The sequence below is a fragment of the Arvicanthis niloticus genome, chromosome 3 (genome assembly GCF_011762505.2).
Source record: "Arvicanthis niloticus isolate mArvNil1 chromosome 3, mArvNil1.pat.X, whole genome shotgun sequence".
Taxonomy (NCBI): Eukaryota; Metazoa; Chordata; class Mammalia; order Rodentia; family Muridae; genus Arvicanthis; species Arvicanthis niloticus.
The window spans coordinates 46,894,870-46,960,628 of NC_047660.1; the positions used below are offsets into that span (position 1 = coordinate 46,894,870).

Genomic DNA, 65,759 nt, shown 5'->3' on the forward strand with positions numbered 1-65,759 from the left:
CATCATCTTCCGTAACTTCATCTTCTAATACCACCATCTTGGAGGTGAAGATGTTGGTATCTGAATTCTGGAGTAGTGGTGAAGTGAACCACAGACACTGTCAATAGTAGAGAGGGGAAGTCTTGCTGGACATGGTGAGGTAGGATTGGAATTTTCTTCCTGTGGCTCCCTTTGATCACGAAAGACTTTCCGTCCACCTGGGGTACCTGCTTCTCTTCTAGAGCCAGCTACTGCCTCTGTGCCTCTATGATACCTTTTCAATACAGCCTCCCTCAGGAAGAGCTAACCAGAGTCATCTGGACAGTGTGTCAAGTATGCTCTTGACCAAGGCAGGGGAGAAATGGGAAATTATCCTTAGTTTCCTGGCATCTAGTGAGGCTTGCCTCAGGCTGTTGGGGTTGATCTAGTGTTGCTATGTATTCAAATGCTAAACACTGGTCCCCAAGATCTGGTTGCAGTGAGCACATTCTCATGTATACCAAGTGATTGGAAGCTTCTCTTGCCAGTCTTCTCTGACTGGTTAAATAAAAGTGACTGATAGCCAATTACTCAGAGAATAGAGGTAGACAAGCCTTTGATTCCTGGGCTTGGAGGGGGGGGGGGGGGCGTCACAAGTAGGGACCATAAGGCTGGGAGAGAGAAGAGATGGAGAGAAGAAGAAAAAGAGGAAGGAAGAGGAGGAGGAAGAGGAGGAGGAAGAGGAAGAAGAGGAGGAGGGAAGGGGAGGGAGAGAAGGAGAAAAGAAGAAGGGGAGAGAGAAAAACACACAGAGAGAGAGTGAGAGAGAGAGAGAGAGAGAGAGAGAGAGAGAGAGAGAGAGAGGAAAGAAGATGGACAACCAGGAAACAGTCCAATGGAGTGAATCCAGCACAGACAGGACCACTATTGACAAGTGACTTGGGGAGAGCAGCTGGGAAATAGCCAGTTTAGCATAGAAAAATAGTTTAAAGGTAATCACTCAGTAATTGTGCTAAAATTGATTAAATAAATCAATAGGGCTCTGTATCTATTATAGCTTATACTAAGAACTAATGGAGTTATTAAATATCCAACAACAACATCAAGCTGCAAGGAGGAAGGGTCACTTGGCTGTAATTCCCATGACCGGAAGGACTTTTCCCACAAGGCACCTGCCGGTTTGCTGGGCCCTGAGAATGACCATTCTTCCTCCAGGACCCACTGTAAAAAGATTTCAGGAAGGGCCAGCTTCTGTCATTTTCTACAGGCAGTGACCTTCTAAGGACCTTCAGTGTTAATGTCTATATTCACCTAGCGTGGTACTGGCAACACCTCTGCTTACTGGTCTAGTAAGCAAATGTGTAGAAGGAAAGATGACAGGACCTTCTGTGTATCTCTTGAAGTTGAAAAAATTACTTCATTCTTTTATTTATTCACAACAAATATTTACAGGGCATATACTGTGTATACGTCACAGTATAGAAACTGATTATATAAGACATACAAGGTGTTCTAGTTCAGTCCCTCAAGGAAGAACTCATTTTTTTTTTCCTGTCACTTTATACAGAAAGGGAAGACTATATAGTTAAAAAAAAAAAAAACTATATAAAATCCACACTGAGCTGGCTTCTTGAAACACCTTTTTGTTCTCTGGGGTTTCATGCTTCTAGGCTCCTAATGAGTCAGTGTGCTCAAAACAGAAGGGGGTTTTGATATGTACCAGAGGAAGGAAGTGATAAGCCCTGTTATCCCCAGAGTATGGGAAACCAAGATGTCAGAGTGACTTAGCTGACGCACGACGCTCGCTGTTGGGCTTCTGTAGCACTTGCTGTACCCCAGCAGAATAGAGCCCAGGCTGGCCTACTGGGCAAAGCCCTCTTCACCCACCACACCTGTGCCTCTCCCCTCCAGAGCAGGTGGCACCAGCAGGAGTCTTGTGGTTCATCTGCGATGAGCACAGTGAATTGGTTTGTCTGCATAGCTCCTAAGTGGCTTGGGCCTCCCTAGTGACACGGGAGCACTCACTCAATTTCCTGAGCTCTATGAACAGTGAGGCCTCCGGCTATTAAGGCCAATACAAAAATATGTTTAAAATCAAATGCATGATACGTTTTCTGTTATTGTTTTCTTGGATAATTGGGGGTGAGTAGTGTATTCCGGGCACCCAGTTAAAGAGGGGTCTACAGTTTTGTTTTAGAGATTAATGTTATGGCATAACATAAAGTGTCAAGTTAAGGCAAAACATCATATAAATGCCCAGAAATGCTGTAGAGGAGCCACAGGGTTTTTGTTGTTGTTGTTGTTGTTGTTTGTTTTTCCTTTTCCAGTAAGGAGAAATTTCCATATGTGGTGAGGTGGAGTCCTAACATCACTGGGACCTATAGTTTGTATCATTAGTGTTTTCTAATGACAGAAGCCATTTTACATACGGAGGTTTTTTCATCATTTACACACTGTCAGATGGGATAATACGTAGTACACACCGCATGACATCACATATAACAAGGTATGCACGAACCGATCAGCATGGGGCTGGCCCAGGAAGACACCCAGTAGCGGTTGGAGTATTTGACTGTGATGAACATGACTGGGGGGCTCATCAGAGCAGCCTGCTCCTCGACTTGCACAGATCTTGGATTCATTCAGCAAACTTAAACTGCAATGGCTCACACAGATGATAGAGAGAGCAACCAGCGGGCAGAGATTATCAAAGAAGAAGCCATTACCATGCTTGGGCCATGGGGAGACGGAAAGATGATGTAGCTATCCCCTCAGGAGATGATTGTTCATCATGGCACCATGGCTGGCCATCTGGGCAGGACTTGGAGCCACAGAGGACACACATAGATGTCCCCAGAAACACTGTCATCAGAGCCAATGGAGAGAAATGCTCTGTGATTTGCTCATTTTTCCCCTTTTACCTCTCCCCTCACACCTATGCCCAGTATAACTAGAAACTGCGTCAACATGGAGGGTCTGAGCTTTAGGGGTGTGCCCTACCTTATCTCAGAGAGGGAACTAGGTAGAAAACAGACCCAGGCTCTCTGCCTCTCCCCTCTTCGTGGGAGTCATACCAAATGAATTTCTTTTCATGTGGAAAGTCCTCATTTAGGGGGATCATTTGTTTCTAGTTCACCACTTACCCTCTTGCCCATGTTTCTAAATTTTTATGTCTCCAAGTCCCCAAATTTTCTGCTCACCTTGTGCATAGATGCCAGGGGATGACAGACAGCAAGCACACTGCCCTGGTCACCCAGTCACCCCTACTGCCATTTCGATAACTGCTTCTAGACATCACTGGCAGGGTGAAATCCAGAGGGAAGTTTGTTGGCAATGCAGTCCACATGTGCTCTGCACATAGCAGGGAGGAAATCTCCGGAAGGCTTTCTTCAGAAACCTAGAGAGCTTTGGGGCCAAGACTGGATATTGGGTGTGTTATTAGAAAGGGCCTTCTCCCTGTGTCACCTGTGCTCACCCTGACAATTCTGCATGGATTTTAAGAGAGAAAGCAGAGAATGGAGAATACAGGGTAGTTCATCTTTACCATCAGCTCGACTGGATTTAGAGCCACCTAGGTTGAAGCACGTTTCTTGTTGTACAGATGGGTCTACAGGAGGAAGGACCCAGCCAGTGTGTGGGTGGCACATCTCGTGGGCTGTGATTTGGACATAGGGGTGGGGGAGAAATCCAGAGAAATCATCTGCAATCCGCTTGTCTCTCTGTTCTGCCTTGCCCTCTCCTTGGTGAGGAACTGAGAACCCTGACCCATTGGCGGCTTTCCTCTTGTAAGTTTATGTCGAGTGCTTGGTCATAGTGATGAGAGGTGACTTCCGGGTTTAGGGTACAACATATTTGCTATTCTTCTTGATCTCTTCCTCAGCCGCCATGTTCTGCATCACTGCAAACTTGCTTTCTATTACTAAAAGCAGCCCCTAAATTCTGGGTAAGCTTCATGTATGCGTGAGAAAGCATACTTATTTGAATATGTGATTCATTAAAATATTTATAATGACATGGGAAATGTTTGTGTTACAAAGTAGGTGGGAAAAAGCTGCATGAAAATTTATGTCAAACAGAGGAAGCAATAAATGATCAAATGACAGCACATCAAAGTGTCTACAGGGACATAGACTCACATGCTGTCTTTTGGGGGATGCTATTATGATTGGTTTTCATGCAAAGAAAGGGGGTTTGTCCCAGAAATCCCTTGACCTCAGGAATTGATTTTAACTATCCTTGTGTCTATTTTTCCTCCTTATTTCCAGAGAATGGAAGGTTCCCAGTAGGCAGAAGGCTGTGGAAGGGTCTCTGTGTGTCTCTCAGAGTTTCAGCTCAGCTCTGTTTGTTCTTATGTGGCACCTGGGGTGAGGGTCACAGAGGTCGGAGTGAAGGACTCAGCTGTTCAGACTTCAGACGTAGAATCTCAGGAGCCGACCTGAGATCCCGATTACAGGGTCTCCTGACCTCACAGTCAGGACCTGGAAGGAATCAGAGGGGCTGATGATCAAGCACAGGTTTGAAACAGAAATAGGGCATTTAGAATGTTTTCTACAGTGTGCATTTTGATGAGGTTCTAATTGTGTGGTTCTTTTCTGGAACACTGCTGCTGAGGCTCTGTGTGCCCCTCAGACATTTGTGTGCTACAAAGTTCTTTCACTGGATTCACAGGTTCAAGGCAGGGATTTCCATTAGAGAATTCATGAGAGACTCTTCAGTATGTGCCCTCCACAAACCATGTTCCACCTAAGCTTTTTAAGGCATGCCCTGGGCATGGGCCTCCTCCTTCCAAGGAATGTTGTTTGGGTTACTTGAGACTCCTTTGGAATCCTTGGTGGAGTGGGTGGCAGCTTGCCTCGTATGTAGGTTCAATCCCCAGTCCCACCAAAACAAGACAGAAAAAAATGAAGAGCCTCTCTTTCAGACTCTCTTCTACGCCTCTCTGTCTCGTAGAAGAGAGTAACTAATGGCTTGTGGCCAAATTGTACAGAGCAGGAAAGAGCGTAATGGCTTCTGCGTTGGTGAATAGTTTTTGTTTTTGCCAACTCAGCACAAACCAGAGTCATCTGGGAAGAGGGAACTTTAGTTGAGGGGTTGCCTCCATCAAATTGCCTGTAGGAAGTTTGTGGGACATTTTCTTGTTTAATGATTGATTTGGGAGGTCCAGCTGCTATGGTGGTACCATGCCTGGGTAGGAGCTCCTGGGTGGTTTAATGTGGAAGGCTGGGCAAGTTCTGGGGAACAGGATGGTAAATGGTGCTCTCCAGAGGACTCTGCTTCAGTTCCTGCCTCCAGCTCCTGACCAGACTTTCCTCAGTGATGGACTGTGATGTGCCAGTGTAAGGCTAATAAACCTTTTTCTCCAGAGGTTGCTTTTGGTCATGGTGTTTATCACAGCAACAGAAAGCAAATTAGAATTGGTATTTGTTAGTGATTTTGTCTATATAGTGCTTAGAGGGGTTGTGTTCTTCTAAAAAGGCAGAAGCTACTTGACTGGTAATGGCCTTTTGTGATAGACTGTTGTTGGGTTAATGTGTGTCCCGTGTCTGCCCCGCCATGGGACTAGAGACACTCGAGGAGACAGAGGTGGGAAGTTTAACTGCACTCTCCCCATGCCAGCGCCTGGAGAGCATCGGACTATGGGAAATGCAGGACCCCGCACCAGGGATGGGAAGTGTAGTCTGAGGTCCTGAGGACTGCCAGAGTTGGCTGGGGGGTTCCTCGGGCCAAAAGGCGGTGGGTGACAAGCTGGTTCTCAGGCTCTTGGGCCTCCAGGCACTGCTGGGGTCCACGGAAAAGCTGAGAACAAAGTGGGGGCATACTGGCTGGATTGGCCCACGGCCAAAGAGGGAGAAAGGGGAAGAAGCTCTGGCTGTCCCCGCAGGCATGAGAGTTCTTGGCTTGGTCACGGGTGGCTGGCTTGGCTTGGGTTGGTGGTCACAGTGGCTGGGAACGCAGATAGGTCTTCATTGTTCCCCATGGCAGATCCTGATGAAAGAGAAGCCGACCATAGTTTTAACATGTTTATTGTTAAGGCGGAAAGTAGATGAGAAACTGTACCACAGTTTTCTCAGGCCGGGCCTGAGTGCAGAGAGGAGGGTCTGGGAAGGAAAACTTAATTGGCTATGCCCCTCTGGCCTTTAGGTACCGCATTAATATGAAGATCTGTCTTGAGGCTCTGTGACCTGTAGTCACACCCTCTGGAGGGGCTAGTAGGGGCGTTGCCCTAAGTGACTAAAGGACACAAATCTATGGAGGGCTGCGGCCTCGTGTCAGAAGCCTGGAGTCTGGGAGCATGGTGAAACTCATGCCATTCCTTAGGATCACCTGGTCCCACCTGGGGCCCCTCAGGATGACCTGGAGTCTCTGACGGTTTCTAGCCTATGCTCAACCAGAAACCAGGCTGCCTTACATGGTCCTACAGTTTCCTTTCTTCCCTCCCCTTCCCCACTTGATCCTCCTGTTCCAACCGCACATCAATCCATAGCTGTCTATTCTATTTCCCTTTTATAGGGATCTCTATTTCTCCCTAGCCTCTTACTCTATACCTAACCTCTGTGGTTCTACAGATTGTAGCTTGCTTACCAACAACAGTTAATATCCAATACATACCACATTTGTCTTTCTGGGTTACCTCATTCAGGGTGGTTTGTTGTAGTTACATCCATTCATTTACCTTTGATTTTTATTCTTTTTAATGGCTGAGTAATATTCCATTGTGTAAATATACCATATTTTCTTTATCCAGTCATCTTTTGACAGACATCTAAGTTGTTTCCAGTCTCCGGTTATTATGAATAAAGAAGAAATGAACATGGTTGAGCAAGTATCTCTGTGGCGGGCTGAAGCATCCTTTGCGTGTATGCTAGGTGTTGAGGGAGATTATCTTCATCTTCTTGAGGCACTGATTTCCACGTGGCTGTACAAACTGACAGTCCTATCAGCACCAGATGAGTGTTTCTTCCCCTCCACATCCTTGCCAGCATGAGCTGTCATTTATTTTATTGATCTTAGGAATTGTGATCCGTATAAGATGGAATCTCAAAGTAGTTTTGATTTGTACTTTCCTGAAGGCTAAAGATATTGAACATTTCTTTAGGGATTCCTCGTTTTCTCTTTCAAGAATTATCTTTTTAAAAATATATCCCATTTTCAACTTCAGGTTATTTGTTTTCATGATATCTAGTCTTTTGAGATATTTGTATATTTTGGATATTAGCCCTCTATGGGATATATAGTTGGTAAAAAAAAAAGAATCTTTTCCCATTTTGTAGCCTCCCACTTTGTCTGAATGATGGTAGCTTTTGCTATACAGCCTTTCAATTTCGTGAGATCCCATTTGTTAATTGTGGCCTCAGTGCCTATGCTAACAGTGTTCTGTTCAGAAAGTCTTTTTCTGTGCTAATGAGTTCAAGGCTATTTCCCCTTTCTCTTCTGTCAGGTTCAGCGTATCTGGATTTATGTTAAGGTTCTTGATCCACTTAGAGTTGACTTTTGTGCAGGGTGATAAATATGGATCTATTTGGTTCTTCTACCTGCAGCCACTCAATTTAATCAGGACTATTTGTTGAAGATGCTTTCTTTTGTCCACTGTCTATTTCTGGTTTCTTTATTAAAAATAAGGTGTCCATAAGTGTGTGGACTTATGATGGGGTCTTTAATTCAATTCCACTGTCTATTTTAATTTTGGTTCTATGATGCTTTTATTACTATAATTCAGTACTACAGTTTGAGGTCAGGGATGGAGATAGCTCCAGTGGTTCTTTCATTATTCAGGATTGTTTTTAACTATCCTTGTTTTTTGTTTTTTGTTTTTTTTTTTGTTTTTTTGTATTTCCCTATGAAGCTGATAAATGTCTGTTCAAGATCTATAAAGAATCATGTTGAAATTTTGATGGAGATTGTACTGAATCTATAGATTTTTTAGGGGGGGGGGTGTAGAATTTTTGCTATGTTAATCACACTAACCCAGAGGTTGATCTTTCCATCTTCTAATATCTTCTTCAATTTCTTTCTTCAGTGTTTTCAAGTTTTTATCGTACAATCCTTCACTTGCTTGATTCGAGTTACCTCAAGACATTTTATGTTATTTGAGACTATTGGGAAAGGAATTATTTTTTTCCAATTTCTTTTTCAGTCCATTTGTCATTTGTATATATGAAGGTAAGTTCCCAGGTATTGCCTGCTCAAGTTGGAGGCTGAACTAACAGGGTGTGTGTGTGTGTGTGCTCGTGTGTGTGTGTGTGTGTGTGTGTGTGTGTGTGTGTGTGTGTTTGGCGGTTGGAGGAAAAGAGCTTTGTAATCAGCTGGAGATAGGGACAGAGAAGAGGGAGAGGCTACAGCAGGTGGTGTGGTACAGAGCTGGAGATGAGACTGGGGAATTGGATTTGGAGGAAAGTAGGGAGCTGTGAAGATCTGCAGTTAGCCTACAAACTTCCCTGCTCAGACTGGATGGTATCTTCTCTATAGACCATATTTATCCATATTTATATGGCTATTTTTGTGTGGCGAATTAGCTATTCAAGTGTTTTCACATTTTACATTTAGGTGTGAAAAACATTGGAGTTTTCTATACACCCTGTATAGTATCCCCTTGTCAAATATGAGCTGCAAAGAATTTTTCTCTTTTGTAGATTGCCTTCTTTTATGGCGTTAATGTCTTCCCATGTGTGTTGTGAGGTGGAACTCACAGCTTTTCACATGCTTGGTGACAAGCAGTGTACCACAAGCTTCCCACCGCCAGCTTTTAATCCACATGCTCTATAGAATTTATTGAAAATACTATCCTCCCCATTAGATGACCATGACACATAAAAGAAGGCAATCTACAAAAGAGAAAAATTCTTAATCCACATGATTTTCATTGAATTTGTGTATTTATTTCTTTGATTATGACTTAAGTGTCATTATCAAGAAATCATTGTGAAATTCCAAGTCATAAATGTTTCATTATACATTTTAAGATTTTTATAGTTTTAGTTCTCACATTTAGGCCTTCTGTTCAATTTCAGTTATATTTTGCATATGGGTATATAGTGCTGAGTGTTTGGTATATGGATTCGATTTTTCCTCTATAGAATTTATTGAAAATACTATCCTCCCCATTAGATGACCATGACACCTTATTTAAAATGATTTAACTATGCATGGAAGGGTTAACTTGGGACACTATATTCTATTTCATTGGTTCACGTGTCTGTTATTATATCAACAAGACTGTTATAATAGCTATAGTAGTATGTTGTTTTGAAATTATGAAGTTTGAGAATTCTAGGTTGATTGTTCTGTTTCAAGATTATATTGAATATTCAGATATTGAATCCAAGATTATATTGAATATTTTTGATAGTATATAGATTTTAAAATGCATTTGGCCGAGGATAAATTATATGTAGCAAGAGAAGAAGAAACAAAGAAGGCAGAAATCTGTAGGAAAGTCTTATACCTGGAAAACTAATAGGAAAAGAGCAATCTGAAAAGGGGGTGTATTGGGCACTATTCTGTTGCTATAGTAAAATATCATGACCAAAGGCAACATAAGGAAGGAGTTTGTTTGGGGTTTTGGTTCCAGAGAGTCCATATGACCTGGAAGGCATGGTGGCAAGTGGCCAGAGCAGGAAGTTGAGAGATCACATCTGGTTCTGAAAATGTGAAGCAGAGAGAGCGTATTAGAAGTGGAGTGAGGGGATAAACTCTCACAGTCCACTTCCCATGCCATGCCTCCTCCTGTGAGGCTGTACCAATTCCCTGAATACCCTGAATAGCACCAGTGACTGGAGAGCCAGTGTTCAAGTACCTGAACCTGTGTGTGTGGGGGACATTGTCATTCAATCCCAGGAGGCAAAGGAGAATCATTCTCAAAGTTGGAAAAAAATGAGCCAGGTAGATGGAAAACAAGTTTCTACAGTTAACTATTCAAGCAAGGGAGAAAGGAAAAGGAAAACAGAGAAAGAACCTGTTACAGGAGCCAAGAGAGCATCGATGACCTCTGCAGAGACTTTTCAGCGGAGTAACTGAGAACTTGAAAAAGTCAGAGAGTGGTGAGAGTGCTCTAAAGCAGGCTGCAGAGCTGGGCGTGAAAGGCTGCACTGATGGGCTTGGCGTGGGAACAGAAACCCTTTTGGGGAAATAATAGCTACTTAAACCTCTCCCCAGCTCCCTGTCCATCACATCCCGCAAAAGGTGCTAATGGAAAGAAAACAAGAAAGGGAGAAAGAAAGGAAAGAAAAGAAAAACCCCAACAAAAACCAATCATCATAGGGAGGGCAATTCCAACATGACTTGAAAGAGGTTGACAGTCACTAGCTGGAAGTTCTCTGACTTCTGAAAAAAGAATCCAGCACCCACTCCCACGACAGTGCCATAAAGCTGAGGTCCTGTTGACCCAAGTTCCTTCTCGTCTTGCTATTGGCTGACACTGTTCATAAAACAGCGGCTGTTTCACTTTTGTTTTAAATAAACAAGCTGCGTTCTAGGGAGGAGAAGCTAGGAGTCAGAGCAGAGTCAAACACCAGGACAGCTGAAGGCAGAGGCACAGGTAGGTTTCCACTTGTGTTAATTTGTTACTGAGAACTGTGGGTCCTAGAGGAATGGCATGTTTGTTTGTTCTATCAGTGTTTGTTCTACCACATTATATGGTAAACTAAAAAAAGAGGAGTAAGTACAAAAATATTGTAGAATGTAGGAAAGATCACCACAAGACTTGATAGACTTGATTGGCAGTTGAGAGTATTTCCTTCCTTCTTTTAGGGTACATATAATTTTAGCTTTCTTTCATAGTTGCATATATAAACTAAGAACACATTTGTATTTATTTCTTCTTTTAAGGCGTGTGTTTTATTCACGCTGCCATGAATTCTGCGAACTCGTAATTGCAAACTGCTGTACGAGGCACTAAAATTTGCCCTCCTTTGGCATATAGATTTTGCCATATGGGTTCTTCCCTATTTTGCATAGATTGGGTCATCTTAGCCTGTAAGACTTTTTCCTACTCAGAAGCCTTGCTTTTAGAAGAGAGATTATATCTGAGGTGTACTTGAGTGGTTTGGTTCAGAGGTGCACTGGGGATGCATGGAGGGTTGTGTGCTTGGGACCCATTCATTTTGGAGCACTCATTGGTGTTTTGTTTTAGCTTGGGCTGCACCTCAGTCAGAATCACTTCATCTCAGGAGATTAGAAAACAGCCCCTCAAATAACCAAAAACAGATTTCCCGGTATTGACCAGTCTTTAGTTTGTTTTTGTCTGCTATTAATGAATAGTCAGTTAAAAAAAATAAGCTGTTTGAAATACTTTTTAGTCTCTTACATGTAACTTAGAATAATATGAATGAAGAAATAAGAAGACGCAATTGAAGGCAAGTCTCTTTTTAAGTCTGTAAATAAGTTATAGAGCTAATTTATGGGGTATATAAGAATTTTAGAAATCTTTGTTGTCAATCTCAACCATTAAACTCCTGAGATGAGACCCTACTTGAAAGCTTCAGTTCACTAATGCTTGAAGTAAGTAGATTTGTTTCCATAGCTTGGGAAGGTAGGAACTAGAGACATTGAAAGTCTAGAAGGTTCTAAATATGTTAACATTAAGCGCAGTGTGTGCTAGTATCTGTCAAGGCTGCCATATTTCTTTTCTTTCATAACCTAGCAAGGTCATTCAAGAGCTGGACATTTAATGTGTGGCCAGTTACAAACATACCACAGGTACAGCAGATGGTTAAGACCGGATCTAATGACTTAACCTGCTTTCCAAGAGAAATTGTTTTTACTGGATCCATATCCCTCTAAGAAAAAAATGGACTAAATTTATATCAGAGCTGTGTATTGCTTTCTCCCCTTAGAAAGAATAGACAGATAAAAGACAACTTACCCAGGCTAAGTTAGTCCTTGTTCTTTTCTGAGCTTCCCACAGGAATATACATGAACTTAATTTAATAAACAGCATGTCAAATGGATTTATTCTTGTTTTCATCCCATGGAGGATAGTATCTCTTTAGCATCTTTGATGCATATAAGCATTTATGTAGTATATTAGTATATAGAGACATGTTTTCATGTATCTATAGAGAATATATTTCTCATTTTGGAGATGGCAAAAACAAAGCCCTGGGGTCATAGTGTATTTCCCTAGGTAGAAGCAAATTGGTGAGCCCAGAGGACCTGGCTACATTCTTACAACCCAAATAATAACTATTTTATGGAATTGATTAAATGAATTTTGTTTTATCTGCATGTTATTAGTTAAATAATGGCATTAATATTATATCACTTGGAAAATAAAAGATGATTATGTCTCAGTGGCTAGAAAAAGCAGGATATAGAACATCAATGTAACATGCGTCCTCTTTTATTGAAAATAGTTATCTATCTGTATTTGGAGAAAGAAGAAGAAGTATATGTGCAGACTTGTCTGGTTGGTAAAATGTGTCATTTACACACCACTCAGCTTATCTTCTTCCTCACCTTAAATACATATAACACATATAATAAAAACAAAAAGTAAATTAAACAGAAGTGAGTAGATGGATTGCACCTTCTGTTTATTCTCCAGATAAAATTGCCCCAACTCCTTTTTCCAGGTGGCTAGAAAGAAGCCCTGCGCTCAGTTCTGAGTTTTGTCCATGGCTGTCACCCATTGTGTTGTAGTTATGGCTAGTCCTCAGTGTGTTAGGAACCAAGCTGGTTAGGCCACTCCCAACTTGTCCATTTAATCTCATTCCCTCAGCAGATGAGGGTTTTGGAGTTGAAGGATGAAATACTATGACAGAAAAGCAGAGCTCAGACTTGAACTTTGGTCTCTTCTGCCTTTATCTACCTTAGGCCTAGGAGGAACTCCCTCTGCTAAGCCACTTTTGTGAGGAGTGGATGATGGAGACTCCTTCCTATGTGTCAGAATCCCCTCAGAAACTGTTAATAACCGAGGACCTCTCCTCTTTTCTTGTTTGCCCTAAACAGCAGGCACCAAAGACATACTGGTCCCCTGAACTAAGCTTATAGGAGAAAAGACTCATAAAGGATCATGCAGCTACTCAGAACTTTGGCTAATGCAGCAGCAGCATGCTGAATAGCACAAGGGAAGATAAGCATTTTGCTATGATTGTTCATCTTTGCTAGAGAGCCTCTTGAAATCCACTGTCCCATGCATACGTTTCTCAGCACATGAACCCCCTATCCCCTTGTAAAGGAGTGATTTTTGTGTGCTCTTGTCTATTGTACATGAAGAGCCTGAAGACAGAGTCTTGGCATTATACTCAGTATGTGGGACGCCATTGAGAAGAATGGGAAGGTATAAACAAAGTAACTCATAGTTGGGAACTAGTCACTAACTTCTATTCATTGACCCACGGAGAAAATGTAGTAATATTGGATAACGTCTAAAGGGAAACTCCCATTGGATTGATGATTGGGTGGTAGTACAGGCTGGTTTCCTTGACCCAAAGAGTCCATTAGGTGTGAGCTAAAACCTCAAACTCGATGGTCCATAGGAAGAGAGTCCAGTCAGCAGAAGCGTTTGTATCTTTGGTATGACTCCTAATCTTTGGAGGATATTGAAGTGGGTATGGTGGGGTGGGGACATGGCTTGGTTGGTAGCATTCTTGCCTTGGATGCAGAAGCCTGGAGAAGTTATCCTCTGTGCTGCATAAACTGGATTATGGGGATGCATGCCCATCACCCCACATTCAAGAAGAGGAGGAGTCAGGAAGGGGATGAGAAGTTCTAGGTCATCTTTGGCCTGGGTAACTTGAAACACAATCTCAAAATAGATAGATAAATAAACAGATTGGGAAGCAACCAGAGGAAGAGCAAGAAGGGAGGAGATAAAAGAAGGAGAGAGAGAAGCAGAGGCTGTCTATTTTGGAAACTAAATATTAATTAAACTGAGAAAATTTAAGAATGTAATCCAGAATTATTTCTTCTATTGTTATTTTTTTTTCTTGAAAGAAAGAAAAAAAAAAAAAGACTTTCCTACATAAGTCTTCTCCAATGAGCCTGTTAGAGGCCACCTCTTCTGCACCCTGTCACAGAGAACAGTCTTCACCCTAAGCCACTTCCTGCCTTGACAGCAACTCGGCTACCTGGCAGATTCTAAGATTTGGAAATGGCCCACATTGTTAATTCAAACAGGTACAGATCTCTGTCCCAATGAGAGAGGTCATTTGCTTGCTTGGGCAAAACACTATCATTTTCTATAATGCTGAGATAAGAACCCTTGCAGTGTGTCCTACTCCAGAGTCCTTGATCTTAGAGTTTTACCTCCCCTTTGACAGTGTGAGAACTCATGACCCCACATATGCTAGGCTAGTGTTACCTTGGAGCCAGATTTCAGCCCTCTTGACTTTGCATTCTTCAGAATTCACAGATCTTTGACCTGGATTTTGGAGGAACAAAAAAAATTTTTAAGAAAAAACACACTAACAACATTCATTATAAAAAGAAAATTGTATACAACAATAACTGCAAAGACAATAACTGTGGTAGCCAAGACTTGGAGGTTCAGAGAATTCTCTGTCTGTCTGTCTGTCTGTCTGTCTGTCTGTCTCTGTTGTGGAAGAAATGATACTTAGATAGGAATTTGAGTTGGATAAATGATAATTATGCTGTAAGGTAGAACTCTAGGTACACACAAGAGAGAATTTCCCCCCTTTCCTCCTCTCCTTACTTTTTTTTTTTTTTTTTGCCATATCCTTCCTTCCCTTCCCCTCCCCCTTTTCCCCTGCTCTTTCTCCTCATCTTCACTGGCCCTCTTCCCATTCCAGTTAAGCAGTCAACTAATCTGTATACCACAGCATTCTCTCAGATAGTATTTGCTGATCTTCTGCCTTTCGCCTCTGGTGTCAGAGCATTTGGGAAGTGAGACTCGTGTAGACTAATTCAGCCTTTCTAAGATGCTGGATAATAACAGCCATCTCCAGTTTCCCATAATGCACTGATGACGTAGATTAGAAAACAACAAGAAAGGTGATGGTTCAAAAATGTACTATCAGTGTGTGTGTGTGTGTGGTGTATCCATGGCATGTAATATGTGACTTCTGGGTGAGCTATGCACATGCCATGGTTCATATGTTGAGGCCAGAAGACAACTTTGTGGGGTTTATTCTCTCTTTTTGAGTTTGCATGAGTTCTGGGGATCAAACCTGGCTATCAAGATTGCACGGCAAAATGCCTTTATTCTCTGAGACATCTTACTTTACTAGCCCCAAAGTTAAGTTTTTAAAGTACAATTAAATCTATGAATTTAATATGTATCATAGACTCATATAATTTTAACCAAGATTTAATGAAAGCTATAAGAATCATAGAGAAGCACACACTTAGCCAAAAATAATGCTTTACAAAGAAGTGATATCTCAAGGAGGGCAGAACTTTTAACACATGTTCTCTGTGCACTGATGGTCCTTTTACTGTAATGCTTGAATGTTGGCAGTTAAAACGAGCATGGGAGAAAAGTTAGCTTTGTAAGTAGTAGAGAAAGGAACAATGCAATTTGGTGAAGAGAGAGCTGGGATGAAGGAGACAATGCTATTTATTGCTTTTGGAGTCAGGGGTGTCTCTCATGCTTATGGAGCTCAACCATCTGCAAGGCCTTAATACTTTCTGTATTCCTGGGATCACTAAACATTTGGGAGCACCCATTCTTGAGAATAACACAGAAATGAATGAAATTATGAAAAGACTCTAGTTTTAAGGGAGTAGTCCTCTGTAAATGTGTTTGCAATTGATAGGTACCGCTGTGTGCAGGAAGAGCAATCACTCAAGAAATCACTTAGAATGCACAAACTGCCTAAACATGGTGTGTGTGTGTGTGTGTGTGTGTGTGTGTGTAGTTTGCAAAAGAAATAAAAGGTGCTGCTATTGTTTCTTTCCTTTTTACTGAAAATGGATCCTTTTCTCACACAATAAATCTTGATTATAGTTTTCTCTCCTTCTACTCCTCCCAGTTCCTTACCACCAACCACTCCCATCCAGAGCCATCCCTTTTCTGTAAGAGCAGCTATTGTTGAAGTACCAATACCGGATGGATAACTATGAGATATCACATTTTGGGCATATATAATTTTAAGTGTATTTTCTACTCCTGCAGTTTTTTTAAGTTTAAAATTTTATTACATTTCTTTCATGTGTGTGTATGTTTGTGTGTGTGCATTCGACAGCATGTCTGTGGAAACTGGAAGACTACAGTTGGTTCCCTTCTTCCATGATGAGCATCTTAGGGGTCCAACTTAAATACGTAGGCTAGGCTGCAAGTGTCTTTACCTGATGAATGTCTCAAGGGCCCCACTCATGGGTCTTTGCCCCAAAGGTGGCTCTGGCAATATGCATCTCCTTGGGGTGCCTCTTTTTCTATCCATATCTGCATAATATGTTGCAAAGGGTCTCATGTACATATTCTGTCACTAAGTTCTCCTTTTAGTGGAAGATGGACATGATGCCATGTATGTATTTTCAACAAGGCCATCTGACTTCGGCAAAGAAGGGTCTGGTGGCATCAGTACATTCTCACGGGTTAGAGAAAGGCAGAGAGAGGCAGAGAGAGAAGACAGAAGCTGAAGGGCAAAGGTAGGTTAGTAGCTGAGAGAGATCACTAATGTTAACTATCCAACTACCATAACTTTTACAAACTGTTTGAAGTAGGAAACTTAGTGTCATACCATTTGATGTTCTTGTTCATTAAAACTAAAATATGAAACCAAGATAGTGACATGCAGACATTATTTTGGGGGTTTCTGAATTTTCTTAGATCGTTATCATTCTGGAATTTGATTAGAATGAAGGTCAGATGACTCAACATCTCCCACCATCTTGAGAACATCTCTCCCACCAATGCTGGTGGATTCCTGAGGAATCCTTTCTTGAGAAAAGTAGGTGGAAATTTTATTTACAGAGCAACCAATTAGGTGAGGCAATCATAAGAAAGAAATTTCTTGGTGCATTTGGAGCCACACAGGAAATTTGGCCTGTTGGAACAATTAGATATTAAAACCACTCTGCCACTGCCCCTCAAGGACTCTCTATTCCCTCAGAGAGGTCCCTGATGAAAATAGAATGGGTTTAAACACTGCTCCTTAGGACCTTCCAGCCACACCAGGAACCCATGACATCTCATGAATGACACCCACAATGTCTTCATGTGGAACATCAGGGTGAGTCAGTGTACTCTTGGTTGGCATCCAAGAGGAAGGGCATGATCCTGAGACTTCTAACTATGAGATCTGAGCTGATGGTGGGCTGCAAAAGAAGAAAAAACAATATTGAGAAACTGCGCACGGGCTACTGAGGGGGAACTTCAGTTTCCCTGAGGTGCTGAGGTGAAGGACCTGGACCTAGCCTGAGAAGGCTCTCCAAAGCTGTTGGAAATCTCTGAAGTAGAGAAAGTGACACAGAGAACTGCCTCCCCAAAGGGTTTTCAGGGCCATGCATGCTTAAGTAATGAGTTCCAGCTTCCAATGGAACCATCAGCAAACTTTTTCCCACTGTGCTCAGCTGTTGATTGTACATAAGTGAACTTTGGCCAAGAGTCATTAGTCTGGTGCCCCATGAAGTGGCCTCTACTCTGGGAATCTTTGAGGCACTCTGGGAGTGACAGATGGAAGAATCAGGACATCAGAATCCTCTAGGGTACTGAGTCTGTAGGAATCGAACCCAGGGTGTTCATTTCCTCCTCACGACCCTGGAAGCCACAGCACCAGTTCCTCATTTAAAAGCTGTGACAGTTACAGATATTTTCAATCTGTATTTTTGTGTTCATCTCCAGTCGCTTAGTTTATGTCAATCCCTTGAAAAAGAAAATCTGAAGGGCCTAGAAAACTTTGCGTTTGTTTCCAAGATGACTTTAGTGTCTTCTGGAGTTTGGTTCTATCTTTGCAGCTTAGATTTCAGGAAGGTTCCTAATGCTACGTCTCTGCTTTGAAGGGCATATCAGTTCAGCACTCTGTGGTCTGGAGTTTGGAGAGACAGATATGTTTGTGGGCTTTTCTACTCTGAAGGAGGGCCGCGTTCTCTCTGCATATCAGGGAACTACTTTTGAGAGCCTGTGCAGTAACTACAGCAGGCACAGTGAACCTTTCTCTGGTGGTGTCTATGATCCAGGCTCTGGCCTAAATGTCATTCATATACATCTTTCCAGCAAATCCATGAAGTATGGATTATTATCACCACTCCCATTCCATTGATAAGGAACTGAGGCAGGAGGTAAAACTGCCTGTCCCAGGTCACAGAACTAATAAACGAAAGGACAGAATTTAACCCTGAGTTTGTGTATTCTTCTCTGTCTCTCTTGCTGCAGAAGGCAATAAATAACATGGTTTCCCCAATATAAATCAATCAACTGTCTGTCTTTGTTTTTATATTTGTACCAATGCATGAGAAACTTTTGCCTCCTTAATATTAGACCCGGGGAATTTTGAGCTAGCCAGTTCTGCTGGATTACAGCCAGCTTGCTAGATAGACTGAGTTGAATTGTCCTTCAGGCAAGAAATTTAGTAACGCTGAGGTAAGAGGTATGGTGGGAGTCTGACATCCACAGTTTTAGTCCTGCCAGACAAAACAAGGTGTCTACTCTTAAAGACTTCAGAGAAAAGAGGAGGTCTTGTATTTTGAGGAAGCAGGCTTAGTTAATGTTACCCTAATAGCTGTGGGAGTGGAGCATACATTGACAGGCTATGTGAAGTGGTCACCTTTCCTCTGGGTAGAGGCTTGGGTGCTTGGTTAATACGTAGGTGTACAATTTGATAGCAGTCAGGGTGCCTCTGACCCCCAGGGGGTGATGGGGTGTGTTCTTGCCTTGCTTTCAGCCTTCTTCGGTTCAGACCTGTTTACTTAGAGGGCACTGGATACTTTCTAAGTCATACATTTGAAATTAAATAGTAGTAGTGGGTGCCATTGAATCCTCACCCTCCTGCTAGCTGTGATGTCCACTGTGGCATTTGCAGATAGACAAACCAAGTCCCAGAGAGGTAAAGTCACTTGTTCAATGTGTCTCAGCTAGTAAGATCCAGCTTTGGCTCTGTTACCTTCAAAAAAACCTCTCTTTTTTTTTTCGGTTCAATATAAAATGTCCTTCATGGGCTCATGTGTTTGCGCTTGGTTTTACATGGGTTGCACTTCTTGTCTGCTCTCTGCTACTTGACTGGATTGAAAGTGACCATCCAACCCTTGCCCATGTGCCGCATCTTCTGTGCTGTGATGGACTATAAGCCTTTAAATCGTGGTCCCAAACAAACCCCCATCCTTAAGTTGCTTTGTGTCAGGCAAGCATAGTCAGGTCACAGCAACAAGAAAAGCAAGTGATACCGTTTGTAAGAACTGTGAAACAGGAGGCCCCTCAGTGTGCAGCAGCTGTGGGAGCAAAGAGCCAGCTGTGTTCAAAAGTTTAGGGAGAAAATGAGAAACAAAATTGTGAGGAGAGTTATGAAGTGAAGGGTGTTATCCAAACAAAAACCTCTTAGTGAAGAGGAATTAGGCGCACAACTAATTAGATGCAAGGGAGGAGGGACCTAAGGGGAGGGCTACAGATTCTCCTGGACCATCAAATCCTCCTACTGTGTGTAACGCACATGCTTTAAGGATGTGGTAAAGGAGCATCATTGATTAATGATAGAGTTAAATAAGACCTCTCAAACAGGGCCCTGGCAGAACGGAGTATGCAGTCTGCTACTTCTCAGGGCAGTGTGATGCATCTGCATAACATATCTGTCAAAGCACGGGATTCAAGTGCGTGAGTGTGTGAGTGAGTGTGTGAGTGTGAGTGTGTGAGTGTGTGTATGTATGAGTGTGTGTGAATGTGTGTGAGTGTGTGTGAGTGAATGTGTGTATGTGTGTGAGTGTGTGAGTGTGTATGTGTGAATGTGTGAGTGGGTGTGAGTGTGTGTGTATGTTTGTGTGTCTGTGAGTATGTGTGTGTATGTGTGTATTGTGAATGTGTGATTGAGTGTGTGAGTGTGTGAGTGAGTGAGTGTGTGTGTGTGAGTATGTATGTATGAGTATGACTGTGTGTGTGAGTGTGTGAGTGTGTATGTATGAGTGTGTGCGTGTGTGAGTGTGTGAGTCACAGAACTTGTAAAAGTGAATTGGTTTGCTACCCACAATGTAGAACTAAGACGTTATTTCACTTTAAATCCAAAACAGTCCTAGGGGGCTAACTTTATTAACTTCCTTTTAAAAATAGAAACTCAGACCCAGAGGGTGAAGTTTATACTCTATACAGATAGAGTGTAGAAGGGATGGGAGTCAAACCAGTCCTACTGAATTTCAGGGGAAATGCATGGACGTCTTTCCTTATCCATGGTTTATACTTGTGGTCAACTGTGGCTCAAAAAAACCCACGAAATGGAAAATTCCAGAAATGATTCCCAGGTTTTAAATGCTAACATGTTTTGAGCAAGATGATGATAATCTCATCTGACTCTTCCTGCTGTTGAGGCCATGTTATAAAAGCTACCTTCCTGTTAGTCATTTAGTGCCCTGAGATTATCAGTTGCGGTGTCTTCAGAGAGCACAGTCTGCTCTTCATGACTCAGCCTCTCTCAGCAGAAAACCCTTCGCAACATTTTCAGAAGCAGAGATGGTCTGCTCTGCTTACTGCAGTCATATTTTCAACGGCTGCTCCTTTATCAGCCTCTTGATTCAGCCGTCTAGCCCTCCCTACACTCCTCCATCCACTGCCAGAGGCACCTCTCTAACAATATACACAAGCTCCCACCTATTGGAGGGCTCTTGTTGCCCAGAGGATAAAACCCAAATGTCCTATTATGGACACAGACTCCTCTTGCACTGTATCTTGTCTTTGTATGTCTCTCCTGGATGGTAGTATATAGCTTACATTTCTCCATATGAACTTTGTACTGTCCTGTCTGGAATTCTTGACCCTCTCTTTTCAGCCAGTGTGATGGGATGTCAGGGAGACAGACACTCCATTATCATCACCTAAAACCCGGACCAGCTGCCTCTCCTCTGGACACATTATCACACACTTCACATTTCCTTCTGGCTCTTGTCATCTCACAAGGCTGTTGGTTAACACATCTGACTCATTCACCACTTCAGAGGTGACTCTTGGTTAGAGAAAGCATTTTCTTTAATGCACACAGTGCGTAGGATATGAATGAAGTTCACCGTGGGACAATATGGGGTTGTGGTTGAGAGGTGGTAGCTTGGTCGAAGCCTCACCTGGAGAGCGAACTTGATGAGCCTGTTAGCTACTCCATGTCTCTGGATTTTGATCTTATTTATAAAATGACTATTAAATAAAACCACCAGTGGCTACTATGGATTGATTTTATACCTACCTGGAGCTTGACAAAGTTTGACAGAGATCCTGATATGTGCTGAGCATGGGACAGCCCACCATTTCCTGTTAACCTGATGAGTCTGGAGTCGGGGCTAGAAATGTCTTGTTGAGGAAATGCAATTTGCCGGAGCCCTTGGACAGAGAAGCCTGCTTGGCTGCAAGTGAGAAGCAATGAGAGTGACATAGCAGACTGTCAAGGTCCTTGGATGCACGACCTCTCCTGGCGTTAATTCAGAATCATGGCTCTCACTTATAAGGAATATGAGACAGTTCATTCTGGAGCCAAATACGAGTGACCATAGCCTGGGAAATATAGATTCAAGTTACCGCCAAATACCATATTCCAATGTGAACATATTCCAAGAGAACAAAACAGTCATAAATCAAGGCACTTAAAATATATTTGTGAAAATATCAGGTTGGGTTACATACAGTTAATCAGCCTTGTAGAGTATGGTTATATGTATTTATTTTCAATTTGCCAGGTCCTAGGATCAACCAGGAGAGGAACCTCTGTGCCTGTTCATGAGGAATTATATAGGTGTATATTTTTTACAGTCATCTCATGAGATAGACAGTACAGATGTCTTGTTGTGGGGTGAATGATGCCTTGCAAAATAGCCCTCACAAATATTTAACCTCATTTAACTGTAAATGCAACCTTATTTGGAGATAGCGCCATAAGCAATCTAAGTTAGGACAAAGTCATACTAGGTAAAGTGAGCACCAAGCTCAATATGACCAAAGCTTCTCAAAGAAGAGAAGGGCCAGAGACACAGACACTATAGAAAGTTGATGTGAAGACACAGGAAAAACTACAGTACACAACACCCTCAGAGTTGGATCACACAGATTGGAATGAACCATATCTGTGAACCAAGAACTGCCTAAGATTGCTGATATCTACCAGAGGCTAGACAGCAAGAAAGAATCCCTCACTCTAGTATTTGAAGAAAGCACAGCCCTGTTGTCAACTCGAGTATGGACATGTAGCCTCCAGGACATTAAGAGAAGAAGAAGGAAGTTCTGGTTTTTGAGACACCAAGCTTAAGGTACTTTACTAAGATAACCCTCGAAAGCCAGTTAGAAATGCAAGTTTACCTTCTAGTGAGTGCTCCGTACATTTCTTACTATTTTTTATCTCCCCAAAGTGGCATTCCCATTCTCTTCTATCAAAGCCATACCCTAGATAAGTTGTACAACAACAGAAGCAGTTCTGTGGGACTGTAGAATGTGTCAACGTTTAAAGAATATTTCATAGGAAACAGAACAACACAAAACAAAACATCCCTAAACCAGGCCTTTGCTTTTACAGAGCCCTAGGAGGGAATTCCCAAAAGGGATGGCAATTAGAGATGGCTATATTTCTCAGGCTGATTTGACCATGGGAGCCTACCGTTTGACAAAACATCTCATGGGATTCATGTTCTGTCAGAAGTACTTTGGGAAGTGCAGAATTAAACAACCACACAAACAAAACTGTTTTCTTTTTACATTATATTTATACTAGTTTTTTTTCCAGACTTAAAAATTTGTATTAGTGTTTATTCACTGCAAATAGTGATGAGCTACACAAAGACAATTTATTTCAAGTATATCATATACCTTTAAAAATAATAAACCAATTATTTTTGTGAGTCATGTTTTTACATGAGTGTCTGAAGGAAAATTGGGAAACATTACTGCTGCATCTGGAATTAGTTTCTTTATCTCTGGGTAGCTTAAACTAGTGCTTTCTTATATGTTTCTTATTCAATACGTTAGTATGTGGACTCTTAGAGGCAATGCCATCTAGTCAAAAGTCATTATGAAAATGCCTATAATTGAATGAAGTTGGGTTAGTGGATTTGTATTAAGGGAACATACCCATTATCGGTGTGGTGAATTCTTACAATTTTATGTTGCCTAAGCATCTACTCTAAATTAATTTGTAAGGACTAGAGAGATGACTCAGTGGTTAAAATTTGTACTGTTTTTGTAGAGGATCAGAGTTAGGCCCATAGCACCCATGTTGGATAGCTTACAATTGCTAGTAACACCAGCTTCAGGTGATCTAATGCCAGTGGCTTCATTGTGCGCTCATGTGCATATATGTACACCCCCAACACATAATTAAACTATATGCACGCGTACACACACACACACACACACACACACACACACACACACACACTTATTTTTTTTCCTATCAGAATCAGGGCTCAATCAGTCTTGAAAGTTAGTGTTTCTACCACCTGCAGTTCAGATGGGTGCTGCACCCTCCCACCTCCCAATAATAGCTTTCTGAAGGGTAGCTAATATACCCTACTTGACTGTCCTCACTGGCTACTGTACCCCACACGCACTGTGAAGACACACAGTGATATTTCTGGATCTAGCTCCACCATGGGAAACCCTGGACCAATAAAATTTTCCCATGAGTTCCTCTCTCCCTACCTGTACCTTCTGACTTGGGAGTGTGTAGCTTTCAGGCAAGCTCTGTATCTGCCAGGACCTGTAAGTAAGCAAATCTTTTTATTTTTAGTTTGTGTCTCTCCTAATTGTTGAAGAGGTACTTCTGTCTTACACGTGAAAGGCTGGAAAATGAGTGTTTTAGGAATAAAGTGTTAGGAGTTATTGCAGAGAACTCATTGCTATGAGGTTACTTGGGAATACAGGTAAAAGAAGACCGTTTGCAGAAATAAACCTGGTCATTAGTTCTGTAATATAGTCTGGAAACAGAGAAAGTAATACCCAGGCAATGAGTATACATTGCCTAAATCCATGTGTGTGTGTGTGTGTGTGTGTGTGTGTGTGTGTGTGTGTGTGTGTATCTGTGTGTATTGTGTGTGTACATTCTTCCTAGTCATTCACAGGTCCTTTACACACTCAGGGACAGTTCTGTGGTATTTATATAAGTGCAGCCAGAAGTTTTCACTCTAGCTAAGTAAAAAAACAAACCCAAGGACAATGTTGATTACTCCTGACAGCCCTGCTCAATAAATTCAAATTTAAAGGAAGAACAAAAGCAGTATAACTTTCTGGAGTTAGTCACAAGTTTTGGATGATCATCCCTAATTGTATTATTCCAGCTGTGCTAACTGCCGCTCATAGCACATATGATATAGGGGTCTAGGTCTTCCTCCATGGGTTTTCTCAAATATCCAGTGCTTGCTTTCATTAGCAGTTTCTCTGAATCCCTTTGGGGTAGAATAGGGAATATGATTCCTGGATAAGATGTCAGTTAGAACATCTGAACTTCTCTAACTCACAGGACAAGTTCATGTGTATCCTAAGGACTATCCCAGTAGGGTAGGGTAGACTGTATTATTAGCAAAATTTAACAATAATTAATTGTGACAGGAATGGTCTTTGTGGGGTAGTTGTTGAAATTAAATGAATATGTATGATGAAATGATATGAATATATATATACACACACCCAATAGAGGATGATTTTTTTTGTTCTTGTTTCTAAAGAGTTATTTTTTTCTGATATGAAATAAAGACCTCAGCAGAAGTGTGTTGATTGGAAGTCAATGTCTGATGTTTATAAGACGATGACTGCCATAACCAAACATAAGGTGGAGCTCAGAGAATTCATGGAAGAGAAGGAGGAAGAATTATAGGAACAAGAGGGGTCAAGGATACCATAAGAACATGGCCCACAGAATCAACTAACCAGGCCTCAAAGAGTCTCACAGAGACTGAAATGACAACCAGGAAGCCTGTATGGGTCTGACCTAGGTCATCTGTATGTATGTTATGGTTGTGTAGCTTGGTGTTCTTGTGGGACTTCTCAGTGGGAACAGTGCCCATCTCTGACTCTTTTGCCTGCTTTTGGGACCCTTTTCCTCCTACTGGGGTACCTCATCCAGGATTGATATGAGATATATGCCTAGACTTATAACTTGTTATGCCACGTTTGGGTGATAGCCTTGAGAGGTTTGCTCTTTCCTGAAGGGGAATGAGGAGTGGATTCAGAGGAAGGGGGGTGGTGGGGCGGAGAGGTACTGGGAGGAGGGTAGGGAGGGGAAACTGCAGTGAAGATGTAATATATGAGAGAAGAATAAATAAATTAGTTAATTAAAATACGATGATTCTGTGACTGGTAATATGGCTCGTAGATAATGGCACTTCTTGCCAAGTTCAAGGAACTGAATCTGATCCCTACAGAGCAAACTCTCCAGGATGTCCTTTGATTCACACACACACACAGTATAACATTCATGAGTGTGTTTGTGTGTGTGTGCGCACATGTGTAGACACTTGTACATGACCTTATTCGTGACTGCACACTTGCATGCACATACAATAAATAAATATAATAAAAAATTAAAAAAACTAATGTCTGTAATTAATTATGCAACATAAACTTAAGCATCAGTGGGCTATGGGAAAAAAATTTATTTTTGGAATGCTTTTCCCCTTAAAAGTCATTAAACTTTATGAGCAGTCATTTAAATTCAGAACAGTGTCTAGGAGCTATGTTAAAAAATTATAAAGAAATTTGCTTTCTTCCCCTTGAGCAGTACAAAATCTCTTCTCTCCCTCTGTCATTTTGAACCAATGACAGGAGGAGAGAAGAGATTTTTGAATTGGATCTTAGAGGTGGCCACAATGCAGCAATGGACAAGTTGGGTTTCAGAGGAACTGAGAAACTCAGAACATGTGTTTTGTTCTGTCCTGTTTGAAGCTACCTGTCTTTACACTCAGTGGCCTGGCCCCCAGATTATAGCAGGGGCTGCCCACTTCTGACACTCAGCAACTGTGGAATTTTCAGAAACATTCAGGGTGAGGAGTCTTCAAGGAATACACTCATAGAATTTGGCCACAAGTGCCATTTTAGTTGGGTAACAAGAGGCAAAGTTAAAATATTGAAGAATTTTGGCTGTGTTTGTTTCTCACAGTTCCCCTGTGGTCTTTTCCATAGAGGTTCATATATTTTTCTCCAGTGTCATTTCCAAAAAGACCAAATATACAGCATTTAAATCACAGACACTGCCCTGGGGAGTCTTTTGAAGGCACAAGTTTCCTATAGTCCTCCCATTGGGGCATCAAAGAATAGAATCCAGGATTGAAAGCAACCCCAAAGTAAGCCCCATCTTAGGAACTCATGGGGAAGTGATTGATGATTTCTCCAAGAGAAGGCCAGTGGCAGGAAAGGTATCTTAGTCAGTGTTTTGTTGCTGTGAAGAGACACCATGATTGTGGCAATTCTTATAAAGGAAAGCATTTAATTGGGGCTGGATTACAGGTTTAGTCCATTGACATCATGGCAGGGATCATGGCAGCATACAGGCAGACATGGTGCTGGAGAAAACAGGAAGGAAGAATGAGCCACTGGACCTGGCTTAAGCTTTTGAAACCTTGAAGCCCATCCCCAGTAACACACTTCCTCCAACAAGCCGCACCCCCTAATAGTACTACTTCCTGTGAGCTTAAATGGGGCATGTTCATTCCAGCCACCACCACAGAGGACAGTGAAAGCTTGAGGGTTTTGGAATCCTCTTGCTTCTTCTAACCTTTGATGGATTATGATGAAAAAGAAGTTTCTGTGTAACAGAGAACTGTATTGTTCTTTTACAGGTGTCCCAGGGAAAGATGTGTCTCTTTGGATAAAGAAAAGACTTGGAACTTCTTGAGTTGGGAGGATAAAAGTAAGCTACTTCCCTTCCCACATTGTTACAGACAGAACCCTGCAGCAATGACAAGGATCATTGACATTTGGCTAGAATCAAGGACCAGAGTAACATCATAGACCTTTTGGAGATGGATACTGAGAAGATCTCAAGGCTTTCGTTGTCCATGGTCTGCTCTTACAGATGTATGAGGGAGGTGTTGCTGTAGGCAAGGTGTGCATGGGGCACTATTGGCAATCCTTTAAATTACCCATCAACCCCAGTTTAATATCATTGCTAATTTACTACTTCTTTTGTTGGGAATATCAAGAATCAGTTTTGCCAAATGTAAATTGTATTATAGCTCCTGCTGTAATAGTAAATTACATCATGATTCTTTAATTCACTTACTGCTCAGTAGTGGTTCTTAGAGTGCCTGAAGAGCCTCTTTTCTCTCCTCCACTCCTTTCTAGTATTTACTATGTAGCCTTAGATGGCCTCAAGCGTGAGATTACCCCACTTCAGTCTTCCAAGCCTGAAATTAGATGTCTAGCCTATTTTAACCTAAAAGATCTTATTTCTAAACATTTTAAATTTGTGGGCTCATCCAAATTCATACACTTTATATCAGCATAAATATATTTTATGTTTTCTTATCTGACAGGTCTAACTGGGAACAATTTATTCAGCCATCCAAACATTTTATTTCTAGAAGAAATTTATATTTCAAGAGTAAATTCAAGTCAGGGACTATATAATCTTACCAATTTCTAGTTTTTATTTCTTTTTTTTTTTTTTTAGTTATGAACCAGTAACAAACAAAATTAAGTCAGGAGATTCAGAGGAGACACTAGAAGGCCCATAAAGAATATGGCAATTTCCTAATTGAGGTACCGGATTATGGACATCTTTTTCTAAGCACAAGGGGGCATGATCATAGAGTTTAGAGTGTCATAGCAATGAATAGAGAAAAAACAGTCAAGAAAGCTGGATAGGAGGGGTGACTGGATGTCCCTTTCCCTATCAATAAAAGCAGCAGGCCCTACTAGGCTTAGTTAGGGCCCTAGAGCTAACACAGTTAAGTTGGCTTAAGGCTTCTAAAAGTCATGTTGCAGAGGATACGACACCTAGCCAAAACAGGCACACAGGGTCCTCTAGACCTGAGAAAAGACCAAAATATACAACGGGTCTCTGATGTTTCATCTATAGTTTAGTTGACATCCTTGCAGGTTTGTTAAGACTTTGCATAACTGAAGAGAAAAGGGATGTGGTGAGCCTAGAGTCTTCCAAGAAAATAATATTTCGGCGCATAGCTGTTATTATAGTAAGTTTGGTGTTTAAGCATAAACATGTTTCTATTAAGTTTTTAGCATTTAATTTTAATTATCTATTCTTTGAGGAGTTTGTGTACATAATAGAATGAATTTTCATCATACCCCACATTCCTCCACAGCTCTTCCCAGAAGCCCCTCCTCTCCCTCCCAACTTCATATCCCTTTTTTTTTCTTTACAGTCCATTCAGTCCAATTATTTCTGTCTGCATGCACATGCATGTAAACGCCACTCACTGGAGACTGGGCAACTTAGGAGGAACCTAGGAAGAAAACTGAGTGAGCTCCTTCTTCAGTTCCTCCACTGCCAATCACTTTTAGCTAGGGGCAGGGTCTTGTGAACTTTTTCTTCATCCGATAAGCATGTTTTTAAAAACAAAAACCATAAGTATAGCCTTTGGAATATGTTTTTTTTATCCTTAGTAGAAGGTAGCAAATGGTTTACTGAAAACATTCTTAGTGGTATAAAATCTGTGCCAGGGGCCAAAAGAAATTGTTGCCATGTTTAGTGGATGGAAGAGTGACTGCTACACAAGGTGGGGCTTAACATGTCCCATGCAGAGGTCTAGGAGTATTGTTGATTCTGTCAAAGATGCATGTAAGTAGGAGAATGTCAAAATCAGTTCTGGAACAGTGCTTGCAGCTGCAGAATCATTTGAGCAAACAGAATGTTTTGAGACAACTTAAGTAGGTCCCATTAGCGCCACAGACTGCAGGTTGTACTTAGATGGAGCAGAGCGTTTAGAAACACCTACTTTCTATCTTGAAAATATATTTTTTTTCTGCTCCACTATGACTTACGGTAATAGCAGTGATGACAGTGTTTTTATATTAATTGTTTTATTAAGTATTACAACTGTGAGAGGGAGGTTTTGCTGCAAGCCAGCACATGAGTCTTAGTATTAAAATAGTTGTGTTTAACTAAGTAAAGATAATGTGGGAATGAATTAGTGTAGTGGGGCTCCAGACATCCTCTTAAAGAAAAGATTCAGCTCACTGTTAGTTTTTATTGGATAACTTGTTTCTGTAGCTAAATCCTATTTACTGAGCATTTGTCATGTGATAAGAACCACACTGAATATTTCATCCGTGTTAACTTCGTTCTCTCAGTAGCTTTCAGAGCTTAATGTACTCCTTGGCTCTTATTTTATAGATGAGGAAAACCAGGGCTATTTTGTTCAGATCTGATCATTTGGTCTGGACCAGGAGCCCAGATTTTCACCCACTACAAATCAAGAGTTGTGATTTTTTTTTCCCCTCTGAGAGTGAAATATATACAACATCGCACCTAATCTAGATAGACCTCCCCTAGTGTAATGTAAGTACTGCATAGCCATCAAAGAAAATGTGAACAACACAGTTTAAAAAAAAAAAAAAAGGGAAGTTTGAAGATAGGGAGCCTCAACCTCTGAAGAAAGGCACTGATGGCATTTGGTGTCTTTTCTTTTTAAACTATCTTGGCCGGTCTGCAGTACTTGTTAGGAAGCGGCTGAGTAGCTCTTTGGATGAGAGTCTTCCTCCACAACAATGCTGCCCAGGGCAGGATTCTCACCCTGCTGCTGACTAGCTGAGTGCCAGCAGGCAAGTGGTCCTTTCGCCTTCGTGTCTGTGTTTATGAAGCTAATGTAGTAATTGTATGTATTTAGAGGCTGATAGGAAGGGTTGGAGGGGTAAGTGTATAAATAGAGTATACTGTACAAGCATTAGACTTCTGCAGTTATGTAACCGACAGGTTATAGTAATGTATGGCCTTCCATCTTTTATTTTATAGAGCTCTCTGTTTATTTTTTCAGTTATAAGGCTGTTGTTTTAGCAGCGAATCACTTTGAAAGGTTTTTCACTGGCCAGATCACAGCTGCTGGAAAAGTACCCCCCCCCCAAGGTATGTATAACTCCCAGTGATTTATTTATTTATTATGTATACAAATGTTCTGCCTGCACGCCAGAAGAGGGCACCAGATCTCATCATAGATGATTATGAGCCACCACATGATTGGTTGCTAGGAATTGAACTCAGGACTGCTCTGGAAGAGCAGTCAGTACTGTTAACCTCTGAGCCATCTCTCCAGCCCCACTTCCAGTGTTTCTTAATGAGACAAATTGAAGGTGTCATAAAATATGGTTATTTTTAAATGTCTTGCTGTGTGTTATCATTGCTGATGTTGTTGTAATTAGAAATTTAAAGTGAACCTTTAGAGCTGAACATTGAATATTGCTTGAAAAAAAATTTGGCTCTTTTGTTCATTTGTTTTAAAAGTTCTAGTGTTTTCTTTTGCCTTTTCAGTTTCTGACTTATTTGAATTCTTTTTTTGTAACCATTATGATTACATGCATGTATTAAGGTCAGTTTTAGGTTGAGGATCTAGCAATACAATAGATACAAATAGTCAAGGAACAAGCAACACAAATAACAATAAACACAAATAGTCAAAAAAAAAAAAAGCAAGGCAATAAACCCAATTATGTGAACACTCCAGTGATCACTGTTTCTAAGGGCTTATCAGGATGACCAAAGTATCTGAGCCTACTTCCCTGTCCTAGCCTAAGGTCATTTCCATGTCTGAAGCCTACTTCCTTGTTCTAGGCTAAAATTTAGATTCCTGTCTGAAATTACTTCTTTGATCTAGCCTAATATTTAGATTCATGCTTGAGATTACTTCTTTGTTGTAGCCTAAGATTTAGAATCCTACCTGAAATTACTTTTTTGTTCTAGCCTAATGTCAGATTCCTGCTTGAAGACTACTTCCTTGTTCTTAGCCCATGTCAACTTCTTGCCAAGCAGCCCCAAAGGCAATCCACCTCTCCTCCTTTTTATTTCATTAACAAGACTGAGCGTGTCTTAAGTCATTCTGACAAGAATGCCTTCCTTACCTGTCATGGAATATGCATTATCAAAAGCAATGCACTATGTCTTAGGTTGGTAAAGCTGTGTGCAGAATCTTACCTGTCCTTGGCTTGCCAACCTGTTAATTTAATGACTCTGTGTGGGGATCCATTTTCAGGTTCAAGCCATGTACTTTGGCTGCCTACATATTGATGTTGTTAAAGATAAGCTTTAACATGATGGGCAGGAATAAAAGTATTCCCAGGACAAGAAGGGCTACCCTGATCAAGCTATATATGCCATTCCTAAGGTTTGACCAAAATGGAAATAATGAGCTCAGGCCATGGATAATTTTATCAGCATTATCTGCAGCATCAAAGTTCAACAGAGCAGCATTCTTTAAATTCATAATCTCACTATGCAAAGTTAACACACCCAGAGAGGTGTTAGGATTATGCCAAATATCCTACAGGTGTCTTTAAACTTTTTTCTAATTATAGTGACAATCATTGTGAATTTCAAAAGTAACACTACTCCAATGATATTTGTCATGACACTTGGGATGGCTCTTGACTCTTGAACTCTGAAACTCCTTCAGATAATTTGAATGGGTTATAAAGCATCATCCATTGTTCCAGATACCTATATAAATTCTTTTGTATACTCAATACATTAGTAACATTTTTTTTTGCTAGATGGTTAACAAAAATAGTTGTCTTAACTCCTTGTGTCAATGCTATTGCAGAAGCAGTGGTGCTGACAATTAATGAAATTAAAGCTGTTATACCAGCAGTAATCAAGCCCAATACCCTCTTGCTTCTGCCTAAAGCCTAACTCACTTCTTCCAGCACTTTCAAGCTTTTTTCAGTGAATCAACGTTTTCTAATACTCAGGGCAGTAAGACAAAAGCTGGTTGATAGACCCCCATAACAGACATGCCAGGTTTCACCACACTAACACAACTGGAAATTATACAGTCAATGCACCTTAAAATAAATGCTGTAGAAGAGACAAAACCAATTTTAGCATGACAATAAAAAGAGCCTTAAAACATGCACTAACCCTTGTTTGAAATCTAGATCCTGTTCCAACTTTATGTCTTGCTATCATAACATTATAGTGAGCTACAACTAACTTCCAAATATGTCTCTGACAAAGTCCAGATCCAGTCTTCCAAAAGTAGACTATTATTTTCTTCCAATCCATGAGCATGGGAGATCTTTCCATTTTCTGAGATCTGCTTCAATTTCTCTCTTCAGGGACTTGAAGTTCTCATCATACAGATGTTTTACTTGCTTGGTTACATTCACACCAAGGTATTTTATGTTATGTGTGACTATTGTGAAGGGTGTCATTTCCCTAATTTTTTTCTCAGCCTGCTTATCTTTTGAGTAGAGGAAGGCTACTGATTTGGTTGAGTTAATTTTATATCCAGCCACTTTGCTAAAGTTGTTTATCAGCTTTAGGAGTTCTCTGGTGGAAGTTTTGGGGTTACTGGAGTATACTATTATATCATCTGCAAGTAGTGAAATTTTAACTCCTTACTTTCAAATTTGTATCCCTTTGACCTCCTTTTGTTGACTAATTGCTCTGACTAGGACTTCCAGTACTATATTGAACAGGTAGGGAGAGAATGGGCAGCCTTGTCTAGTCCCTGATTTTAGTGGGATTGCTTCAAGTTTCTCTCCATTTAGTTTGATGTTGCCTACTGAGTTGCTGTATATTGCTTTTACTACATTTAGGTATGGGTCTTGGATTCCTGATATTTCCAAGACTTTTATCATGAAGGGGTGTTGAATTTTGTCAAATGTTTTCTGTGTCTAGTGATATGATTATGTGTTTTTTTCTTTGACTTTGTTTATGTAGTGAATTACATTGATGGATTTCCAAATATTGAACCATCCCTGCATTCCTGGGATAAAGCCTACTTGATCATGATGGATAATTGTTTTGATGTGTTCTTGGATTTGATTTTCGAGAATTTTATTGAGTACTTTTGCATCGATATTCATAAGGGAGATTGGTCTAAAGTTCTCTTTCTCTGTTGGTCTTTGTGTGGTTTAGGTATGAGCGTAATTGTGGCTTCATAGAATGAGTTGGGTAGTGTTCCTTCTGTTTCTATTTTGTGGAACAGTTTATAGAGAATTGCTATTAAGTCTTCTTTGAAGGTCTGATAGAACTCTGCACTAAAACTGTCTGGTCCCAGACTTTTTTTGTGGGGAGTCTTTTAATGACTGCTTTTATTTCTTTAGAGGTTATGGGACTGTTTTGATGGTTTATCTGCTCCTGATTTAATTTTGGTACCTGGTATCTGTCTAGAAAATTGTCCATTTCATACAGATTTTCAAATTTTGTTGAGTATAGGCTTTTGTAGTAGGATCTGATGATCTTTTGAATTTCCTCAATTTCTGTTGTTATGTTTCCCTTTTCAGTTCTGATTTTATTAATTTGGATACTGTCTCTCTGCCCTCTGATTAGTCTGGCTAAGGGTTTGTTTATCTATCTTGTTGATTTCCTCAAAGGACCAGCTCCTGGTTTTATTAATTCTTTGTATAATTCATTTTGTTTTTACTTGGTTGATTTCAGCCCTGAGTTTGATTATTTCCTGCAGTCTACTCCTCTTGGGTGTGTTTGCTTCTTTTTGTTCTAGAGCTTTCAGGTGTGTTGTCAAGCTCCTAATGTATGCTCTCTCCAGTTTCTTTTTGTAAGTACTTAGAGTTATGAGTTTTCCTCTTAGCACTGCTTTCATTATGTTCCATAAGTTTTGGTATGATGTGTCTTCATTTTCATTAAATTCTAAAAAGTCTTTAATTTCTTTCTTTATTTCTTCCCTGACTACATTACCATTGAGTAGAGTGTTGTTTAGTTGCCACATGAATGTGGGCTTTCCGTTGGTTTTGTTGTTATTGAAGACCAGCCTTAGTCCATGGTGATCTGATAGGATGCATGGGATTATTTCAATTTTCTTGTATCTGTTGAGGCCTGTTTTGTGAACAATTATATGGTCTATTTTGGAGATGGTACCATGAGGTGCTGAGAAAAAGGTATTTTTTTTCTTTTTGATGAAATGATCTATAGATATCTGCTAAATCCATTTGGTTCATAGCTTCTCTTAGTTTCACTTTGTCTCTGTTTTGATTCTGTTTCTATGATCTGTCCATTGCTGAGAGTGGGGTGTTGAAGTCTCATACTATTATTGTGTGAGGTACAATGTGTGCTTTGAGCTTTAGTAAGGTTTCTTTTATGAAAGTGGGTGCTCTTGCATTTGTTGCATAGATGTTCAGTATTGAGAGTTCATGTTGGTTGACTTTTCCTTTGATGAGTATGAAATATCACTCCTTATCCTTTTTGATAGATTTAAGTTGAAAGCCAATTTTATTTGATATTAGAATGGCTACTCCAGCTTGTTTCTTAGGACCATTTGCTTGGAGAATTGTTTTCCAGCCTTTTACTCTAAGGTAGTGTTTGCCTTTGTCACTAAGGTGTGTTTCCTGTATGCAGCAAAATTCTGGGTTCTGTTTACATATCCAGTCTGTTAGTCTATGTCTTTTTATTGGGGAATTGAGTCCATTGATTTTAAGAGATATTAAGGAGAGGAGATTGTTGCTTCCTGTTATTTTTGTTATTATCGGTGGCATTGTTTGTATGGCTATCCTCTTTTGGATTTGTTGGAAGAGGATTACTTTATCACTCTTTCTAGGGTATAATTTCCCTCCTTGTATTGGAGCTTTCTCTCTATTATCCTTTGTAGTGCTGGGTTTGTGGAGAGATATTGTGTAAATTTGGTTTTGTCATGGAATATCTTGGTTTCTCCATCTATGGTAATTGAGAATTTTGCTGGGTATAGCAGCCTGGGCTGGCATTTGTGTTCTCTTAGGGTCTGTATGAAATCTGTCCAGGATCTTCTGGCTTTTATAGTATCTGGTGAGAAGTCTGGTGTAATTCTGATAGGTTTGCCTTTATGTGTTACTTGGCCTTTTTCCCTTACTGCTTTTAATATCCTTTGTCTTGTGCATTTGGTGGTTTGATTATTATGTGACAGGAAGAATTTCTTTTCTGATCTAGTCTATTTGGCATTCTATAGGCTTCTTGTATGTTTATGAGCATCTCATTCTTTAGATTAGGGAAGTTTTCTTCTACAATTTTGTTGAAGATATTTATTGGCTCTTTAAGTTGGGAATCTTCACTTTTAGCTTTGGCCTTTTCATTGTGTCCTGGATTTCCTGGATGTTTTGTGTTAAGAACTTTTTGCATTTTGCATTTCCTTTGACAGTTGTGTCAATATTTTCTATGGTATCTTCTGCACCTGAGATTCTCTCTTCTATCTCTTGTATTCTGATGGTGATGCTTGTGTCTATGACTCCTGATTTTTCTTCTAGGTTTTCTATCTTTAGGGTAGTCTCCCTTTTGAGTTCTTTATTGTTTCTACTTCCATTTTTATGTCCTGGATGGTTTTGTTCAATTCCTTCACCTGTTGGTTGTATGTTCTTATAATTCTTTAAGGGATTTTTGTGTTTCCCCTTTAAGTGCTTCAACCTGTTTACCTGTGTTCTCCTTGATTTCTTTGAGAGTGTTATTTATATCCTTCTTAAAGTCCTCTATCCTCATCATTAGAAGTGATTTTAAATCTGAATCCTGCTTTTCTGGTGATATGGTGAATTCAGGACTTTCTAATGTGGGAGAAGTAGGTTCTGATGATGCCAAGTACCCAAAGTTGCTGATGTTTATATTCTTGCATTTGCCTTTTATCATTTGGATTTTCTTAGTGCTACCTGTACTGCCACTGACTGGAGTCTGTTTTTCCTATTATCTTGGTTGTGTCAGAACTGTTTGGGGTGGATATTGCTGCTGGAGTTAGAGCTGGGGCCCAAGATATGCTCAGTGCTTGGGTGGAGACTGAAAGGAACCAGTGCCCTGGGCCAGAAGTGAATTCCTGGGTCCCAGTGGGCCCCAGTTACTCCCTGTTTGGGGTGATGCTGCTGTCTCCTTTCCTAAGATCCTGTGGTGGGGGTGTGTGGCTAGAGCTCCTGGGAACCCCACCTCCTCTGGGTTTATGTGAGATTGTGTGAGGAGCTGCAACCCAGGATCTGCTCAGTGCTCCGGAACAGACTGGAAGGGGAATATGTTTTAATTAGCATATTTTACTTAAATATAGTTAACTATGAAAAAAGTTGACTTTTGTTTAATTTACTAGCTTTTTATGTCTAAGTTCAATAGGCAAAAGAATGATTATATTAGTTTTGAATTAATTAAAATGTAAAGGATTATTTAGAAATCTGATTGTCCATGTTATCTTTTTTTGTCATAGGATGAAGAAGATGATCTATTAGAGGTCACTTATAGCAATGGTTTGAACTTCAAAGGACATATAATGGTATTTTAATTCTGATTTGGGGCCTGAATTTGGGAAAGGAAGAATCAAGAATAGTTGTCCAAGAGACAAGATGTAAGTTCTACCTATCTAGCATCAAGAAATGATTATTGACAACAGTGTAAAATCACAATTAACAATAGTTACTAGGAGCTTTACTTTGATTTTTGAGAAATCAAGGTATATTTCTGAAAATAACTTAAAAGGATATTTTAAAAGATAAAATTAACAATACTTTACTGATAAAAATTACTCATGGCATAAACATAAGAATTATTTTATGTAAAAAGCCCAAATTCCAATTTTACTTGTTTTGCACATTATTTGCACAACATTCCATAGCAGATCTTTTATTAATATGCCTATGTGTTTATATATCTAGATGCACACATATATCCAAATTACTGATATTTTAAAAATATTTGACATATGTTCACTACCTTGTAAGACACCTGAGCTGGACAGAAATGCTTATCTCCTCCTTACTGAGAGAAGCTTCTCTCTGTAGTGAAAACATAGATTCATGGCTATGCAAGGTTCTGGGGTTAAATGACAGCTAAGTGCTCAGCCCCAAATAGGATAGTAGAGCATCCTACCTGAAGCTCAGGGGCAGGATTAGGGAGAGGAGGGAGCTAGGATGGGATATGGAAGAATACAAAGAAGGGGAGGAGGGCTACAAATCACCATCTTCTGAGCATGACAAAGCCACTGGAAACACCAGCTCATGGCAGCTGTGATTGAGTGTACAGGGCCTACAGAGACTGAGTTTGTCCATATCCAGTCATAGATTCTGCAGGGTCTCATGGCCCCATCCCTCTTTGATGAACCATTGACTACTGATGGATTCTAGAGGTGAGGTAGCTGTTGTCTCCAGTTGTTAACCCACAAAATTTCAATGGATCATTTCAATCCAGTGGTTACACAACATCCTGGTTAAATCACTGGGTCACAAACAGACAAGAGACAAGATGTGAATGTGGGAAGGGCAGTTGTGGGAATGATGTACATGTTCTGTGAGTGCTTGAGAAGAGTATCTATCCTACTTGTTCAGTGAACTGTTGTGTAGATGCCAATGTCAACTGTTGGTTTCGATGCTCTTAGTTTCTTGCTGTCCTTTCTAAGTGTTTGTATACTTGCTCTATCAGTGCTTGAAAGGGGCTCTTGAGACTATTAACATTACTGGGTTTGTCTCCCTGTTTCTGTCAGTTTTGCCTCATACATTCATAGCTCTGTTGCTCGGTGCATCCCACTTGGAACTCATAAGTTGTTTTATCAGTAGAGAATATACCTTTTGTTTTCTGGTAATTTTCTTTGATCGTAAATCTGGAGCCGTTTCTGATGTGTTTTTATTTGACAAATTAATTTTTTTATGTCCTTTTTCTTTCTACCTGTCAATGTCCCTTTCTGAGGTGAGTTTCTTGTGCACAGTACATAAAGAGGTCTTTTGTTTGCGAATTTCAATCTTCTTTTTTTTTGTTGTTGTTTTTTCTTTTTTTATTGGATATTTTATTTATTTACAATACAGATGTCATCTCCTTTCCCCACTTCCACTCCCTAGAATCCCCTATTTCATTCCCCCTCCTCCTTTATGCTTTAAACCACTTTGATTACATGCATGTATTAAGGTCAGTTCTAGGTTGAGGGTCTAGCAATACAATAGATACAAATAGTCAAGGAACAAGCAATACAATAAACACAAATAGTCAAAAAAAAGCAAGGCAATAAACCCAATTATGTGAACACTCCAGTGATCACTGTTTCTAAGAGCTTATCAGGATGACCAAAGTATCTGAGCCTACTTCCCTGTCCTAGCCTAATGTCATTTCCATGTCTGAAGCCCACTTCCTTGTTCTAGCCTAAAATTCAGATTCCTGCCTGGGATTACTTCTTTGTTGTAGCCTAAGATTTAGAATCCTACCTGAAATTACTTCTTTGTTCTAGCCTAATGTCAGATTCCTGCTTGAAGACTACTTCCTTGTCCTTAGCCAATGCCATATTTCTGCCAAGCAGCCCCAAAGGTTCTCCACCTCTCCCCCTTTTTTATTTCATTAACAAGACTGAGCCTGTCTTAGGTCATTCTGACAAGAATGCCTTCCTTACCTGTCATGGAATATGCATTATCAAAAGCAATGCAATTATGTCTTAGGTTTGTAAGGCTGTGTGCAGAATTGTACCTGTCCTTGGCTTGCTGGCCTGTTTATTTAATAACTTCTGTCTGGGAGGAACTTCAATCTTCTAATCCTCCTTTTCATTTATATATTTAGGCCATTAATATTTAGTGTACTTATTAATATATTGAGGTTGTAAATACTTTTTTAAAATATTATTTGTTTTCTTTTCCCTGCCTTCATATTGGTTACACAAACTCTTTAAAATTTCATGTTAATTTGTCTTTAGATTTTAGTATATATTTTTGTATAAATTTTTTAGTTTATGCTTTCATAATTTTGTCAGTTCAAATGTGTTATAGAATCCTTTCATATATCTTTATTTCTCTTCCTGTATAATATACTAGTCTACAACTTCTCTATATCCATTTAAAACCATATCAGACAGTGTTATAGTTTTTGTTTCAAGCATCAAGTATAACTTAGACTTGAAAAGGAAAAGGGAAACTGATGTCCTTCCATTTTTTTTCTCTCCTTTTTTTCTGATATTCTAAAGTTACTTCTTCTATTTATCATTTTCTTCTTTGAGAATTTTAGTTATTTAAAAAACATATAAATATATTTTATTGTGTGGATGTTTTGCTTGTATATCTGTAGGTTCACCATGTGTATACCTGATGCCTGCCTAGGTCAGAAGAGGGTGTCAGAGGAACTTGCTTCTCTCCATGTGAGACCAAGTACGGCAAATATTTGAACAGTAATCAGGAAGAAAAGTGGAATTGTGTGAAGTAACTGTTTGGGTTTATTTCTTTTTAAACTAATATAAACAGAAAACTTTATATTAGTTCTTGCCTCTGTCCAACTCTATATCAGAAATGGAAGTAACTGAGACCTTCAGCAATAACAGAAATTGTGCAATAGAAAACTTCAAGAAAGAATTTTACCCCATCATATACCTGATAATATTTGTCTGGGGAGCCTTGGGAAATGGCTTTTCTATATATGTCTTTGTACAGACTTACAAGAAGTCCACATCTGTTAATGTTTTCATGCTTAACCTGGCCATTTCAGATTTCCTATTCATAAGCACCCTACCCTTCAGGGCTGACTACTATTTCAAAGATATCAATTGGACATTTGGGGACACAGCCTGCAGAATTATGTCTTATTCCTTATATGTCAACATGTATACTAGCATTTATTTTCTAACTGTGCTGAGTGTTGTGCGTTTCCTGGCCACTGTCCACCCTCTCCAGATGCTCCATGTCACCAGCATCAGGAGTGCCTGGATCTTCTGTGGGATCATATGGGTCTTCATCATGGTTTCTTCAACACCACTTCTGATGAATGGCCAAGAGGAGAAAAATAACACTACATTGTGCTTTGAGCTGAATCACCAAAAGTTTAAAAATCTCGAGATAATGAATTACATTGCATTAGTGGTAGGCTTCTTGCTTCCGTTTTTCACACTCACCATCTGCTACCTGCTGATCATCCGGGTCTTGTTAAAGGTGCAGATTCCAGAATCAGGTCCACGGGCTGCTCATAGGAAGGCTCTGACCACCATTGTCATTGCCATGATCATCTTCCTCTTCTGTTTTCTGCCATACCACGTACTGCGGACCCTCCACTTGTTCACATGGGAGGCAGATTCATGTGGGAATGAGTTACATAAGGCCACGGTCATCACACTGACCTTGGCTGTAGCCAATAGCTGCTTCGATCCCCTTCTCTACTATTTTGCTGGAGAGAATTTCAAAGCTCGTTTAAGGGCTGTATTCAGGAAAGATCATCTATAGAAAGCAGTCAAAATGCAGCCTTCCTATTTGTGTGTAGCTGAAGAACAGAATTAAGAGTAAAGGGAGCTGTTCAATGCTCCTGAACATTGGTGTCCACCTTCATTCACTCAGCGTCTCCAAATTACTTTATATTTGCATCATAATCAACAAGTCTTGGTTCCTGACATTTAATTGACCAGTACACTTGCTAATAAAGCCCATTTCAGAAATTTCATTAGATGTATTTTTAGTGGTTGGAACTAAATGAGAAATGTAGGAAAAATATTTCTACTGGAATCTTGCATGCTGAAATGTGACATTGGGAAAACTTGTCAAACACAGTAGGCCATGCTTTGCATCAGATCCTATGCTTGCTCTCTGGCCCAGACATTCTAAATTCCAAACTTGTAGACATCTTCTTAAAATCCTTTCTCTATTAAAGCCTTTGAAACCCTGTCAAACCTACTGGGGGTCTCTTTGCAGCCAGGAAAATGTTCCAAAGGCTCGGGAGTAGGCTTTGATTTGAAGAGGAAAACTGTCCTCTAATAATGCAAGTCAAGGTCCAGACAAAACTGGCAAGAGAAAAGAAGGAGAAGGATTAAGGCAAAAGAGAGTGAATGATAAATACAGGTAAAGAGTAATTTTATCTTTGCCTCCAAGAGATGGGTTTTAGCAAACAAATGGAAGATTGTATCTTTTGTCTTTCTTACTAAGAGTTAGGAAGACTGAGGAATGGGGCTGTGTGGGGATTACTTCTCTAGGGGATACAGGAATCATGTGTGGAATAGGGAGAAGAAATAGTTATGAATATGCATTTTTTCTTTTTTCTTTTTTTCATATTTTTTATTGAATGTTATGTTTACATTTCAGATTTTATCCCCTTACCCCATTCCCCCCACCACCCAGGAACCCCCCTATTCCATCCCCCCACCTGCCTCCACAAGGGTGTGCCCCCACCTATCCCCCACTCCCACCTCCCCACCCTCGAATTCCTCCCCACTCGGTGTTCAGCCTTCATGGGACCAAGGATGCCTGACAAGGACATCATCCCCTAAGTATACAGCTGAAGTCATGGGTGCCTCTCTTTGTGCTCCCAGGCTGGTGATTTAAACCCTGGGGAGCTCTGGTTGGCTGGCACTGTTGCTCTCCTCTTGGGGCCACCAACCCTTTCAGCTTCTTCAGTCCTCTAACTTCTTCATTGGGAACCCTTGATCAGATCAATGGGTTGTTGCGAGCATCCGCCTCTGGATATGTCAGACTCTGGCAGACCTTCAAGGAGACAGCTGCATCAGACTCCTGTCAGCATGCACTTTCTAACATCCATATTGGTGTCTATCTTTGGTGACTGCACATGGGATGGATATCAAGGTAGAGTGGTCTCCTGATGGCCCCTCGTTGACTTTCTGTCCCACACTTTGTCACCATATTTGCTCTCTTGAGCAATGAATGTGCATCTTATGAGACTTGAGTCTGAATTGATGTCATTGTAGTCATTGGCCTCTCCTATTAACCCATGGAGATAACAATCGAAGGAGATAGGCCTTTGGGAAAGGGTTGAACAGAACGTGAGAAGTGATATTTAAAAAAAGTCCTTGATATTAGAAAGAGACCCTTTCTATCCACAGAAACTTACTACAGATACTGCCAGTTATTCATATGACCACTGTGTTGACCACAACAGTCAAATGTCATCCCTGAGCTAGGTCTTTCAGAAATGCTGGAGAAAGCTCAGAGATTTCATAGGTAGAGAACTTAAGAAGTGTGTCCCAGTCTACACAGCTATCGAGCACTTTAAAAGCTTTGCAGAAACGTTGACTGGGTGCTTTTCCCCCACCCCCCGCCCCACCCTTGCCCTGTGAACCTCCAGAAAGTCTCCATGGAAACCCATGATCAAAAGTCTGCATGGAAACTTTCTTTCTTGTCAGACACATATGCCTTTCTCATTCTTACAAGGAAACCAAGGTCTGGGGGCTGGAGATATGCTTTGGGGGCTAATAGCACTTGTTGCTTTTATAGAGGATCCAAGTTCTGATATAGAGGTTCACAGCCATCTTTAACTCCAAGTCCATGGGATTTGATGCTCTCTTGTGGCTCTGTGGGCATGCATACAGGGTGCAGACATACATACAGGCAAACATTCATACCTGTACAAATTCTTAATGACAACAACACTGAAAAAAAAAAACCAAAGCAATTTTTGGCCTCTGGCACAGTTGGGGTTCGAAGGGAGATTGTGTTCTGAAGTTGGAGAGTACTACAGTAGTGTTAATATAAAACGATGACTCTATAACCTTCCTTTATTTAGCTACCCAAATGATAGAGAGATATTAGAGGAAGACCCTAGTATATCTTCCTACAGGGAAACTCCCCTATCCTAGAGAAAAGGCTGACACATACTTGGGAATTCTCCAACCCAAAATTTGAGTGTCTGCTCTTTTATTTATCTGACAGTAAAGCCTATAATCTAATCCATCTCCTCCACCCCCAGAGAGCATCTAGACAATTTGGTCTAGTTCCACTCTTGATTATAAACAAGTTAATGACCACACAATTTTCAATGGAAAGACCCCTTAACATTCAAGGCACCAACAATTAAGAGTGCAGAGGGAGACATCTTCAATAGGAAAGGTCTCAACATATTTTTTTTACTTGTATAAGAAAGTAAACTGCTCAAAACAAACAAATCAACAACCACAAGCATACAGGCAACCAATACAATGATAGCACAATGCAGTCATTAGTGTGCTAGAGAAGAAAAGTGTTAGCTAAGAGCTCAAGTAATAACTGGAGCCCACTACACAGTTGAATATTTACACAGAGCTTGACACATGGAAACACTACGATGGACTCCCAGGAAATGAGTGGAGAGGGTACATGTTGGGTGGAAGGAGGGGTACAGGAAGCTTGTGTTTCCATTTTCCACCAGAGAGAATTCATGTTAACCAAAGTTGGGGAGCAATAAACAGTTACATAGCATGTTGTTAAGTAAGAGGGAGTGAATGGGGGGAGGTGAAAAAAGACCTGGAGGAGACTGCCTCTGGACAGGGCGTTGACGTGGGATATTTGTTACTGAGAATTGTCAAACTGAGTGATCTGTGAATGTGTCCTGCTGAAATAAAATGGAATTAAATAGAAACCTTTTTATCAACTTGTGTTTTTAAAGAAGAAGAAGAAGAATAACAGAAATGGTGCCAGGAAAACAAAACAATACATACAAAACCAAACCAAACCAAACCAAACCAAACCTCTTACTTAGGGTGGAATGTCTCTGAGGCAAGAGACAAAATTGAAGTGTTTGCCCAAGGGAAGGCCAGGAATGCCCTGAGGTTTTAAGATACAGCTCTTGTTGGTTGAGAGACGAGGTGATTCTTCAAAGAAATATGCAAACTCTTCAAGCAGGAGAAAGAAATTTTGGTGTGGAAGATTTTTAGTGGGGGCCAGGACTGAATTAAATTGTGGTTTAGAATTGTGATAAGTGATGTAAACCTTTTAGATTTCATCTTGGTTTATTCTCAAGCAGAGATGACATTAAACTAGAAAAAAAAAAAAGTAAGGACAGGAGACTGGCAGACATGACAGCTTTCTGTCCCGAGTTCACTTTCTACCTAGAAAAACATTTGGAAGATAGACATCCATTAGAGGAGAACGGGAGCTCAAGGAATATGGGCTTGAGAAATCATCACTTTAACGTCCAGCTGGGAAAGGGAGAGACTAGTAAAAGCCACAAAGGAAAGTACATTGAGAAGGAACTTGTTATAATGCTGATATGGATTTTCACGTCCTGATATCATAGTAGCACCAGTGTAAGCATCTACAGGGATCTAAAAAGAAACAGCTCAGACGCAGCTGCCTGTCATGTAAAGCTGGAGAAGTCTGGTGGGATAGCTGCTTGATGTCTGCAGGGAGCTCAAAGCTCAGCCTATGGACTGCCAACTCTAACTCCCTATGCCTTTGTATTTCATGTATGAGTAGACACAGTGAGACGCACTGGCCATAAAGACAACGTGGAGCATGGATCAATGCATTGGTGAGCTGGTGTCTGACAAGAGAGGCTCACAGAATACCTCAGTCCTTTGCATAACAGACAGGAAACAGCAGACTGTTGTCTTAGGGTTTTACTGTTGTGAACAGACACCATGACCAAGGCAAGTCTTTTTGGTTGTGAGCCTAGCCTTTAACGGCTGAGCCATCTCTCCAGACCAAGGCAAGTCTTTTTAAAGGACAACATTTAATTGGGCCTATCTTACAGGTTCAGTCCATTATCATCAAGGTGGGGACATGGCAGCATCTAGGCAGACACAGTGCAGGCAGAGCTGAGAGTTCTACATCTTCATCGAAAGGCTGCTAGTGGAAGACTGGCTCCCAGCCAGCTAGGACAAGGGTATTAAAGCCCACACCCACAAGGCCACACCTACTCCAACAAGGCCACATCTCCCAACAGTGCCACTCCCTGGGCCAAGCATATATAAACCATATATAAAAGTTGTGTAGCTTGCACACTGGGACACCAATGATCAGATTGAATTTCCCATCTGATGGTACAATGAGGGCTTGAATTTCAGTAAATTAATGTTCTTCAAATCAATTGATGCTATATAGTAACATTTTAGCTGGAAGCCTCCATCCATTCCTTATTGACAACATACTTCACACAAATAGACATAAGCTGAAGGAGAATCAAATAGCGGCCTCTGCTCTTACTCTTTAGGACAAGGACTAAGCTCTTATTCATACGGCCCTGGCCATTCACAGATCTATGGCCATAGCAATCATCAATCTCAATTTCAGATAATTCTTGGTTTTACGTATAGTTTTACCACATGCCCACATAAAATACGGTTTTGTTTGAATGTTTGTGTATTTTGTTTTGGAAAATGGAATGATAGAAGAACTTTTTCTTTCCAGATTTAGTTACTCATTTGTTTGAAAGATGCTGCCTCTTGGATGACTAATACAACCGAACTATTCATGCTCTTGTTAAAGAGGACTTACTGCTTGGCCCAGGGAGTGGCACTGTTGGGAGATGTGGCCTTGTTGGAGTAGGTGTGGCCTTGTGGGTGTGGGCTTTAATACCCTTGTCCTAGCTAGCTGGGAGCCAGTCTTCCTCTAGCAGCCTTTAGATGAAGATGAAGAACTCATGTAGAACTTTTTGTGGTATTTTTGTTTTGGCAAGGCTCATTCAGCCTGGGGTAGCCTTGAATTCACTATGTAGACAAGGATAATTTTATACTCCTGATCCTCATGCTTTCATCTCCCAAGTGCTGGGTTATAGGCATGCACCACCAGGCCTGATTTTTTTTGCCTGCAGACTAAGCTATGTCCCCAGCTCTGTGTCTTAGGTCTCCATCAGTATTAAGGAATATATTCTCATATGTGTCTCTGTGCATACACTTAATAAAAAATATTCTTCAGATCCTGAATTTTGGAATGAGCTCATGATAACACATTTTTGAGTACTACTCAGCTATTTTCCAAACTGGTATCTTACCAACTCAAACCCATTCCAGCAGTGTCAGTATAAGTGACTCTCATAAGTCACCTTCTGTGTTGGTTTAAATAGAAATGGCCCCCATAGACTCATGTGTTTGAATGCTTGGCTTATAGAGAGTGGCACTATTAGGAAGCGTGGCCTTGTTGGAGGAAGTGTGTCATGGTGGAGGCAGGCTTTGAGGTCTTCTATGCTCAAGCTACACCCAGTGTGTCACACAGTCTCCTTCTGCTGCCTGAAGATCAAGATGTAGAACTCTCAGCTGCTTCTCCTGCACCATGTCTGCTTGTATGCTGCCATGATGGCAATGAAATAAACTTCTGAAACTGTATGCCAACCCCAATGAAGTGTTTTCCATGTTAAATGTTTGCTATGGTAATGGAGTCTCTTCACTGCAATAGAAATCCACTAAGATACCCTTGTGAAAGGTAAACTCTTTGGGACGAAGGGATGAAGGCTCACTAAGTCAATTATTATATACAAGTATTATACTTTTGGCAAAAGGACAGTGGTAGCAGATGGGCAATCTGAAATATAAGAAGGAAGAGTGCACAAAGATATGGGCAGTTACAGCGTGCAAGCCTAGGACTGCAGATTGCCAGCTGGGTTAACTGTTGGCAGCTATTTGTCACTGCCTAGCTGTCACCAATCCAACTGACATCCCTTTGGTATCAGCAGCTAGCATTTATTAATGTAATACTCTTTTCTAAAATATGTGTGTGCATTTTCATGCACAACAAAAACTTGAAAGTATCCAAATTATATAAAAAAAACAACAAAAAAATTAGGCACCAATAAACAAATAACCCAATTTAAAAAATGGGGTACAGAGTTAAATAGAATTCTCAAAAGAGGAATCTCTAATGGTCTAGAATCACTTAAAGAGCTGGTCACCATCCTTAGTCATTATGGAAATGCAAATCAAAGCCATGATGAGATTCCATCTTATACCTGTCAGAATGGCTTAGATTAAAACCACAAGTGACATTTCATGCTGGTGAGGACGTGGAACAAGGGGGAACACTCCTTTGTTGCTGGTGGGAGTGCAAACTTGTACAACCACTAAGAAAATCAATATGGAGGTTCCTCAGAAAATTTGCAATCAATTTAACTCAAGACCCAGCTATACCAATCTTGGACATATACCCAAAGAACACTCCATCCTACCACTAGGACACTTGTTCAACTATGTTCATAGCAGCTTTATTCATAACAGGCAGAAACGGAAAACAATCTAGATGTTCCTCAACTGAAGAATGGATAAAGGAAATGTGGTATATTTACACAATAGAGTATTAGTCAGCTGTTAAAAACAATGACATCATAAACATTTTGGGCAAATGGATGGTACTAGAAAAGATCATCCTGAATGAGGTAACCCAGACCAAAAAGACAAAGATGGTATTACTTACTTATATGTGATGTCAGCTGTTAAGTAAAGGACAATCATGTTACAATCTGAAGATGCAGAGAGGCTAAGTAACAAGGAGAGCTCAAGGTGGGTGGGTGGGGGAAATGCATGGATCTCCCTGGAAACAGGAAATAGAATAGGTTTTGTGGGTAAAGTAGGGGCTGGTGAGGATCAGGTACCAGTGAGAGATAGAACGGAGAGAGAGAGAGAGAGAGAGAGAGAGAGAGAGAGAGAGAGAGAGAGAAGAGAAAACAGGGAGAGACCTCTGGAATTGGAGGGCATTTGGGAGTGATGTAGAAACTGAGTGCAGTGGAAACTCCCTGGAATCTACAAGAATGACCCTAGTGAGGTCTCCTAATATGGGGAATAGGGTAACAGGGGCCTGAACTGGCCATCACCAGGCAAGGCTCCTAGCAATGTGACTGGGACATCCACTCAGCCACAAAACCTTTGACCTACAATCTGTCCTGCCTGCAAGACATGCTGGGGCAATAGTGGCACAAAACTTGTGGGAGTGGACAATGCATGCCTGGTCCAACTTGAGTCTGTCTCTCATGACGTGAGCCTGACTGGAACTAGTGTTGCTCAAATGTATATAGGTGGGGGCCACCCACTGAGGCATGGGGAATCTACGAATAGCCACATCCCCTAAGAAAATTGACTCTTCCTTCCTCAGAGGCCATCAAGGGCTAATAGCTTCTCAACTAGGAGTAGGGTCTTGGGAGTACCTCCTCTATCCACTTGGCAATTCTGGCTGGCTTGGTCTCCTGTAGGTATGTGTAGGCAGTCCACCATAGCTGCTAAGAGCGGAAGTGAGCATCAGTTGGGTCATACCCAGAAGGCATTTCACAGCCCCTATTCCGTGGCTCTTACATTCTTTCCACTGGGTATTCTGCAATGTTTTCTGGACACTGAATAAGGAAAGTTTGAAGGCATAAACTTTTGCAACCTACTTTAAATAAGGATTCAATCTCTCCTCTAGCTCACCACCCATCAGAGGTAGTGGGAGAGAAAAGTTATTAGGATATGGGGGAAGTGGACCTGTTCGGCAACAGTTCTTTGTGGGACGAGCTCAATCTTCTTTGGCAGCTGTTTAGTCCTGTAGCAAACATGAAATACAATTTAGCAGCTGCAGACCAGTCCTCTAGGCAGGCGGACCCCGGGCACGAACTAGCAGCTACAGTCCAGTCCTTTCAGCAAGCAGACACAAGGCAGCTGTAGTTCAATCCAGAAAAAAAAAAAAAAAAAAAAAAAAAAAAACACCAGGCTCACCAACTGGCCTGAGGTGAGGCCGTGGAATTGGCCAACTGCCACAGGAGCCTCAGGAGCAGTTCTTGGGTGAGTTTCTCTCAATGGCAGTGTTACCACAAGTAGAGCTCAACAATGCTATGTAAGGCAAACCAATAATGTGTGTCTACAAACACACAAACCAAATGTGTGTCTTTAGTGAAGAATATAGAGGCGGGGCAAAGCAAACCAATCCTCAGTGCTCGTCTCCCGCAGTCTGAGGGGTCATATTTACACTCCTTCATCATGAGTCCTTTCACGTGTCAGCTGTGTCCAAACATCCTGTCACCTGTGTCTGCTGTGTCCAAACATCCTGTCACCTGTGTCTGCTTCAGGAAAACAGCCTTTCACTTGTCTGCTTTAGCAAGACATCCTTTCACCTGTGTGCCCCAGCAAACCAACATTTGACATAACTGACTTTCCAAAGAACTCGAAATTGCCACTTCCAAAATTGGTATAGATGTTCTTTCTATACATGAACTGTATTATGATCACTAATTCTTAGAATTTGATTAGTTAGAAGTCTCCATATTAACTACTACCCTGCCGGGCAGTGGTGGCGCACGCACGCCTTTAATCCCAGCACTTGGGAGGCAGAGGCAGGTGGATTTCTGAGTTCGAGGCCAGCCTGGTCTACAGCGTGAGTTCCAGGACAGCCAGGACTCCACAGAGAATCCCTGTCTCGAATCTCCCCCCGCCAAAAAAAAAAAAAAAAGAAAGAAACCCAAACTACTACCCACTGCAAAAGGTAGTTTCTATGAGCACGGTTGGGAGCAGCACAAATCTATGGGGACAAATATAAATTTTAAGAAGGTAATATAATAACACAACTACTTAGCAGAAAAACACCAGTAACCTTCTCTTAGGGCCTATCATCTCCAAGTTATGGTATTCTGACCATAGTACCATACATGAGATACCTCCTATAAAGCAGGGCTTGACTTCAACTAGAAAGTGGTTACTGTCTTAATTCGGGTTTTACTGCTGTGAACAGACACCATGACCAAGGCAACTCTTGTAATTGGGGCTGACTTACAGGTTCAGAGGTCCAGTCAATTATCATCAAGGCGGGAACATGGCAGTGTCCAGGCAGGCATGGAGCAGGAGGAGCTGAGAGTTCTACATCTTCATCCAAAGGCAAACAGGAAAAGACTGGCTTCCAGGCAGCCAGGAAGAGGGTTTTAAAGCCCATGCCCTCAGTGACACACCTACTCCAAGGCTACACCTCCTAATAGTTCCACTCCCTGAGCTAAACATATTCAAACCACTACAGTTACCCCTATGACTGCTATGCCAGAATGATACCAGTGGGTATAATGTGCCTGGCAGGGCAGTATTGCAGCTTGTAGGGCCCAGGTCTGATGAAAACAAGAGAAGTCTTTCCTTACCTGGCAAGTTATCCAGCACCTTCTAACTCTATGGAAGATAACCAACAGGGAGAGAGTTTTCTGGTCAGTTTGAGATTGATTTCTCAATGTCCTACAATTAACATGGGTGGTGCCTTCATCAGTGGGATCTCACCATTAGTTATGTTGAACCGCCAAGAGCAATGGCAACATCCTGTGTTGTTGTGAGTGCTTCTGAGGCCTCCCCTGACCAACAACTCCTTAAATAGCCTTTGTCTATTGGAAGCAGTATCGTCCACCATGCATGTGCCAATGAGCAAACTTCCTTGTTTTGTATTATGTTTCTTAATTATCTTAAAACTAATGGATTTCCATAAAGCTTCTTATTTTTGACTAATCCACGCTTTGTCCTTTGCTCTCTCCTATCCCCCTCCCATCCCCATTTAACCTTTAACCCACAGTATTCCTCCCCCCTCCAGCTGTTCTTTCATGTCACCTGTGTTCTGCTGTTCCCTCTAATTATATCTTACTTGGGCTGCAAGATCATAGGTTTCCATAAGTCTTTCCCATTCACCTTTCATTTTTGCTAAACATTCCTCTTCACCCGCATCGCCTCTGCCCCGCCCCTGGAACTAGAGTTGCAGATAGTGAGAGCTGCCATGGGAGTGTTGGAAATTGAACACGGATGCTCTGGAAGAGCAGCCAGAGTTCTCGATTGCTGAGCCATCTCTCCAGCCTCCAGAATTTATTCTTGATTATCTTCCATCTTTGTCTTCTCTCTGCTAGAGAGAAGAAACAGGTTAATTATACTAGATTTGCCTATGAGGAATTGGCTCAAAACTTTGACCACAGGACTGTTCAGTTTCACAAGCTGTGACTCGTCTTTACCAGCTCTCAGAGCACGTCAGGCCATCCTGGTCTCCTTTGTGCTTTTTGTTTTGAACTGAGAACAATTAAATCTGCACCTGGAAGTTCTTGTTGAGCATAGTCGGCCTGCTCATCAGAATTTTTAGAATGTGATAAACCAATTTTGTCTGGTTAAACATTATTTCTGAGTGGACCTGTGAGGGTACTTCTGTAAGACATGAGTACTGGCACCATGGATCTCAGTCAGGTAGATGGCTCTCTCTAAAGAGGATAGGCAGCATGCAATTCTCTGCAGGCTTGAAGACAACCTGAAGGCAGGAGAAGGGAGAATTCTCTCTTTAGCTACTTGTGCTGAGATATTGGCCTTCTGTCCCCAGATTGGAACTCACCTTTAAGGACTCTAGCTCTCAGGCCTTTAGACCTGTATTTAGACTGTACTGTTGTAACCATGAATGTAATTCCAGAGAGCATCCACTGAGGTTTTCAGGGACAAAGAATTGGACCAGTGATGCATGAGTAACAATAGAAATAGAGAGACTATTAAGAAAGAGAATGGACGGAGCTGAAGAGATGGTTTCAGAGGTTAAAAGCACCGACTGCTCTTCCAGAGGTTCTGAGTTCAATTCCCAGTAACCACATGGTGGCTCACAACCATCTTACAGATGGGATCTGATGCTCCCTCTTCTGGTGTGTCTGAAGACAGCAATAGTGTACAGTGAACTCACATACACTATATATATATATATATATATATATATATATATATATATATATATTAAGAAGGAAAGAAGGAAATAGAATGGCCCTATGGAGAATGCAAGTAGGCTAGAGAGCTAGAACAGGCCCCAAAGCTCACAACCTTTTACAGGCTATTTATATAACATCTACCTTTCCCCAATTTGGAGATCATTGAAGGTTTTTATTTTTTTTTTTCTTTTTTTTTCCCATGCTCTGTTTTGTTTCAAGTGACCCTGATGGGTTCCCAGTCTTCTGTCAAATGGCTAATAGTTAGCCTTGATGCCACCCTCTGTGCCTTACCTCCCCACCACAATGTCACTGCCCTCCCAGGGTCTTCTCTTTGCAGACAGACATGAGACTTCTCATCTTCCATAATCATATAACCCAATTCCTTGTTATACTTTTCTTTGTGTATGTGGATGCAGCATAGACACAGATGTGACTATAGTCTTGCCTGGCTGATTGTGCTCCTCAGGGTGAATACATGAAACGCCATTGGTGACGTGGCTGTAAAGTTATAGATCTTGGGGCTACAGACATGACGAAGTGGTTAAGAGCACAGACTGTTCTTGCAGAGGACCTAAGTTAGGTTCCAAATACCCATGTCAACCGGCTCACAACTGCCTGTTTCTCCAGCTCCAGGGGGGATGTCAGTGAGTATCTCACGTACACATACCTGCTCCGTACGTACATATTTTTAAAAATAAATTAAAAAAAATATAGATCTTCAGCTACAATGTTAGGAGTCAATTTACTTTCTACACAGTTATATATTTCAGATTTCAATATACTTTGAAATAGTTTCTAATATCTGAGTCCCAGGAGCTAAACATGGTATGAAGGCCAGCACTCATACTGAGTCTGAGGCAGGAACATTCAAAGTTCTAGGCCAGCCTAGGCTGCAGATCACAAGTCTGTCTCAGACAAATAAGACACACAAACAATCAAAGTATAAATATGAACAGGCCGTGTTCTTATAGGAAAAGTGTCCTTTGAAGAGAAATTAAGTGAGTTGACAGCCTGACTCAGTCCTCTGTCACTCTGCAGCTATGTGACCCCAGTAATGACTATTTCTCCCTTTGCCCTAGTTTTCTGTTACAGAAGGATGTTAGATCATGGGCCTGGGACCTGAAGATGCTAGTCACACTAAGAGATCAGATCTGCAGCCCGGGAAATCAGGGAACAGCCCCCCACAGTTTGTTCCTTGAAGTAAAGAACTGGCAATCCCCGATGTTAACACACAGGTCCCAGCCCCTTTCAGTTATAATAGTCAGAACACCGTTTTCAGAGATTCTTCTGATAGCCTGGTTTCCCCTCTGTGATGGCATCTCTCCTAATGTTCTCAAGATGTCCGTTCTGCTTGTTTATCTCATGGCTCAGAAATGCCATCTCTGGTACGATGTGTATGTCTCTTCTTATGCACTTTAAGGCCCAGTCATGAATCCTGTGGTTGCAAGGATCGTCTTTCCTAAGAAAGAATGTTTCTGGAGAGTAAATCCTTGTCTGATTCTTTCCCAAACCTATGGTTTTAATTTCTAACAAGGAATAATAGTTCACAAACTCCCCCCCCCACCAAGAGTTTTTATGAAGATAAAACATATATTGACATATATTGGTAAAATTCTAAAGAACAAAAACTAGTACATACTACTTGTCAGTTTGTGAAAAGAAAACAATAGGGTTTTTATTATTCACAGTACCTTTTAAATAGCGTTGGGGAGCTTGCCACACAAATGAAACCATTAGAGAAATTTGACCTAAAGCAAACAGTCCTTTTGTGTTTAGAATTCCACCCTTATTTGCTTGTTCTTTGAATTTTGCTGTTTCTAGTGTGCCAAAAATAGCTCACACTGGCGTTCTCACTTACGAACGAAGCCACAGTGATTACGCTGACCATAATGCAGTCCTGGTTGGAAGGGAGCTCAAAGGTCTGCGTTCACCCCAGATGAGGGAGAAGCCAGCTTTCTGGAACAGCTGCAGGTGACCCTTGGGGCTCCTGGAACAAATGACTTCAACCATCTTTTGTGTAAAAGGGTGACGTCATGGAAGTGAAGGTCTCGATGACTCAAAGCTCTCTGGGTTTTCTTGTCCTTAAATACAGAAGGCTATAAACAGCTTCTTACCTCAACACATTTACGTACCTTCCAGAAATATGAGAGGAAAGCTGTAATTGTTGCTGCAGCTTTGGGCTCTGGCAGCTCCAGCAGGCCAGGGGTCGCCACCTGATCTCCCTCATGCAGTTAATGACAAATGCAATAGTGAAAAGCAGAGGAAAAATTAATTCACTTTGCCCACCCTGGGAAGAGGGACAAACCAGGAGGTTTACTGACACATCCCCAGCCTATTCTTGGGGTTGTAATGAAGGACAGGGGTATGCATGACTAAGCAGGTATGGTCAGTGGTTCTGCTTACTGCTGATACATCATTACCTGAGCTCCCGGCTCCAGGCCTGTTCCCTGTGGCATCTCTTAAGAGATAACCCCCCGCACCCTCTGGTTGCTACCAGAACCCCAGCCTTTTCTTTCCTGGTACATGAGACTCCAAGGGAAACCCCAATTCCTTGGGGTTTGTTGAAGTGTCTCTCTGTAGTGTCTTCTGTGGGACATTAGTCACATAATCTTAGGAAAGAAAGGTTAGACACAACGCTGTGTGCTAAAGCCTGCAGGAAGCTTAGTGGGGCTCATTTCCAACCTTTGTCGGTTTAGGATTTTGGGACCTGTCATCTTATCATAAAGATCTGTAATTATGATTTGTGTTGTTGGTTTGTTCTCATTTTCCCCACAAAGCATCAAGACGGGGGTGGTGAGAAAGAGAGAGGGAGGGACGGAGGGAGAGAGAGAGAGAGAGAGAGAGAGAGAGAGAGAGAGAGAGAGAGAGAGAGAGAACTTAAAGAGGCTTAAGCTGTGGATCACATAAAATATACCAGGTAAAGATTTCCAGGAAGCAGGTGAATGTGGCAGGAGCCCCCAGCCTACTCTTAGGGAACCTGCCTCTGACCTCAGCTCTGAAGAGCTCAGGTAGGGTAAGCAATCTGTCTGGCCTCCATGGAGAGACTAAAGCCTGTCTCACAGGGTCACAATGATTGGCACTAGTGGCAGCATATGTAAGAGCAACAAGTAAAACCCTAGGTCCACGGTGGACTCGCCAAACCTTGATTATTTTAGTAGGAGGAAACAGTTAGAAAAAAATGTTACAAGACTATGATGGTTTGCGTATGCTTGACCCAGGGAGTGGCACTATTTGGAGGTGTGGCCTTGTTGGAGTACGTAGGTCACTATGGGTGTGGGATTTAATACTCTAGTCCTGGCTGCCTGGAAGTCAGTCTTCTCTTAGCAGCCTTCAGATGAAGATGTGGAACTCTTAGCCTGCACCAGGCCTGCCTGGATGCCGCCATGCTCCTACCTTGATGACAATGGACTGAACCTCTGAACCTGTAAGCCGGCCCCAATTAAATGTCATCCTTATAAGAGTTGTCTTGGTCATGGTGTCTGTTCACAGCAGTACAACCCTGACTAAGACAAAGAATGAAACATGGTAACTGAATAGAACAAAATGGAAATGAAAAATGTTCTCTGCTCTATTCAGTGTATGTGTGTGCACGTGTGCGTGTGCACATATGTCTGTGTGCCTGTCTCTCTATGTGTATTTGTTTATTTATGTCTGTATGTCTATGGGATCAGTTGTAGGTAAAAAAAAAAAAATTATAAACTTACAGTGAAAATTCTTAGAGAGGTTCTGTTTGTTCAGATCCAATCCCCACATTTCACTCTCAGCTCTGCAGCAGAATCACCACCACAGTCTTTCCTGTGCTTCTGTTCCCATTGCCTATGTATCTGCCCTTTCTAATTTCCCTCCCCGACTCCCCAAACCTACTAGGGACTCCCTTCTAACCCAAGAGTTGTTCTTGTCAGGGTAACAAGTAGGCTGAAGGTGGGCCTACACCTTTTCTATTGCTGCTGAGATATAATCCCCTCCTCTCCAGTTTTATCCCGGGCTCTGTAGCAGTAAACCTGGTGCAGTCTCCTTTTCCTTTCTGATCCCATTCCCAAAGAATCACAAAAAACGTTCTCCTCCAACCTTCCTTCCTCTAACCCATCCCAGTATCCCAGCCTCTAACACCTGCAGGCATTCCCTGTGAACACACCAGCTGAGCAGGTCAGGAAAACAGGCAACACACAACTATCATACTCTCTGAAAATCCATAGAGAAAACAGAAACCAAAGGACAAAAAACCCACCAAAGACAAACCCAGAAATCAGCACCTGGACCTATAATCATCCCAAATCCCAATGCCTAGGTGTCAGCATGAAAACACAACCAATAACAGCCAGGACACTATGTCTCCCCTAGAGCCCAGCTGTCCTATCACAGCAGGCCCTGAATGTTCCAACATAGCTGAAGCACAAGAAAAAGACTGTAAAACCAACTGTGATGACTATTCTTGGTTGTCAACTTGACTATATGGAATGAACTAACATCTAGAAATGGAGGGCACACCTAATCTTGAGGCAGGATGACACAGGCTTTTGATCTGGATCTTGAGGCAGGAAGACACACCTTTAATCTGGGCCACTGAAAAAGCCTTTATAAGAACAATGGAAGAAGGAAGGGTTTGCTCTTCTTTGCCTACTTGCCCTGGCCTTGCCAACATATCCTGTGCTGACACTGGAGCTTAATTCTTTAGGACTCCAGCTTATACAGAAGACTAGCTGAGACACCCAGCCTGTGGAACTGAAAAACTACTAGATTCTTGGACTTTCTATTCACATTACAGTTAGCCATTGTTAAACTAGCTGGACTACAGGACTGCAGCCTATAAATCATTCCAATAAATTCAAATTCACACACACACACACACACACACACACACACACACACACACACACACACACATCATTTCATAAGTCCTGTCTGTGACTCTAGAGAACCCTGCCTAATGTGAACTATATGAAGATGATAAAGGTCCTCCAAGAGTAAATTATTAAATCCCTTAAACAAATCCAAGATAACACAAACAGTGTTAGGAAACAAATTAAACTGTTTAAGACCTGAAAAATGGAAACAGAATCAATAAATATAAACTACAAGTATTCTTGAAATGAAAAAAATTAGAATTCATACAGGAACTACAGAAGTAAGCTTCACCAAAAGAATACAAAAGACAGAAGAGAGAACCTCAGGCTTTGCAGATATGAAATGGATATGTTTGTCAAAGAAAATATTAAATCTAAAAAATTCTTGACCCAAAATATCCAGGAAATCCAGGATACTATAAAAAGACCAACCTAAGAATAATAGTAAAAGAAGGAGAAGAATCTCAGTTTAAAGGCTCAGAAAATATTTTCAACAAACTCATAGAAGAAAACTTTCCTAATCTAAAGAAAGAGATGCCTAAAAAAGTATAAGAAGCAAACAGAACACCAAATAGATTGGGCCAGAAAAACAAAGTCTCCTTGTCACATAATCATCAAAACACTAAACATAGAAAGACTATCAAAAGCTGCAAGAGAAAAAGACCAAGTAACATATAAAGGCAGACCTATTAGAATAACACTTGAATTCTCAATGGAGAGGCTAAAAGTCAGAAGGGCCTAGACAGATGTGCTGCAGACTCTAAGAGACAACAAATGTCAGTCCAGACTACTATACCAGCATGGAGAAAATAAGACATTCCATGATAAAGTCAAATTTAAACAATATCTGTCTATAAATCCAGCCTTCCAAAAGATGCTAGAAGGGAAACTCCAACAAAAAGGGGGTTAACTACACACATGAAAACAGAAAAAATAATCTCAGACCAGCAAAATCAAGAGAAGGGAAACACACACAACCACACACCCACCTCACCATTACCACCACCACCATGAACAACACCACCAATAACAACATTAACAAAATAACAGGAACCAATGATCATTGGTTATTGATCTCTCATAATATCATTGTTCTTAATTCCCCAGTAAAGAGATACAGACTGACAGAATGGATGTGAAAACAGGATTCATCCTTCTGCTGCATCCAAGAAACACACCTCGACATCAAGGAAAAATATTACTTTACGATAAATGTTTGGAAAAAGAGATTCCAAGCAACTGGAGCTAAGAAGCATATTGTATGAGAAAAGAATCTATTTCAGTAAAAGGAAGAAAAAAGAAAGATAAGATAAAAAGAAATTTTGAGAAGGGAAGCCTTTGGGTCTATTGGGATGATATGAGATAAATTATTCATTTTAATAACTACATGGATTTCCTTGCACATTTATTTCTATAAAGACAGGCAGTTTTGTGGTCGAGTCATAATATGGCATCTCATTAAAAGAAACATAGCTCAGGAGCCAAAGAGTGATTACTAGCAATTAGAATATCTTATTACATCCTTTCACATAAAGGGCCCAAGAGAATAATTCTCTTAAAATATAGCAAAAAAGGAATTTGCCCCTGTTCTCTCTTTGTTATTATCTCTGACATACCTGGTGGTTTTCCCAGGGTCTCTACAGCTCCTTGCTTTGTGCTCTCAGTCCTGACCTTTGCTCCACATTTGGCCACCTGGTAGGAGTCTTATGCTCTTATTAAATGATCACCATTTTTTTCTGACAGTAGTCCACAATATTCTCAAACTACTTACCCAGCATCTTTGTTACCGGTTTATTGCTGTGAAGAAGAACCATGACCAAGGCAATTTATAAAAGGAAACATTTAATTGGGTGCTCGTTCACAGTTCCAGAGGGTGAGTCCATGACCGTCATGCTGGGGAGCATGGCAGCAGCCAGGCAGGCGTGGCTCTGGAGCAGTAAGCTGAGAGCTCACATCTGATCTGAAAGATGGAGGCAGAGGGAGAGACTGGTCCCAGCATGGACTTTGGAAACCTCAAAGCCCACTTCAGTGGCACACCTCCAACAATCCTAATCCTTCAGAACACTTCACCAACTGGGAACCAAGCATTCAAATATATGAATGGCCTATGGGGGCATTCTTTTTTTAATTAATTGATTTATTTATACACTTTACATTCCAATATCAGGCCCCCTTTCCTCTCAGTCCCTCTCTCAGCTCCTCCCCCATTCCGCACTGCCTTTCTATGAGAAGGTGGAGCCCCCCTCAGGCTTTCCCCCTACACTGGCATATTTGTCACTGCAGGACTAGGTGCATCTTTTCCTACTGAGACCAGGCAAGGTGGTCCAGTTAGGGGAACAGGATCCACAGGCAGGGAAGAAATTCAGGGATACCCCCATTCCAGTTGTTGGGGACACACATGAAGACCAAGCTGCACATCTGGTACATTTATGTGGAACCGGGGTGGGGCTCTAGGTCCAGTTAGTTCTTGTTCTTTGGTTGGTGATTCAGTCTCTGGGACCATGGGGGCCATTCCTAATCAAACCACCATGCATAAAAAAATCTTTAAAGAAAATGTTTCAACATTTAATAGTTTCATCTTAACCCACCATTTCTAAATGTCCCACTACATTCAAAATGTATTATTGTATTATAAAAGTTTAATGTCTTAAGAGAAATTATGAATGAGCTGGGGATGTAGTTCAGCCAGTAGACTGCTTGCCCAACATTCAGGAAACCCCTGGGTAGGTCACGAGCACTGTGTATAACTGGGTATAGTAGTACATGCCTGTAATCCAGCACTTTGAAGGCAGATTCAGGACTGTCAAAAGTTCAAGGTTATCCTCAGCTATGTAGATAGTTTTAAACCATCCCCACTCAAAAATAAAACTCCCTTGCTGGATAGTGATGATGCACACCTTTAATCTCATCACTTGGCCAGCAGAGACAGGCAGGCCCTTGAGTTTGAGGCCAGCCTGGTCTACAGAGTGAGTCTAGGACAGCCAGGGTTACCCAGAGAAACCCTGTCTTGAAAAACCCAAACCCAAACCTAAACAAACCTCCAAAACTTACAACCATCACTATTGCAAAATACAAAAATAGAAAAGACACACTAAGAATATTGTAACAATTATAAAAATTAGTACATTTTCACCAATTAGGCAACATGGTTGCCAATATTATGAAACTATTTCCTTCCCATAAAGGATATGTATATATATTTACCTTTTGGTCCTCCCCTGTATCATATGTATATGATGTCAGCAATTATTTACTGAGTTGGATTTTTTTATTTAGAACTTTAGACTGAGTGCAGGTATCTTGTTTAGTACAAAGAACCAAGGAACTCCATTTAAGGCTTCTTGGATTCTAAACGCTCCCTTCTCAACTCTTCTGCAAATAAAACTGACCATTCTGGAATTCAGAGAGAACTCTTCTTCCAGTCTAGTGGGGATACAGGCCATGGTCAAGCTTGCTAGAAGCCCCATGATGCTGTAGGAGACAGGACACAGAAGGCCCTCACTGGAGCATAGATCAGTCTTCTTGGATTGGTATCCCTCCCCACCCACCATCACCACCACCATGGACTGCAGAGTTTCACAATAGATACCTATTGTCTCCTAATTTTCATGGCTAGAAGTCCAAGATTGTCAGGGTTAATTTCTGGAGAGGCCTCAGCCAGGCATGCAGTTGCCTGCTCTCTCCTGTGTTCTTAGCTTTTTGCAGGCAATGAGAGATAGGACTGCCGTGTGTGAGATGCCAGACTCTTCCTCATTGGCTGGCTTTCTCAGGTAGTGACAAGGATACAGGAATGGAGTGGCTCATGATCCACTAACATTTTAATGGCTCAGAACACAATGAAGAATAGCAAGGATGTGACCTTGCAGGAAGAGAGGTTGGGGGTGGGGGTGGGGGTCATAAGACAACACACAAAGGAAACGTTGTCTAGCCCATATCTGCTCAAGATAGAAGTATTTCTGGGGTGAAGATAGAAGACAGAAGATGAAGCAAAGGAGCCTGAACAAGGTCATTGTCAGTGTGGACTGGAAGGGATTGAGAACTATTTGAGATAAGGCTAGCTTTCTGATCTCTCCCCAGCGCCATGGTAGCTCCTGGTGTATTACAGGTACTCAGGTAGCTGCAATGAGACCTTTAACCTTTAACCTTTAAGGTCCAAGGCTTCATAGACCCCAAGACTTTAACACAACTAACTTCATGATGAAAGTGCCCTTCAGGCCTTAAAACTCAGAGAGTAGACAGCTCCACCTGTCAAAATGAAAACAAAGACCTAATCCGTCAAAGCCCAGAGTTCTGGGAAAGTCTTTCAATGTACTAACCTTGCTTTTTGGCTTCTGTCGTTCTGCTTCTGGCTAATTGTTCTTGTTAACTGAAGTATGTCAACCCAGGATGTGGTTTTTGTGCTTAAAAGCTCACCTTGAGAAAGGTTCAGTGCCACATTGGGATCCTGGATACTTAGTGTAGTCTCTGGCTAGCTAATAAAAACCTTCTTAACCCATGTCTTAAACCCATGTCTGAGCTGTCTTCTCAGGTGAAGGCCCCATAACAAGACCAATCAAACGGAAGCCAGTGGACAGACATCACAGTGTCAAGTGAAGAATCTATGGAAAGAGATGCTGTCAATGGAGGTCAGACAGCTCTGGGGGTCATACCCTGGTTCCATGAACTGTTGGTATGGGTGGTCCCAGGGTGAATGTGCATTCCTCTGTGTCTTCTTTTTCTCAGTTGAAAAAGAGCATATAATGCTACTGACTTCTTCATCAAATTTCAGTAATATGCAAGCTAGCTCAGCATGGCCCTGGGACAGGACATATTGTGAAGAGGAGAGAGGAAGGATGGGGAAGAGGGCTTGAGAGGAGAAGTGGGTTGTAATGGTTAATCTCGATGGTCTACTTGATGGGACTTAGAGTCATCATGAAATAAACCTCTAGGGATACCTATGAGGGAGCTTCTAGATTGAACTAGGTGGGATGACTGTCTTATATGTTGAAGTAATTATTTTAAAAAGCGGCTGCTGGTAAAGCCGACTATCTAATCTGCGGGGTCTCTGCCTAGCTCAGCTGCCATGTTACGTGTCCAGAGACCACGTGTGCACCGAAGCTAGAAACGGCCAGCCAGAAACATCAGCCCTGCCACCCAAGAGACGCCAGCGTGGGAGATGGCTGTGCCAATCTTCCACGATGTCTCTGCAAGGGTGGGCATTGCCCAGACCATTGTGCCATCCACGTGGGCTCGGTACAAATGTGACTCTAATGCTTAGATTATCCAAAGGCTTATATATTTAGTAATGATCAATAACAAGTTACCCTTACAATCAGAGGTGTAACCCAATAGCCAACCTAGATATACCAACTACCTTTGACTGCTGCAGACAAGCGAACATCAGCCTCCATGCCCCCTCTCTTGTCCTCCGTCTCTCCCTTACTCCTCCTCTTCCTTCTGCTCCTCCTCCCTTACTCCTCCCACCTTAGCTCCTCCTACACTTATATGTGGGATGAGCTTTTCTTTCTCTCTGCTTCCTGATTGGAGCTGGGTGTACAGAGAGAAACCAGATGATAATTGAGGGTTCGTTGTAACAAGGGATGGTGGGGCGGGGCGTGAACACTAGAGGAGGAGGAGGACTCTGATGACTCAGAGAACAGAGGCCTGTGGTCGACCTCTACAAAGGCCCAGACACTTGCTGAAGGGCAAGCTCTGTGGGAGGACCGATCTCTTGGAAGAAGGAGTCCTAGGAAGTCCGATGCTTCATAATACCCACAGCTGTGCTGGGAAGGCTCAGGATAGCTCATCCCCATGGAAGGTGTCCAGGTGCCAGCAAGTTTGTAACAGTTTGTCAACACAGGGCTCATCAGGCTTGGATACGGATACCTGCTGGGCAGGAGATAGAAGCAGAGCAGACACTCCCATCATCTGAAGCAGGAAAGAAATGAAAACAGTTGGAGAGCCACTGGAAGGCAGATTTTATGTTAATTCCAAATAAAATGTTTGATTCAACAACTGTTCTCTGAGCTGATTTCGGATGTTGGGGATTGGTACCACCTTGGCCGAGGGCATTATATCAGCCTCACCCCAACTGTGCAGTGTCTGATTTACCTCACTGATGACTTGAATGCCAAGCAGAATCATTCATATGCTCATGGTGGATGCTTTCCGTGAGCATGAAGCTGCTTCCTCAGTCGGTCATTCTTCTGTGTCACAGGCTCGAATTGCTGCCTCAAAAATCAGGATGAGACAAAGCTGCCTCCTGACCAGAGCATCTCTTTATAAGTCCACAAGAAGCTGTGTAATCACTACAGCTCACTGAATATCTGGGTCAGAACTATTTTCATAATGTAGTAAAAATGCTATTTAAATCCTTTACTCCCATTTCTTCCTGTGTGTGTGCTAGAGTTTTCCAGGGACTACAGGTTGTGTGGTATCATCACAGACTGAGAGCCAAAACACATGCACCAATCCTGATGTCGTCCATGTAGCCAGACACTAAGTACATGTGTGTTTACTTATTCATTTGTACATGCGTGAGCATGTGCCATGGTGTGCAGATGTGTGTAGGTGTCAAAGGACACTTTATAGGAGTGGTGTCCTGCCACCATGTGGGTAATAGGAATTGGACTCAGGTCGTCAAACGTGGAGACAGGTGCCTTTACCTGCTGAGCCATCTCTCACTGACCCAGATGTTAGCTAAAGGGATAAACATTAGAGTGTACAGAAATTAAACATTCTGTCATTTATGCATTTTTATTTTGAAGACAGTCATTTGTTCTTAAAAATATGGTTTTCAGACATCCTTACTATACATATGCAGCTTAAGTGAAAATTTCTCACCAGGGATGGAAGTGCTCCTCCTAAGAGCCATAGGCTCTAACACCCCCACCCCCAAGCCAGAAATTAGCAACCCATTATGAATTGTTGCCAGAGGAGCTGAAGAGACTCCTCAAACATTGTAGGTTATTGCTGTCCCCCTTAGTTGTCTCCTAGATAACCTCTGGGATAAGTTCTTATTGCTAAAGACACCAAGCACATCAGACACAGGACCTGGAGGACCCTGGCTGAATCTGACCTGAAAGTTTCTTCCCTGAGGACTAGCTTCCATGGCACCAGAAGGCCATGCAAGCTTCCAAAGAGGAGCAGGAGAGGGATGCAATCAATAGACTTATGTAGCTATGAAGCCTTATGAATTACAACAGTGACCATCATGGCATGATAACCCGAGGATATAGCAGTGGCATGCATACCTCAGTGGTGACCAACAGCTCTCTCTATTGGAGTTAAGGCCTGCTCAATAAGAGGGAAATCATGCTTGGCAATGTAAGCCTAGCTAACTGCCAGGGGCTACTGAGGTCATGGGTCTTGGAGGAGAAGCTACAACCTCCACTTTACTAAACCAGCATCATTCCTCCCTGCCCTCTAAGCATTTATCCTTATGCCCACAGATAAATGTAGGTCTCACCCTCAACAAAGAAATATGGTCCTGCCAAGGCCAGAGCATGTCAGGTGCTGTTCTCAGGTGTCACCCACCTCCTCTGAGACAGGATGTCTGGTTGACCAGGAGCTCATTAATTAGGCTGGATCGGCTGGCTGGTGAGCCCCAGAGATCCTCTGGCTCCACCTCTCAATACTACAACTGTAAGTGGGAACGGCCACACTTGGCTTTTTATGTGAGTTCTGGGTATCAAACTCAGGTTACCAGATGAAGCAAGTACTACTGTACCAATGGATTTGCCTTCTGCCGCTTTTTGAGGTTGGAGCTTATGCTATAGCCTGGGCTGGACCTGAACTTCTAATTTTCCTGCCTGTCACCCAAGTTTATCACCATATCTGACTCATTAAAAGATTTTGGAAATGTTAAACTAGATTTGTGTTCTTGGAGGACACTGAGTTGGCACAGATACTGGCCAAAGTGGGAGGAGAGTGTGGTTAGCATACTCCCTTCAGCTTGATGGGGTCATTCTGCTTCATCTCAGAGACCCCAAGGCAGAAGGACCAGCTCTAAGAGAATAGACTTTGAGTAGGGATTGAGAACCCTGCTGGCACACCTTCAGAGGCAGCTGAACTGGACCAGAGTCATGGAAGGTCTAATCGCCATTACCTACACCGTGGGATGACACATGACACATTTGGACACTTTGATTAGCACACAGGGAGAAACATAATTCCAGCAACCTTGGGCCAGGTAAAGAGGCTTTCAACTGAGCAGCAGTGGGATGGGTATAGGGGTAGAGGCACTCCGGAGTCCTCAGGGAGGGATGGAGCGAGTCAGGGACGTTCTCAGGAGGAGATCCGGTCTCGATGGCTGTTATCACAGGTGTTGAAGGAGGCAGAAACAGTGGCCAAGGTTACCCAGCATGTGCTGCATACTGGGAGCTGTGGTGGCCAGCACTTGTCTGATCCTATTTAATCTTCGTAGCTCTAAGAGGCAGACACATGTCTTACTCAAGCTTTATTGGAGAAGAAACAGATACTGAAGTTTCCAAAGGTTAATTTTGTCCCCATCCACAAAACCTAGCAAAAAAAGACATCAAATCCATTCAATCATCCGTTCACTCATTCATTCCTTTGTCTATGACAGAGTCTTGTATATCTTAGGCTCGCCTCTAATTCAGTGTGTAGCTGAGGACGACTTCCAACTCCTGATCTCTCTGCTTTTACCACCAAGGTCGTGGGATTTTAAGTATGCGCCACCACATCCGGTTTACTCAGTGCCATGTTAGACAAGTACCCTACCAACAACGTTTTTGCTGTTGTCGTTTGCATTTCAGCAATCTTCAAAATGGGGCACCCGAGACACGGAGAGGATTGTTTTCCTTAAATAAAGGATAATCTATCGCATTCCCATACCGGATCTTGGTTTTTTGGGCAGGTCCGTCTGTTCATCGTCTCCTCCTCCTCATTTGTTTTAAGACAAATGCCACGGAATAAAAAGACTCTCAGCGGAGAGGAGTGGGAGGATCTGTGGGTGCGCGATGTAGTGTTTGGTTACTGTTAAAGAGTGGTGCTGAAAGGGAAAAGAAAGAGTTTACTAATTACAAGGAAGGCTGGTCTCAGGTGGTATACCAGATGTCAGCACTAGGGGGAGCTGTGGGGCATTCACGTGCCTTTCATCCTTTTTCCAACCCTGTGGCTTTAGGCAGAGGCTCCTGAGACAAACTCCACAGATCTTGGCCTCCAAACTTTGCTGGATTGTGTTGGAGCCAATGGCCAGCAAGCCTCGAGCCGTGCCACACCCATCGCTGGACAATTCATGTCTGAGACCTTTGCTAACCAGATCCATGCAGCCTTTGGGGAGCCAAGAATTCTAGAGACTGGCTTGTTGTTGTCATTAACACTGTTAGTTTCATAAAGTCTTTGCTTGTTTCTTTGTTTGTTTGCATTTTAGCGATCCTCAAAACGAGGCCCTGAAGGCATGGGGAGAATTGTTTTTCTTCTTTAAGGGATTATTTATCATATTATTCTTATTTGAAGTGATGATTCTCATTCCCCAAATTGAATTTAATTGATTTTCATATTTCAAGAGCTTGATAGCTGC

The 65,759-nt window shown here is 41.6% G+C and overlaps 1 protein-coding gene across 3 annotated transcripts; it reads left to right on the plus strand.

Moving 5' to 3' along the window:
• Window positions 1–10,388: 10,388 nt before the first annotated feature.
• Window positions 10,389–43,658, plus strand: Cysltr2 (cysteinyl leukotriene receptor 2). Of its 3 annotated transcripts, XM_076930745.1 has the most exons (5): window positions 10,389–10,492; window positions 26,803–26,873; window positions 29,959–30,047; window positions 36,298–36,435; window positions 39,126–43,658. In XM_076930745.1, exon 5 carries the CDS (start codon window positions 39,344–39,346, stop codon window positions 40,265–40,267), a length of 924 nt encoding a protein of 307 aa, XP_076786860.1. In that variant the 5' UTR covers window positions 10,389–10,492; window positions 26,803–26,873; window positions 29,959–30,047; window positions 36,298–36,435; window positions 39,126–39,343; the 3' UTR covers window positions 40,268–43,658. The 3 variants fall into 3 exon arrangements, with proteins under 3 accessions (XP_076786860.1, XP_076786861.1, XP_076786862.1); XM_076930746.1 differs by lacking the exons at window positions 10,389–10,492; window positions 26,803–26,873; window positions 29,959–30,047 and adding an exon at window positions 32,229–32,305 and having other exon boundaries at window positions 39,126–41,147; XM_076930747.1 differs by lacking the exons at window positions 10,389–10,492; window positions 26,803–26,873; window positions 29,959–30,047; window positions 36,298–36,435 and adding an exon at window positions 37,318–37,330 and having other exon boundaries at window positions 39,126–41,147.
• Window positions 43,659–65,759: the final 22,101 nt, after the last annotated feature.

Excerpts from the sequence above, each read along its gene's own strand:
- Cysltr2 (XM_076930745.1), top strand. The coding sequence starts at position 39,344 with ATGGAAGTAACTGAGACCTTCAGCAATAACAGAAATTGTGCAATAGAA.